Raw genomic sequence first — 70,459 nt, 5'->3', positions numbered from 1 at the left:
CCTGCACTCATCTGTGCTTGCCAGCCTCACAGGTGTGCATACAGCATGAGACGTTCCACATGAACCCATTGGGGCTTTTTCACAGTCACCTGATTTGCCTGAGCAAATTTCCAGTTGCACAAACAGATGCAAGGCGTGCGCTCACAACAGCTGCGGGTACATTTTCTGAAGACCCAGCTCGGGCGATTGCAGTGGAAAATTTGGCCCTTGACTTCTCAGATTATTCCTTCTATCAGAAAAGGACGAAACTTGAGAGTGAGAAAGGGCAAGAAATGGGCTATTCAAGCCACAGAAGCAGGGTCCTTCCAGGAGAAAAACCTCAGCACCGGCCTCAAAATCTGGCCCCAAACAAGCACACTCAGGAGAGAGCCATGGGATGAAGGCAGCAAGCTTGTTCGTCCTCTCGACCTCAGTCCTATTTCAGCGATCAAGGCATTTCCCCTCCACTTCACCCTCCCCCCCACACTCCCCTTGGTAATTGAGTTTTAAAGGTTACAACTATTACATTACCAGGGCTGTTTATTTTGTTTCGGCCTCCATGTCTTTTCGGGCAGTGTCATTTCTAATTAAGCAGCTGTAAGGACTCAGATCAACCCTATTCCCACCTCTGCTCCATCCCTCCCGAGCCCAGGGCAGGGCGGGGAGAGGATGGTACAGGAAAAGGCACTAGGATTTTTTTTCGTCTGCACTCCTTTGAGTCTGTGGATCAGGCGAGTTCCGGCTCGTTGGGAAGCCTGGGACCTGTGGAGCGTACGTGGAGGGCAAGTGCTTCCAAGCAATAATGTTCTGAAGCCAAAGGGCAACTTTGATGTGACAAAAAGACGGTAGGGGAGACGGGCCCACACTCCCTGGACCCTCCGTAGCCCCTTTGCCTGCATCATGAGATGAAGACACAGCCAGAGGGAGGAGGAGGGGGGCAGGTTTATCGGAGGTTAGTGGAAAGCTTAGAGCTCAACAAGGCCTTGTTGGCTTGACCACTTCCCTCGGTCTTTTGAAGGGTCTCTAGGGCGTCTCCATTATGGGCCACATTTTCTGCCCAGGCCCACTCCCAGCTGTTTGCATATAGAAGTCTTGTAAAACTGGGCACCCAAACTCAGCAGCAGGCATGGGGGCCACTGGCCATTCGGCCCTGGGTAGCCCCCTGCAGTCCTCACATTTTCTCTGGCTGTGGCCTAACAAACTAGGGATTCTCGATGGGAAGGGGCCATGGGACTTTACAGACACACAGCGTTCCCCATGGGCCTGCACGTGTGGCCCCATAGACTCAACAGAGTTACACCTGGCTCATGCCAGTGCAAGAGGAGAATCAGAATCCATCTGCTCATGGCGCCCATGTTACACTCTGCGGTGCCTGACTTGTCCCACTTCGCTCCCACCCTCCCCAACGGCATGAGCACCGCGGATCCCTTCTCCATTGCCCCCGTCGCTGCCCCCAGTCAGGCTGGAGTTCCCAGCTGCTCAGGCCCGGCAGTTTCAGAGAAGCAGAGATGGGCTGTGGATACAGATGCAACGTTTCTAGTCCATATACTTCGGCAGCTCCAGCCTAAACCCAAGTAACACTCCGGTGTTTGGGGAGACACTGCTCCATCCGTGCTGTTATGGGAGGCTAAGGCTCTGGGCTAAGGACCGTCGGCCTTTGCACTGAGCCAGCCCTGACTTCCAGCAGAGATGGAGGAGGTGAACAGCACTCTTTCCACCAGCTCAGCCCATTCCATCCACCACAGTGTCTGCAGCCCCGGCAGCTAAAACCACATCTTGATGTGCCCCCTGCTCCGCCTTCAGAGTCCCCTTTGCAGACCGGGACCAGCAAGTGTCGCACGGAGCTGCTCTCTCAGTTCTCTGCACTCTCTGATCCTTTAATGGAACTACTGCTGACATCTCCCCTTCCCCTTTTGGTGGAGTCAGCGCAGTTCTGGTTCTGCCCCTTCCCCGTGCAGAGCAGACTTCACCCCAACAGCAACGTCGCAGTGTTATACGCAGTGCTTTGCGAAGCCTCCCTTGCCCTAGAGGTGCCTTCGTCCAATAAAATACCTGGTGGCCCTCAGCTTGGATGGTTATTCCGTCACATTTGATGTCTCTTCGGTGGATGATTCACCTTCCACGCCTTTTTAATGCGCTCCCCCATCGCCACCCTCCCTCGTGTGTGCTCAGACCCTTCACATGGTAGATATTAACCACCAAAGGGAGGCAAGCTCTTCCCTGACAGAATTGTAGCCTACCTGGGAATACAGGATGTCAGAGATTTATTACATGGCCGTGTCACCCCGTGTTTCATGTTCCTGATTCTGTTTAAGGTTGGCCTGACCCAGGATCTGAGCCAAGACGGTGCAGGGCATGTCCCCGTAGGGGACTTCACCAGCGCAGCAGCATTTCAGGGACACCTGCACTTCCCTGAATGGCCCGACCGCCAGCGCAAAGGACCGAGAGGCACTTTCACCTTAATTAATGGCACAGATTTAACTTTGTGTCAGAACAAGCTCCTGGAAAAGCTGAGAGCGATGGAAATGCTGCCAGGAAATGTGTGTTTGGCAATTTCATGGAAACAGGTTTTTTAAACCGTTGTCTCCCCAGCAGCGCAGCTCAGACATTGCAGCCCCCTGCTAGGGCAGGAGAGCCCAGAGTGAAACTGACCAGAAACTGACTATAAACAAAAGTGAAACCCACTGGACTGCTCCCATTGCCCCAGAGAGAGACAAAAAGTAAACAGCAAACACAGCATGACAAATCTGACCTTTGGAATTCATATTTCATAAGCTAACATTGCTATTAAAACATGGGCAAGGAATTTCTGAAGACAATACAGGTCCAGATTTTATTTTTATGACATGAACCTCCCTTTAAGGAACATGTGTGGAGCAAAGGAACAGCTAAGGGGGGTTACCAAAAATTTTAACTAGAGGCTAAAAAGAGTTTACTGCAGACAACACAGCATTGGAGGAATGGTGTGTGCACCATTTGTTGGACTGAAGGAATGGTGTGTGCGCCATTTGTGACGCACACCCCCTGTGTTAGGGTTGGTATGTCTCATGTAAATACACAAGATAAACTAAGAAAATACCCAGACTCCACAGGACTGATCTCCTCTCCAGCAGGGAGCTGCCTTCCAAGGCCACAAAATCTACCACTGATCAGCAAGAGGGTGTCAACATCAACCTAGGCACTTCAATAGTCCTGTCACTGTAAAGTCTGAGCACCTTAAAAGTTAATGACTTGATCCTGAAAGCACTCCTGGTGATGCAGGGAAGTATTATTGGCCCCACTGTTCAGACGGGGAACTGAGGACACAGAGAGACTGAGTGATTTGCCCAAGGTCATACAAGAAATCTGTGGCACAGCCAGGAATTGAACCCAAATCTAAGTCCAATGGCTTCACTTGCAGACCATCCTTCCTCTAGGATTTGCATTGAGAACTGCAGCTACTCTGCGCCTCAAGGGCTCGTTATACAGGGGGTTGATGAACGGAGCTACAAAGCCAGAAACAGGAAGACTAGGGCTTCCTTCCCTCCAGGACCAATCGGCCACTCACAAGTGATTCCATTTGCCCAGAGCCCTGCTGCTGAGAGTTGGGGAGCAGGGGAAAATCACTGACTTGTGTTCGATAGAGCGTGCACCCTTCATTATGTACAACAGCCCAGATGAGACCCGGAGCTCTAACTAGGAGTTTGAAAAATAAACCATTCAAACTGTGGCTTCAGGCACTTTGCTGGAGGAGCCAGGGATGGAGGGCGGGCGGGGGAGGCGGAGGGAAGTTCTGCCAGAGATGGACAGTCATTGAAAATACGCCGAAGCCGGTTATTTTGTTAATTCCTACCAAGCGCCCCAGGGAAGAGAGCAGCAGAGCCTGGATGGAAAGGGCAGCTTGGTGCAGAGCCAAACACAATATCAGACAAATCAGAATCTGAATGTGGGAGGGGAGAATCCAGGGGACCGGAGCACAGGGGTTTGCAGCACTTCATCATGAATACATGAACCAGGGAGACTTCCCTCGGCGACTCTCTCCTTGGACAGGCCCCCCAGCCCAGGCCTGCCGCAGCCAAAAAAGAGAAATGAACAGAGTGCAGTCGAAGGCTTTGGAGAAAGGGATTCTTGCTCTTGTTCTGCCTCCAAATCTCTCTTCCCTCCTTGCATTTCTGCTCTCTGTCCCCTCACTGCAGACATTTCCTTACTTGGGCCTTCGCACAGCACCCTTTGATTCCTCCTCCCGCCCCCGGGCTGGGGGGCCCCCACCCAGGTAGAGTCTCACCCAGGACTCTGTGTCAGAGCACATAGACAGGAGACAGGCAGATGTTCCAGCCCCTCTGTCTTGCTATTCTGAGACCTATTTTAACCCCTCTTCTTCTAGTCCCCTTGTCAGACTCGCAGCAGCCTTGAAGTTGAACCCCACTCACCCACGGGAAGGAGTAGTGGGAGCAGGACACTCGGCCTCCTCATCCTTGTGCTAACTGATTGAGGTGGGACAGTTACCGGTGACATGGCCGACTGACGGGGCAGGGGGATCTTTATGGATGTCCGGTAAGAGAGGGCCCGATTGCCAGAAATGAAGCCACGCAAATGTAATGCAGAGTCTCTGAAGAATTCAGACATGCTAACCCAGTCCATCAGATTGAGGGGTGTGGTCAAATATCACCTCTCCCCCCAGCCTTCAGATCTGCAGATAAAAACAATCTCCTCTAGAGAACTTGCTTTGCCAAATATAGAGCCCAGTCAAAAGCCACGTGGGTTCTAGATTTAGAAGCCAACCCACTTCAAGTCCATTCAGCTCCAGCAAAACCCACCTGCCGAGTTTTTCCCATTTGGTATTTGAATTCCCCACATTCTAGAAGCGGGGCCAGAATCACTGTCCAGCTAGCATCTCGCTCGTTTGCACGACGCAGGTGGTAGAAACACACACTTGTTTGGGATTAGAGACGCAATAAACTCAAGCTGTGTACTTCAGACCCAGAACAGAACCAGAACTTCCCCAAAGTTCAGGGATGGGGGTTCAGATTGGATGCTCGAGTCCAAGCCCATCTCTAGCTGGTTAATTACGTCTTCCGGGAAAAGCAATGGATGACATTAAAGGAAAATGGGTTTGGTGAAACCTGAAAAAGTTTTGTGAAATTAAAAAAAAATTCTTTTTTAGTTGAGGTTCCGTGAAACTCAAAACACCCCCAGGATCACTCCTTCCCCAGCCTGGGGCCTCCCCTACCCCAGTCTCATTGTCTTGCTAAAATGTATTTATCACAGATTCACAGAATAAACAGCGCTTTCTATCTCTTCTGTATTAAAAACGTTAGTCCCATAACGTCTGCCCTCCAGCCCCAGCCGGGCTATTTCCTGAGACATGTCAGTGACATCCTCTCAACTCTTCACGCTCTCGCAGTTTATAAAGTCATAATGAGCCCATCCAAATAATGGCTTGAGTTAATAGGAGACTGATACAAACTTTTTTTTCTTTTTGTTCAAGTGAGTGTGCACAGCCCGAGTTCTGCCTTAGCAGGAATTGTAACTCTGCATTGAAGCACCGTTCATTGGAGGATGCCAATATGTGCCACACACATTTTAGTTTAAGATCACAGACCCCTTCGAGGTGGGTATTTTCTCTGTTTTAGAGATAGGGAAACTAAGGCACTGAGGGATCGAGTGACCTGCTCAAGGTCACACAGTGAGTCTGTTGCAGAGTCCAAACAGACCCCAGGTCTCCTGATTCCCAGCTGTGTGCCTTGTTTGCAAAACCCTTAGGACAAGAAAAACCTGGCTTCAGGATGAAGTCACCAGGTTTCCATTCAAAACCATAAATCCTTTCCCAGCACCTGAAAAACAGCCCAGGTTTGCTCAGCACCCCAGCTGAGTTCCTGCAAGGCTCCCAGAACACAACGTGCAAAGCCACACACCTGGCTGCAGGTTTAGCTCTAGAATAACCCCCAGAACTCGGACTTCCAGACAGCTGGGCAAGCGGGTCTGAGCTGCAGTCAGGCAGCCTAGTTACTTGCTCCCCAAGCGGTCAGCCCCTGGGGAGAGCACACGGCCAGTGCCGGTGAGAGTTGCAGAGCACCTTTCTTTCTTTAGGTTTCAGAGTAACAGCCGTGTTAGTCTGTATTCACAAAAAGAACAGGAGGACTTGTGGCACCTTAGAGACTAACCAATTTATTTGAGCATAAGCTTTTGTGAGCTACAGCTCACTTCATCGGATGCATACCGTGGAAAGTGTAGAAGATCTTTTTATACACACAAAGCATGAAAAGAGAGCGAGTGACCAAAGCCTGTGAGACTAAATAACCCAAGACAAGGGTTATTGGGTTCTTTCCTACTGTACCGTCCCAGGAAGCATTGACCCTCCTCATGGCTAACTCTCCATTAGCCTGTACCTCATGTAGCCATTTACCCCAGTGCAACCTGAGCACCAAGTGTGGCAGGCCCCACTGCTCGCACTGGGAGCATTTTACCTCCCCCTTTGCCCTAGTATAAGTGACAAGAAGATCACGGAAAATCCACTCTCTCCAGTAGAGGCTACGCTACACCCCAACACAACCCCACTACTGCAACAGAACCTCGGCTGTGGAACCAGGGGCCCGCCCCAGCTGGTCAGCCCTTTTAAGAGGAGGAAATTGCCCATAATGCCCCACCCCCAAGAATTAAAATTGCCTTCTCAATTAACAATAAAAAATTCATTTAACTGGTTCATGCTGCAGACAGACCCAGTCGCTTCCCCAGCTTTGATACAAAAACTCACTTAGGAAAACCTCACTTGTTAATTTAGCCAATCACAACAATGCCTGCAACAAAATGGCCAACTGCCTACCAAACTACAGCTCCCAGAAGGCCAAAAGCCTAAGGGCAAAGGTCATACTAGCCACCTAAGTATAAAAAGCTGCAGCGTCTCCCCCATGCCTCTCTTAGGGACCCACACCACTAACCCCCGTACACACACTAATGTAAGTGAGAAACAGTAATGAGGGAGATTGCTTTCGCTCTGTGCCTAGAAGGCTATGACCTTACAAACACCACACCGCGGTGCTCACCAGGGCATGGGAAGAGCTGTACGGACAAATAGCACGCCACATTCAGAGTCCGTGACTGTAAACCCAGTCCAGTGGTAGAGACACAGTCGGACAGGGGAAATGCTGAAACCGGGACGTAGCGCGGGGAGAAAGAGTTCCTCACGTTACCAGAAACAAAAATGGAGTCTTGCAAGGAGGCAAATCTGTGGCTGACCTTGGCAGAAAGGGAGGAGAGGGCAGACACAGCACCGGTCCGTGTACCAGTCGGTCCCCATGTGCTCGTTACAATTTGTATTACAGTAGGGCCTAGAGACCCCAGCTGGGCCTGGCCCCATTGTGTTAGGTGCTGTACAGACCTAGACTACAAGCCAGTTGGCTCCAAAGAGCTTAAATCTATAGACTACCAGGGAGTGTTTGTGACAGCCACATTTGAGGGGGAAGGAGTAAGAGTAAAAAATGCCTTAAGATGGGATAAACCCCCTGGACAGCCCTGGTTGCTTGGATACCTGCAGTAATCGTATTTCCCTCTGATAGGGAGCTGAGGGGCTGTCCTGCTTACATGTTGTGTCTAGCCTGGTGTTGCCAAGAGGATAATAATGAACTGCAAGGGGGTAACTTGTGTCTTTCGCTCTTCACACACCAACAATAATGATGGGAAGCAACCCCATGAGCACAATGGTTTTCAAACAGCCAACGACACACACACCCAGAGCCTAGCTGTGTGCACCCTGCTAGATTTTGGTGGCATTACAAAGACACAACTGGGCTCACAAATTATCTGAAAGGATACTGCCCATTTCTAGACACTGCAGGGATCTGCCTTCCTGGTGTCTGTCTAGCCTTGCTGTTGCATAAGCAACCACACACCATTACAAAAAGCGAAGGGGTCTTTAGCAGTCTGTAACTCATTTCAGCCTAGCTCAGTCCCACGGGCTACATGGATTATATAATCAGCCTTTTAGTTTTTAATTCTCCACGTCTGAACAAAGCTCTTCTCCTAAGAGCCAAAATACTTGTGCAAGTCCAGAGCTGTGGACACAGTCCCCACTCCGCGACACAGGAGAAGATGTGTGTGGTTTGGCATTACTCCAGGACAAAAAACAAAGGCAGATTCTGCCGAAAATAGCAGAAAGGACCAAATATCAGGGGTAGCCATGTTAGTTTGTATCCACAAAAACAACAAAAACAACGAGGAGTCTGGTGGCACCTTAAAGACTAACAGATTTATTTGGGCATAAGCTTTCGTGGGTAAAAAATCCACTTCTTCAGATGCAAAAAGGACTAAGTAATCATCTCTCGACCACAGACAGCCCAGTGCAGGCTCAAGCCTCCAGATGCGCAACACCCGGTGTAAGGCTAAGTCGTGATCTGTGCACAGGTGCTATCCTTTAATAAGAAAAGGGACTGAAAAGAGACCACATCACCCTTACTGGCAGTCATGTTTTCACTTGAACGGCAGTTTTTGTTCTCAAAGCACTTGGCGGTGGGAAGACATGGATTTTATCGTCCCTCCTGCACTGATGGGCAAGTGGACAGGTTCAGTGACTCACTTCAAGACCCCAGAGTGAATCCGTAGCAGAGCTGGGGACAGCCCGTAGGCCTGGCTCCCAACTGTCTGCCCTAATCACTAGCCCATGCTGCTGTTGCCTGCAAACCTTTTGATTTCCAGCTAGTGCTTTTTAATGTGTTACAGAAATGAGAGGTCCCCATTTACCCCCATTTCCAACCAGCCTATGGCTGAAACACTGTCCTGCAGGCTGGGAAGGAAAGAAGCGGGAGAGATTGCTATTTCTGTTCCTAACACCTGGGAGGTGCTCAGAAACCATAGGAGCGAACACATTGTGTTTACCAGGCACAATCTCAGTGGTGGAGCTTTTGCTGCGTACAATGAAGAGACCAAGATGCCCTCTGCTGGCATACATTGGTTGTACTCCCTTAAAAGATGAAAAAGTAATCTGAGTGGCTGAGGGCTTTAAGAATGTATTTGCGGGGTGTGCGTGCATGTGTGTGCGTGCATGTGTGTGCGTGCGTGCACACACCTGCCCATCTGTGGATTCACGGATCAGTGCCAGGTCCAAACAATGGGTAACCCTACAAAAGAACAACATCGTAATGCCAACACGTTGCACTTCTTCTCCCCACTAGCCTATAGCAATGCAGACACGTGTAGCGTACGGTGCTGCATGTGTCCGTGTCTGTCCCACTAGTGGTGGGAAGAGGGGACGGGGAGCTGGGAGAAGTGGGTTCTGTTGCTGCCTGGGCAATCTTGTGCAAATCTCTTCACGGGCCTAGTTTGCCCAGCTGTAACATGTGAGTGCCAGAGCCACCTTTGGAAGGCCCGGTGGGCGCTGCAGATGTGCAACGTGTTGGCATTACGATATTGTTCTTTTGTAGGGCTACCCATTGTTTGGACCTGGCATTGATCCGTGAACCTACAGATGGGCAGGTGTGCGTGTGCACACCCACCCCGCAAGTATATTCACGTGGACGTACATGCACATCAGCTCGACGGCTGCGGACACTGAGAGACTCCAGGTCATTTAATTTGCTCCCTGGATTCGACGCCCATCTGACACACTGTTGGCTCGCGACTTGGAATGGGTTAAACCAGGCTGGGCAAAACCCCTTCCAATCCACCCTAGCTCTTCTTGAGCAGTGACTGCCCTTTTCCAGGCCTGAGGGGCTGGCCAACAGCAGCAAGCCCAGCAGCACTAGTTTTAAAAATATACAAGCTTTTCACTCCCAAATCTGGCAAAATCTTCTCTGCTTTGCTCTCTCTGAGTCTGATCCTGTGTCTTAATTTCCTTTTCTAGGGCAGCCCTTATGAATCTAAGAGGGTAGTAAGTTCAAAGGAGCGCAATCCATCCTATTCCTGTTTGAAATGAACCTACATGTCACATCAACTGTGGAAAAACCCTCCTTTATATACTTGTGATCTGTGACTAACTAAAGCTGTGCTAAAAGAAAAGGAGGATTTGTGGCACCTTAGAGACTAACCAATTTATTTGAGCATGAGCTTTCGTGAGGTACAGCTCACTTCTTCAGTCGCACACACTGCTTTCCATGGGGCTCTGGACAAGGTGAACTACCTCTTCTCCCCCCCCACCCCGAATGTTATCCCTAAATTCCCCCTCAATTCCAAGGCGTGGGGCAGCCCTGCCAAATTATTTTGGATTCATTTTAAAATATTGCAAGTGTCTCCCTTTTGCAGTGGCCTTGAAACGTCAGTGCTAAAGAACAGACTTGTGATACCCCTTTGAGCAGATGCAATGAACCTGCCTGAGCACTGGATAGCAGTAGTTTCCCACTGGGTTATGGTCAGACCATGATTATAAACGCGAAGGTTGAACTCTTGCCACTAGAGGTCCCCAGAGGCCCAGCAGAAAGTTTCAGCATTGTGAGGCCCATGGAATTTACAGATAATTTAACTGGAATACTTCCTTGCTAGACTGTATTTTCAAACCGGACAACCTACCCTAAATTCTCAATTACTGAGGGACAATCGTCACTCTTTGATATATTTTGCTTTCCACCACCAAATCTCTGTACAACTTCTCATGGGTGATGTATCCGAATACTTGGATGCTAATAGCTAAACTGTATTCTTAAATGTATTCACCTACATTTGGGTTATTGCTGATTATGTACTCTATGTATCATATGACTTTTAAAAAATAACTTTGTATTTGTGGACAATCTAAGCACTCTACCCAGATGTACAGACACTCTCTGCTCAACCCGTGTATTATCTCATTTTAACATTCACTTTAATAAAATGTTTAAATCTGTATTATTGTTGTTTGCATTGTGGTAGCACCTAAAGGCTCCACGCCCGGATCAGGGCCCTGTTGTTCAAGGTACTGTGCACACAAGTTGAAAATGGCCCAACTTGATGATCACTTTAGATAAGCTATTACCACCAGGACAGTGGGGTGGGAGGAGGTATTGGTTCATGATCCCTGTGTGTATATAAAGTCTGCTGCAGTTTCCACGGCATGCATCCGATGAAGTGAGCTGTAGCTCACAAAAGCTTATGCTCAAATAAATTGGTTAGTCTCTAAGGTGCCACAAGTACTCCTTTTCTTTTTGTGCACACAAAAGACAGTCTCTGCCCTGAAGGGTTTACATCTACGTTAAGACAAGAGGCAACAAGTGTAGCTATCCAGACACACAGGGGAGCACAAGGTAACTTTGCTGCTGTTGCGAACAGCGTGATGAGCAGTCGTTGCCTCTCGGGGTGAAATCAGAAGGGGATTTTTCCCTCTTTGGGCTCTGAGTTCCATGAGACTCACGGGACAAGGCCGAATCTCAGCCCACAGGAGGTTGGGATCCACCTGCGGAGGATCTGGGAATCTGAGGCTCCTCATCACCTTGACATTCAGGAAATAGCAACAGCGGGGCGGGATTGGGGCTCTGAAAATCTCATTGCTTGTGTGTCAGTTTTGCAAAAAAATAACCCCACCCAAGCCCCCGAGATGGTCCTGACCCGTGTCCCGTTTGATCAGGAGTTTAGAGACATTTGGATGAATGGTTTCAGAGTAGCAGCCGTGTTAATCTGTATTCACAAAAAGAAAAGGAGGACTTGTGGCACCTTAGAGACTAACCCATTTATTTGAGCATGATTATTTGGATGAATGGATGCAGCTCTCAGGCCGTCTCTAGCTACAAAGTGCAGTGTGGGCTCCAACCCCAGCAGACGTGTCTGCATCACTGCTGCTGGGTGGCTTCATTCCTGATCAAGTCTCAATAAGGCCTGAAAAGCCAGGGGAGCTGATAAAAATGCATGAGGGCTACAGCCCTCCCCGCAGGCCCTACGTCAAACCCAGGCTGTCAGAGGGTAGGACCACGTGCCCTCGGGCACATGCTATCGCATGGTTGCCCATTTTCCCCTGAAGCAGCTGGTGCTGCCCACTGCTGGAAACAGGACAGCGGGCGAGGCGGCCACTGGTCTGACCCCTCGTGCAATGTCCAACACGTGGCGCGGCTGCAGTGGGAAGCCGTCTCTCCGGAGATCGAGTTTTGCCAGTTCATCTCCCTGCTGTCAGCCCTTGGGATGAAAACTAAACAACCCTGAGAACTTGCTGTGGGGTCAGTGGGCTTCTGGACAAGTGGAAAGACCCAGATGGGAGCAGGGGGTTCTGTGCTTCGCATTCTGCACTTAATAACGCTACTCCCGTCTCATGGGGATGATGCCAGGGGAGGATCAGGGACAGACATGGGCTCAGCAGAATTCATTTTCTTTTCTCAGTCTAGATCTCTGCCATTCCCCACCCCCTCCCGGCACTGGGCACTCACAGGCCTGCAGCTCTCACCACGGAGTTCTTGTGGGGCTGTCTTGTCTCGGCAGGGGTCCGGTGGGACGCAGTGGACGGGGACGCTGCCAGCCGGAAGCGACGTGCATTGAGCAGAGCGGTGTGTACAACGGAGGAGAAAGCACTAAGACAGGCCTAAGGAGCGTGGGCAGCACTGTGTGAAGTTGCCAACCATCCAGGAGTCTCCAGGGATTAAAGATTAAGCTTTAATTAAAGACTGGCATGTGACGAAACCGCCCGGGTTACATCCTCCCAGAGCTGGCAACCCTGGAGCAGGGGAACTGCGGGGTGGGTCTGGAATGGCAGGGACCTAGCAGGGATGGGGTGCGATAGCAGAGCTTGGGCGGGGCGGGGGGGGGGGGGACAACATAGGCCTGGGAGAGCACGGAAGTTGCAAGTCAGCAACATGAGCCACCCAGCCAGGAGCCTGGGGTCAGAGGGGATTTCCCCTCATCCCTTGTTTTGCCAATTGCTGATTAGCTGATAAACTGGGGCCCCTCCAGGCAGATCCTGTGACCTCAGCAATGTGGTCTGACGGGCTCTGCAGTTGGAGCTGAGATGCGGGGCTGGGACCAGGTTATCCATCCCGATGTAGCTCATGAAAGCTCATGCTCAAATAAATTGGTTAGTCTCTAAGGTGCCACAAGTACTCCTTTTCTTTTTGCATCCCTCAATGCTTATCAGCCTTATGCACTGCCTCTCCTCCCATGCCTGGTCCAGGATCCCCCTGGGTCCAACGTGATGTCTCCATGGGATCATGGCAGAACACCAAGCACAGGATAGCTGGATCCTTCCCTGCTGCTCCTCAGCATGTGAGTTTTCTAGAACCCTGGGGCCCGCTGGCCCTGGCCAAAGCCCCAAGCAAAGTGCGTAGCGCTGCTCGCGAGGCCATGCTGCTATTAGCAGGAGTCCAAATTCGGCTGTATCTGTTCACGGAAAAGTTCTAACTGTGAACGGTTCTACAGCTTGACAGAAAGCAGGGAACATCCCGGGCGAACGGCTTCCAGCAGGGTTTGCTTTGCCTTTCGTTGGTCTTTGAAATCTGTCAAAATTCGGAAAATTTCAACACTGTGAATCCTGAAAGTTTCCCCAATTTGATCCTGAGGATTATTCCCTGGAAGGTTCATCACAGAAGCCCTTTGCTGGATTTCCCATCGTCCTCCCACTTCAAATGGCGCAGTCATCCAGACAGGAAGCAGCAGCCCACACCACGTGGCTCAGGTGACCAAATCGCACAACACTAACGGCGAAGAGCCAAAGCGATTGCATTATAACCCTTAGCTGACTCCTCTTCATTCAGGCTCTGTGCTGAATACTTAGGAGTAATAAATCCGCTGACAGGGATTCTGGATTGAGTCGCTAGCCCGGTGTTTCCCAAAGTGGGACATGCCCCACAGGGGCGCAAAGTAGTTGAGGGCACAGACAGACATCAGAATTGTTCTGCAGAGACTCCGCTTCTTTTTTTAGGAAGGCTCTATCTGCTTGGGTTGCCAAGGACCCTTCAAACTACGAGACAGGTGTAACCAATGGCTGCCTGAGTTTGAAGAGAGCCTATAAAAGTAGCTCGGAGAAGCGAACTGCCCCCATCATTTCAGTGGGGGCTAACTCAGGTACCAGTGCTGATACTTGTAACGTCAACATTGTAGGAAAGGAGGTGGAGGCTCCAGAGTCTGAAGAGCTGCATCATTTGTCCCCAGAATGTGGGGTGCAGACTGGGGGCAGGGAAGCTGTTTACATTCAGAGGGGTTGGCCTTTAAAGATGGGCAGGGCTCCATTCTCCTGAAAAGGGCACTCCGCTTTCACAAGGCTGGGCGGTGAGGCGCTAACCGAAAAATGGGCTAAAATTGTAACAATTGCTAGTAGGGAGTCCAAGCATCTCCAGTCCTGAGCAAGCTCTCCCTGCCAGCACCCGGCCCGGAAGATAAAAGCATCTGCTCTGTACCTGGGCAGGCTGGGGGAGCCTTTGTATTCTTGGCTTGCAATCGTGGGCCTCCAGGATCAGGTCCATCTTGTGCAGTGAGGAAGAGTCCTGCCAGCGGGGGCCATGACGTGGAGGAGAAGGGGGGATTCCCTCTGGGAACCGGTTCTCAGCCCTGGACACTGGCTAGAGCTGGGGGCTAGTGCAGAACGGTCCACGGGAACTGTGCTTCCAATGCTCGAACCAACTGGCCGCGCCAGCCAGTCTCCGGGCCCCGGTTGTGGGCGTGTCTCAGCAGGGCTTTCGTGGGCGGCCGGCCGGCTCCTGGGGCCAGGCCGTGTGGAGCAGCTGTTGTCAACTATTCCCCTCTCACCAATTTCAGATTCACCATCACAGATACTGTGCCCAAAAGCTGACTGTCAGAAGGGCGCTCACCCAATCGCAGCACAGACACAGGGCACGTGGCTTGTGCCCGAGCAGAACAGCTGACGTTGGGAATGTGAGCCCTGGGGAGGAGCGGCAGAGGGCACTCGGCGAACACTCTGGGGGTGTAAGGAAATCGTCACTGTTGACTGGCGATGCTCACATGCCAAGAGGCGTGAGACTCCCAGATAAATGGCTGGGTACTGATGAGACACCCTGCTCTTCCGCTAGCCCCATGCCCGGGGTGCACATGGCCTCATCCGCCGGGCTACGTCATGGGGCAGGCGAGGCCATGGCATTCGCATTCCATGCCAGGCTCAGGCCCACAACGCGACATGCCTCAGCATGGCTGGTGTGATGTACAGCTTCTTCCTCTTCTTAACTCCTTCCTCACACGCTCACACCAGGGCATTGAGAAAGCTTCCTGCTCCACGGGAACCCAGCTACCACCAGAGGGTGGGCATCGTTCCTCCAAAGCCAACGCAGCAAAAGTCCCCCTCCCACCACCCTCTGCAAAAAGCACTCGCGTGTCAGATGTCCTTCCTCCAGCCCCCAGGCTAACCCCAGCAGCTCTCTGGCCATACCCTGATCCACCCCCAATCCTTGGGGCTAAACTCTGGGGCGTACGGGCCTGTGATTCAGTGATTCTGCCTTAATCCACCCCTGCACCCCCATACTCACGAAGGGAACCCAGGCCATGCCTGCAGCCTGTGGGACTGTGTCTTGGACAGCAGTGACCCAGGCCAGGACGTAGGGGTCAGAGCCGGCCTCAGCTAAACCGGGCTCCCTGTTTCGCCATGCTGTGGCAAAAAGGGTGAATGTGACCCTAGGACAGGTAAACAGGAGGAGTGAGTAGGAGCAGGGGGTGGTTTTCCCTGTGTGGACGGCCCTGGGGAGGCAGATACTGGAACAATGCGACCAGCTCTGGTGTGTGCGTTTTAAAAGGGTGTTAGCAAACTGCCGAGGGCAGAGGTGGCGGAAGTGCACCTTGAGGGGGGAGCAGGAGGACGGACAGCAGTCACCCCAGCCCCTATCTGCTCCCCGATCAGATCCGAGGCGCCATGGCAGCCTCTCCAGCCCCTCTGGGTCCCGCTCCAGCCTTCACGTCTCACATGTGAGCGCAGTTACTGCCTCCCCATTGGCTGGGGTGTGCCCTGCCCCCTCCCACTGTTAGGGGTGCCTGGCCAGAAACTGCCTGGCTCTCAGCTCCCAAACAACCAGCCAAGGGGCAGCAGCAACTTCGGCTGGCTTGGGGCAGAGTCCGAGGGGGAGGGAAGCCGAGCAGAGGCAGAGGCAAAGATGTGGGGGTGGAAACATTGATCAGCCCCTGTAACATTTCCATTGTGGGGGCGGCAGCTCCCACAGCCCCCCACCCCATCCCTGGTCCCAGGGAGACGGGACACGGAAAAGAACCACAAACATTATCCGAGAGCTGGAGAAAAAGCCCAACAGCGAGAGATTGCCCGAGCTCCCTCGGCGTAGCTGCTTGGAAAGACTGAGAGGTGAGAATCTCCACCGGAGAAAATCTTCCCTAGCTGAAAGAGGCAGAACAAGAGCCAGTGGCTGGAAGCTGCAGCCAGGAACGGTCCAGTTAGAACAAGGCCCAGGCCGGGCCCAGAGCGGGTGATTAATCATTGGAACAACCTCCCCAGGGCAGTGGTGGCTTCTCCATCTCTTGCTGGCTTCCGATCCGGGCTGGAGGCCTTTCCTGGAAGATGCTTCAGCCAAACTCCTTACAGGGTGGCGGCTGAAGCTGAATGGCATGTGCTGTGCCGGAAGTCAGCCAAGTTGGTCCTTTCTGGCCTCTGATTCTCTGAAAGCCACATAGCAGCTGCGTTTCCCCTGACACCTTCGTACAAGTCTGATTCAGAGCTCGGCTGCTTGTTAAGCCGTAAGCATCCTGGATGCTTTCTAGAGACCGGCAGGGATGGTGTCCAGGCCCTGGACCGATAACACTCCTGAGAGGGTTGCTGTGGTCCGTCCCTCCCCTCGGTCCCAACACATTTTGCATGCGCACATTAACGCGCCCCAGGCGAGCAGACAAGCGGAGCAAAGGGGTTGCTAACCTCCTGCATTACCCCAACAGCTGCTCTGTGGCTATGAGGAGTCTGTAAGACAAGCAGATCATATTTACATTCACATTAATGCAGCCCCAGTCCCTCGTCCTGCTGCTCCCGCCACTGAGTCAGAAGCAGGATGAGTAGATGTTCCAGACAGACATCCAGGAGTGGTGGGCTTGCAGGGATGGAAGGGACTGGGGCAGACACATGCTCAGACAAAGCTGGGAGCCCACAGCCCTGGCTGGCCAGGGAGGCAGGAAGTGAACATTGGATAATGGCAGGAGAACATGTGGCTTCAGCTTGAGATCCATAACTAGCAAACTCCTGCAAACAGTGCAGCTGCCAATTCGTGGTTCACCGCAGGTTGGTCTGGTATGGGGAGCGAGGCGGTAGATCTGGTGGATGGGCATTATGGGGGATGCATGGAGAGATGCAACAGTTGTCTGGCCGCTGAGGGAGAATGGAAGGATGGGCAGATGCCAGTGAATTGGCACACAGGGATAACATACACAGCCAGGCTCTGTATGGTCCTGTATGCTTGCGGCGCATGGTCTTTGTCACGACCAGTGTCCCCGCACAGATCTCTAGCTATTTGCTGACAGGATTTATTCGCCTGTGTGGTAGATATCTGTAAATATTCAACTGTGTTCCTCCCCACCCCCGCCGCGCACCCGCAGGGATCCATCCCTAGAACACAGCACGTCCCAGAGCTTCACAATTACTTATGCAAAAGCGATGTGCTTGTGCACATTTGCATGCCCGATTTGCAGTTGCAGAAAGTGGCTGGTTGCACATCTCACTGGGCACTTACTTACTCTCTCAATGTCTCTGATCGCACGTGCAGTTGGGGTAATTGTGTGTGCAAATTAGACAAATATGGGCAGTCTTGGACGGCTAAAGCAGGCTTTTTTTAATTAAGGTTGCGTTGGGAAAGAACCCCTCGAAAATATGACAAGTTTATAGCTATGTGAGGAAATATTCCAGTCCCCCTGGGGGCCATCACAGAGTATGCAAACCTGGCTACACCTACACAGTAATAATACTTTACATTTACACTTTAAACCTTCAAAGCACCCTAAAGACATTAGCTAATTAACAGTGAGTAAAGCACATGAAGTACTTGGCATGCCCGGAAAGATGCTCATCAGTGAATTCACACATAATTAGCAAATGGAAACGATATTAAAGGCAGGGCCCTTAGCACCACCCTTGTCAGGAAGAATATCTGGGAAAGGGTGTTCTCCTAAAGAGAGCACTGCAGGCAACGTCCCTTAGCCTCCTTCTCCACACCTCAGACAGGAGATGCTCTGGGTCTCTTCTTACCTTTCCCCTTCCCTTGCTGTTTAATGCCATTATTGTTTATTATTATTATTGTATTAATACTGCAGGACCTAGTGTCCCCATTTGCGATCTGGGCCCCACTGTGCCAGGTGCTGTACAAACACATGGCAAGAGACAGTCCCCGCCCTCAAAAGCTTGTAGTCTAAATATACAAGACAGGCAGAGGGTGAGAGGGGAAACTGAGGCATGGAGCAGTGACATGACTAGCTCAAGGCCACACAAAGCAGAGCCAGGAGTAGAATCCACTTCTCCTCTAGTTCTGCACCCTTTGCACCACTAGACCATTCTGGAGACATGAACTGCACAGTGGCCACAAGTTTCCCACAAATTCACAAGAGCTGTTTTCTTCTCCTAGCTCCTTGTAGCCAAATATTTGGAGGGTCGGTCCCTGGCCCTGCTGGATCCTGGACCCGGCCGAAAGTGACACAGCATCCACCAGGCAGTGAGAGGGCTCCAACCACAGAGCTCAGGTCCAGATCTGGAGCTGAACTTCCACAGAGTTTGGGCCATGTCTCCCCAGCTATCTGCAAAACAAGGCTGGGAAAAAATGACCTTTAAAAGATGGGGTTGTAGTCAAAGAAACAGGCTTCTGCCCATTTAAATGAAGGATTGCAAGGAAAGAGACATTCTGCCACTTCCCTGCACTATAAATAACAGGCATGCTCAGCTGTGACTCCAAACAGAAACCCAACCCTGAGGAAAAACAGGTGCCAAGGAAAGTGATAGCAAAAGCCCATTACTTCCACCGGCGCAGGGAGGGCCGGCTGGCTGGGAGGAGGAAGAATTCTGTTTATTACAGTCAAATGCTCAGACTTGCCGGATGGAAAGGTTTTCAGGCTCCCTGGCGCAGGCCATGGGGTGTGGAACGTGGCAGGGTGGCTCTTTGACTGGGCTGTGGGTCCAGGCCTCCCCAGGCCAAATGGTAACATGACAGCTACAAGCATGGATGCTCCCTTCCACTGCAAAGTTCTCCTCATTCCTAGTGCAGCTTTGGGGCACGTCTGATGCAGCTGCCCCTCCCATCTGCCCACTGGTGCACCAGTAACTCACCACCAGGCACTTGGCACATGTGCCCAGCCCCCACTTGCATCTGTCTCAGTTATAAACACACATCCAAGTGGATGAGCCCACCAGGGAGCTGAGTCACAGGGTGCCTGGTGGCTAAGCAGGGCTCGCTCCAAGCACCAGCCAAACCTGCAGCTCTGGGGGATGCTCTGTATCTGGGACAGGGCCCCAAATGACTTCAGCGTGCAAGTGACAATAAGCAGGAAAGATGCAGAGGTGTACAGAACTCCGGCCTGCTTCCCTCCATCAGATCTCCTGGGTCATGCCTGGGCCAGTGTGGGGAAAATCCCCCAGACCATTCCAGTCCCCCGTGTGCTTGTGACGGCAACCTTACTCGCAAGATGTCGCTGAGATTAATTTGCCCATTTATTCCCCCACCATAGTATCAGTGCAGAGGCCTCTCAATGAATGGAATGACAGGTAAATTTAGCCCACGCCTAAGCAGTATTTCCCACCCCCGAACCCCCATGCAGTCGGCCTGTGGAATTCACCAGGAACTTGGGTACATTTCATGAGCTATGTGGCAGTCCTGGGCTAAAATAAGGGCCATCCAATCCCATGCTCCAAACTGGAAGATGATCGCAGAGCTCAGGGCAGAATTCCCCTCTCCTCCCCTCCTCTCCCCTCCATAGAGCATGGTGCAGAGGGCTTGGTGCTTTAGGGTGTGAGCTGGGGGTCATCTTCCTATCAAACCTCAGGGGCTGGGCCCAGCTGGGCCCTGTTTACAGTAAGCAAAAAAGTGTGGAAAGATGCTATCGACTGGAAGGTCTGGAGCTTTTCAACAACCATGTGTCCACACACCCCCGCCTCCTGGGCACCTCTCAAGCATTGGGTGCTGTACCTGAGAGTCCAGGGCTGGCTGAACCAGTGCAGCCAACAATGGTTCCTCTCTCCCCAGTGCGGACAGGGAGCCAGAAATTTTGCGCCTGCCTCGACTCAGCAGAGCCTCCTATCCGTATCCCACTATGTACAACCTTTGCATGTGCCCATTACCAAAGAGTTCCTGCTCCACTAATGCACTGGGCCGGGCCTCTGGGCTAGGCCCCCTGCAGCCCCACAATGCGCTGGCCCAGCCTCGGCTGGAAGACATGCTGTGTGGACGCACTCCATGGTTCTACCAGGGAGGGTGCTGCTGTGTGGACATACTTAACCCCCTGCAGCAAGGACTCGAGAAGGAACCCACCCTCGAATGCAGCTGTCCCCCACAGCCTCTTGGACACCCTGCCCCACAGAAGCAGACGTGATGGCCTGATCCGAATGGCAAGTGCTCGGCTAAGGAGCCAATGCCAGATCCTCGGGATGCTATTGCTTCTAAGAGCACAGCGTCCGCCCGGCTCACTCCTACCCCGGCCCTTCGGTGCACAACCTTCATCCTAACTGCCCTGACAGGGCGTTAGCAGGTCAGCCCCGCGGCTCATTACAGTCGCATAGCACATCATGCCTCCCCCTTCAGGACAGACTTGCCTGTACAGCACCCTGCACTGTAGCAATAGTAAATAATAACAGGAGGTCCTCTGGCCATTATCTTTGAAAACTCATGGCGATCGGGGGAAGTCCTGGACGACTGGAAAAAGGCTAATGTAGTGCCCATCTTTAAAAAAGGGAAGAAGGAGGATCCTGGGAACTACAGGCCCGTCGGCCTCACCTCAGTCCCCAGAAAAATCATGGAGCAGGTCCTCAAGGAATCAATTCTGAAGCACTTAGAGGAGAGGAAAGTGATCAGAAACAGTCAGCATGGATTCACCAAGGGCGAGTCATGCCTGTGACTAATCTAATTGCCTTCTACGACAAGATAACTGGTTCTGTGGATGAAGGGAAAGCAGTGGACGTGTTGTTCCTTGACTTTAGCAAAGCTTTTGAAACTGTCTCCCACAGTATTCTTGCCAGCAAGTTAAAGAAGTATGGGCTGGATGAATGGACTATAAGGTGGATAGAAAGCTGGCTAGATTGTCGGGCTCAACGGATAGTGATCAATGGCTCCATGTCTAGTTGGCAGCTGGTATCAAGTGGAGTGCCCCAAGGGTCGGTCCTCAGGCCGGTTTTGTTCAATATCTTCATTAATGGTCTGGAGGATGGTGTGGATTGCACCCTCAGCAAGTTTGCAGATGACACTAAACTGGGAGGAGTGGTAGATATGCTGGAGGGTAGGGATAGGATACAGAGGGACCTAGACAAATTGGAGGATTGGGCCAAAAGAAATCTGATGAGGTTCAACAAGGACAAGTGCAGAGTCCTGCACTTAGGACGGAAGAATCCCATGCACCGCTACAGACTAGGGACCGAATGGCTAGGCAGCAGTTCTGCAGAAAAGGACCGAGGGGTTACAGTGGACGAGAAGCTGGATATGAGTCAACAGTGTGCCCTTGTTGCCAAGAAGGCCAATGGCATTTTGGGATGTATAAGTAGGGGCATTGCCAGCAAATTGAGGGATGTGATCGTTCCCCTCTATTCGACACTGGTGAGGCCTCATCTGGAGTACTGTGTCCAGTTTTGGGCCCCACACTACAAGAAGGATGTGGAAAAATTGGAAAGAGTCCAGCGGAGGGCAACAAAAGTGATTAGGGGACTGGAACATATGAGTTATGAGGAGAGGCTGAGGGAACTGGGGATGTTTAGTCTGCGGAAGAGAAGAATGAGGGGGGATTTGATAGCTGCTTTCAACTACCTGAAAGGGGGTTCCAAAGAGGATGGCTCTAGACTGTTCTCAGTGGTAGCTGATGACAGAACAAGGAGTAATGGTCTCAAGTTGCAGTGGGGGAGGTTTAGGCTGGATATTAGGAAAAACTTTTTCACTAGGAGGGTGGTGAAACACTGGAATGCGTTACCTAGGGAGGTGGTGGAATCTCCTTCCTTAGAAGTTTTTAAGGTCAGGCTTGACAAAGCCCTGGCTGGGATGATTTAATTGGGGATGGGTCCTGCTTTGAGCAGGGGGTTGGACTAGATGACCTCCTGACTTCCCTTCCAACCCTGATATTCTATGATTCTATGATTCCTCTTTGAGGGGCAGCGAGGTTGTGAGAGAGAGCACGTCCCATGTTAACCACAGACGATCAGGCCTGGACCAGTCATGTAACCCAACCCCCTTTGCAAGGAAAACTCGGAAAGACAAAACCTTCCCCAACAAAGCTCTGTGAGGGCTTGGTCCATTCTTCTACCGTTGACTTCATCCTGTGGGAACGGCTGCCAAGGGCTGGCACGTCTAGGCAGGCAGCGCCCAGGAGCCCAGGCTGCTGAGGACAAAAGCTGCCACCGATCAGCAAAGGGGGGCAGCAGCAGCCCCTCAGAGGGGAAGAGGCACCTGCCAAATCCATACCTATATAATCCGAGGGAACTGAGCGCCAGAGCTGAGAGATGCAGAAGCTGAGGGGGGGCAGGGAAAGCTGCCTCCATGGAGTAGAGGGGGACACCCCAGCTATACAAGAAACTGCCCCACTGTTGGAACCAGCTGGGCCCCCCCACCCTGCACTAGGAATTAAAGCATGGCCAGCAGTACTTTAGGAGCTCTCGTTAGTGGCATGTGTCAATTCCCACTGTAGATAGAGGCTCCGGCATCCAGGGCCACTGGCAAACTCCCATGGCTACGTTAACTGGAGCATTGACATTGCCACCTGCTCCTCCGCCCCATCCCTCCTTCTGCTTCCTCTTCCCCAGCCCTGTCCCCTCTTTGCTAAGGGCCTGATCGGGCCATAGTGGCCCAGGCCTGCATGAGGGAGGGCGGGGAGCAATCCTAACCCGCCCTTGTTTCATTTGCATGGAAAATAATCACAGGAGGCCCAGCCAATTCTCTCGGCGCCCTGACGCAATTAACAGCCCCAGCAACACTGAGCAGTCATTTCATCAGGGGCTCTGCTAGCTAGTCACCTCCCGGAATGGGGTCCCTCACGTGCCACTGGGCACCGGCGAAAACACCTTCCCACCCCTTCGACGTTCCTCTCCAAAAGTTCCTCCTGCCTGCAGCTGTGGCAGTCTGGCCAGGGAGAGAGGCGATCCCTTGGGTCCCCTCCATGGAACATGCATGGGGCACCGCCCCCTGTTCTCACACACACACACCATCTAGCACATGGCCAGGTAAGGAGGAGGCAAAATCTAGCCCTTGGCTGCTCTTTGGTGCTATAATTCTGTGCAGCTGGGGCTTGGTCTGCGAGGCCCCTCACACGCTGCCTGCCTTGCAGAGGGCAGGCTGGTAGTTTGCAAGTTCCTAAAGAGCAGCTCCCCATAGATGATCCCAATGCAGCAGACAGGGGGGAAAGGCCTGGGAGCAATAAAGGCCACACGTTCACTGGGCTTCCTCCTGAGCGGCACAGGCTCTGAGGTCTAGGGACATCCTGTGCATCCCAATAAAGATCTGACCATCCCTGCCCAGACGACAGCCTAGGGGGTCAAACGCTGCACTGCTTAGAGGTGTGGTGCATGCTGCTTCTGAGCATTCCCCCGGAGACATTCTGCCTGATTCTGCACCAGCCCCTACCACTCTGGTGCCACGGCTCGGCACCCTGTCCCTCCAGCCCCTGTGGCTGTATAAGCCAGAACTGGGATCTCCATTTCCCCCAGGCCTCAGCTCACCCATCTGCAGAAGGGGCTACAGTGAGAGGAATGCCGCCCTCCCAGGGATGCTGTGAAGCTCAGTGCTTGAACACATCTCACTTTAGATCGTCAGGTGAAAGCTGCTCCAGACTTGCATGGGGGCATTATTATCCCGGCCAGGCAGAGATGAGCAGCTTTGCATCTTTTTCTTCTGTGCTGTGCGGGGCTGATAACCTTACCCTGCCCTTAGACACGGCCATGATGGGTGATGCAGGAAACTCCGCAGTCACCGCATAGAACACAAGTCCCGTTCGGCTGCTGTGGGGCGAGGGCCCGGTTAACCAACCGTGGAACATTACCATTTTCCAACCTCAATTAAAAAAGCCATAAGAATAACATAAGACACCCTGTGACAGCAGATCACTCCATTACCATCGGGGCTAGAGGCAGCCTCTCTTTATCAATAAAATGGCTGTAACCGATCAGGGGGGGATTTGTGAATATTCAAAGTCCCCCCGGAAGAATCAGTCCTGTTGGGTAGGATTATGCCATCGTTTGCATGGTGCTTTGAAACTGCAAAGCACTGGGAAGTATTCGAGCTGCCCTGTGTAAGTCATCAGTCTTGTTATTGAAGCATAAAAGGGCATCGCCTCATTTCCCTTATTGCGCAAAGCACCCGGTTATTTTTCCAGTGGCTCCTGCATGCCATCCAATAACCAGGTTAATGGGACCGCAGCTGTATCATCGTCGAGGCGTTCTCACGGTCTGCGTGTCATCACCATGTTCTTTTTCCAGCATTATTTATTATTAGTCTTTCAGATGAAATGTAAATTTGAGGTCCTGGCCATTAAAGATCCCATGGGTAAATTCCACCTCAAAGGATTCACATCCTGCCAGCTTAAATCACCCCACTCCTCACACAGTTGGATAGTATTCTTCACTTCCTGTCCTAAATTTTGCTGTGCACTAGTAACCAGCCACAGTGTTCCACCCCAGACATGGCTGCACTTCAGTGGTGTGAGAAATGATCTGTATATGCTCCACATTCTTATATGGCTCACAGGGGTGTGAGGCCTAACTAGTATTTGTAAAGTGCTTTGAGATCCTTGAATGTGAGCCAGGATAGAAAGGCCCGGTAATATCATTACTGTGTTTCCCAGACTGGACAATGACTTTGGGTGTCCATGAGAAAGGGACAGGTGTGCACAGACTCTAGAAATGTCCAGTTTCAGAGTGTGTTGGTGTGGTCCCAGAGAAGATGGAGGAGAGCTGTTCTTTTGAACAGTGACACTTTGCAGACCATTATGAAAGTTGGTATTTCGAGCTAGCTTCATAGAGTTTAGAACTAGAAGGGACCATCAGATCATCCTGTTTGAGTTGCTGGATATCACAGACTATTATATTGCACCCCGTTACCTGTATTGAGCCCAATAACGCCTGTTGGACTAAAGCATCTGCCAGAGAGGCAGCCAGCCTTGATCTGAAGTTATCAGAGATGGAGAATCCACCACTTTTCTGGGGAGTTTGTTCCAATGGCTAATCACCTGCCTGGTGAAAAGTGTTTGCCTAGTTACTACTTTGAATTAGTCTGGCTTCAGCTTCCAGCCACTGGGTCTTGTTCTGCCTTGCGGTTAAACAGCCCTTTGGTACTTCGTATTTTCTCCTCGTGCCTTTGAGTATTTGGAGAGGGGAAAATCAAACTGAAATCTAGTTAAGGAATGCAGTTGTTTTTCTGGAGTAGATAGGGGTATGAGATCAAACCACAGCTAGGCTTGGGGGTCCCTGAGTGCTCACAAGAGCTTCAAGCGGCTTCAGAACATGCTCGGTGCATATTCGCTTAACTCGCAAATGGCACTGGAGCCAGCAGGGCATTCACCAGCCCTTTGCTGTTCGCTCCCCACTCCTAGCAAACAGGTTTGCTGGCAGCAATGCTTAGAAAAACAGCAACTTCTGGATCAGGGGCCTGATATTCAGAGGTGCCAGCCCCTGAGCTCCCACAAATCACCTAGTGCGGGTGTCGCGCTTCTCTATCTCAGCATCTCCGAAGAGAGGGTGAACGTCCAGACACCGCATGGGCATTAGGGGATAAGTTAGACAGTGCCTGCCTTACCACCACGTGTCCTAGGGTAGGACAGACCCTCAGCTCAACAGGGGCAGTGGCATGGCAGGTTCGGAGACACGCACACGCAGGTATGTGCATCCACGAACACTGCTCCGTGCACTCCGGGAAAGGAGTGCTGCGCTCGGAGAGGAAGCAGCCCCGCTGGGGGCTCTCAGCCATTCACGCCGGTATTTCTCCCGTCATCGCCTTCTCACTGTAGCCCAGTTTCCATTCTGCTGGTACGCAAATAGCACTTGGAAAGGCTGAGGGTGAGACCGAGCGTTAATTAGCACCTGTCAGAGCCGCCCCGTGCACGTCACCGCCCCCAGCACGCTGCTGCTCCACACAGGGCCAGAAATGCCACCTCTAACTTGAGAGACACAAGGTGGGGGAGGTAATATCTTTTACAGGCCCAGCCTCTGTGGGTGGAAGGTACAAGCTCTTCTTCAGGTCTCTGTGTGGCTCAAAAGCTTGTGCCTTCCACCCACAGAGGCTGGTCCAATAAGAGGTATTACCTCCCCCACCCTGTCTCTCTCATATCCTGCCACCAGCAGGGCTCCAGCAACCCTGCCCTCCCACCAGTTAACAAACACGTGAAGCGGGCCGGAGCCTGCGTAGCTATTCCAAGTTCACACCAGTGCAAATAAGAGCCAAGTCTGAGCAGGGTCAAAGTGTGCGGGTCTGTGAAACACTCTCCCCTAGCCCAGGGCTGAAAGCAGGTCCATTTCTCCAGCCTGTCTCCCCACCCCACATTTTATGGGGTCGGATGACGTGGGATCTCATCCGAACCCCAACCTTGCAAAGCCACCGAATCCTGGGGCTGCCCATCTCACCTGCCCAGGCATATGCTGAGCATGCTTTAAAAATGGAAAGAGAAATGATTAAAGAAATCGGTTCACAGACATGGGGGCAGAAAATCCCGATGGGCCCAGCTCTGCTATGCACATGCTGTCTCTAGTTACTGGGCTGTTCTAATGACAAGAAATCTGTCAGCTTTGCTGCCTCCCGGTGCTCCTTCCAGGGCTGGGACCCCGTGGCATGGAGTCCCCTCTACATGCCTGCCCGCCTCTTGCTGAGCGTGCATAACAAGCCTTCTCCCTCACAGCCCTGGGACAGCAAATCCGGTGTGGTCCCTCCTTAAAGGCTGGGCCGTACAAGCAGGATATGCATGTCCCTGCTGTGGCCCTGATGAGCCATCTGAATTCGCCCTCCTGCCAGTCCCGACCGCCCCCTTCAGAGGCCCTCGCTCAGCTTTGCTCTTTTGTCCAGGAGGTAGGTAGGCACCTGCTGGCGAAGGGCAGTCCCAGCCCACTGCGGGTTTCCCTGCTGCTCCCTTCCTTGGGCATGGCTAAGGGCCTGCCACTGCATTTACCCTGCCCTGTCCCTTTAACTGGGAATGGCCCTCCTGTCTTGGCAGCCTGCATGTGAGACAGGCACAGCCAGGCCTGCTCTTGCCTGGCCACTCCTCAGATTTCCAGCCAGCGAGTGACTAATGTACAGGGCACATTCCAGCCAAGGCTCCCAGCACCCTTGGGAGAGAGCAACAGCCCCCGAGAACATCGGCTCCCCTCGCCCCAGCCCTATGGAAGGAGGCAAAGCTTCCCTCCCTCCTTCCGCCAGAAGCGAGGCTCCCCTCGTCCCTCGGGAGAGACACACGGCTCCGCTCACCCGCCGCAGCGCTCCCAGGATAGGGAGAGGCTTCCGTCCCCTGCCAGCCGAATGGCAGAGCTCCCCTTGCCCTGCACAAGGAGGGGAAAGGCTCCTGCCCCAGTGGGCCAGAGACACCCAGCTGCCACCAGCCGTTTCCAGCCCCGCTCAGGGAGAGAGCCCAGGCTTCTCTCACTCTGGCCCCCTCCAGAAGGGGCGCACATGTGAGACTGCCTGCAGCCCCTGGGGAGAGCCAGGGCTCCCATCAGCCTGTTCCCCTGGAAACAGAGCCGAGGCTCCCATCCAGAGATACCGTGTCCGGAGAAGGGGAAATCCACTGAGCAGGACCCTGGTGTGTGAGAATTTCCCCACAGAATGAGCGGGACCCAATCCCACCATTCTTCCGCCCTCCCCGGATCTGGACAGGCAGCCCAGCCCTTGGTGTGAGCTCTGCGCCCAAATCCCATCCAGGTCCCACCTCACCACATGCCGAGCTCACGCCCCGGACCCAGACCTGCCCTGCCCAGACCCGGACTCCACCCGTGGACAATCAGTGGACTGATTTTATGTCTAATGCATAAAGTTGCAGCCATTCTGCTACCCCTTCAACGGCACCTCCATGTTCTCTTTCTTGGTGCCATCTGTCCCCCCATCCTGGCATCCCTTCCCCTGCCTGTTACGGACCTTTCCGGTGCTGGCGGATCAAAATGTCTGGGCCCCCAAGGAGGGAAAAACAGGGGCAACGTCTCCTAACATGAGCCCTGGAGACCAGGTGCTGTGCATCCAGCAGGGCAGCAAGGGGCTCCGGGAGATTATCTGCCTGACACCCAGATGAAAGCTGCCAGGGGACCGATAGGAAATCAGCTGCCGGACACTGATACAGGCAAGGAGGCTGCGCTGGTCGGACAACGTTGCTCTCTGAGCAACCCCGGAAGGACTGACATGGACCCAGGCTGCTGGCAGGGGCTGCTCCCGGTTCCAATCCAGACCACTGCGATCTTCTAGTTTGTGATGTTTGCCATTGTGCTTTGTCCCAATGACTCCGATAACGAGACTCCCCCACCACCTCTCCCCGTCCTCACGCTCACCAATCTCATGGTTAGGAGACTTCCCATCAGCCCCTCACTTCTAGGGCAACCCTAGACAATTCTTGTCCCTCCATGGAGCTTACACCATTCTCCCATCCACAGGGACCTGCCAGACCTCCTGGAATGGTCTCTTAGAATAGGTGCGAACCATTTATGCCAAACCCTCTGTTCCACCTGGCTGTGACGCTGGAAGCTCCTTTCCCAGCGCCGAAGCAGAGCTCTGTGCGGCTCCAAAGCTCGTCTCTCTCACCAACAGGAGTTGGTGCAATGTTCCCTCCCCACCATGTCGCTCTAATACCCACGTGCTGTCATTCAGCCAAGGTGCACACGTCTCTCTTGATCTGGCCTCGTAAATCAAGCCCTCAGTCCAGCCCCTTGTTCTTTGTCCGATTCTCCTCCTGTGCACTGAGACCAGGGTGCAGGGCGAGATGCCCAGTGCACAGTTGCAATAATTCACCGCTGGGGCTCCATTTGTCTTTTAAGTTCCTGACTTTTGCATCCTCCTTTGCTCCTCGACACTCCAGATTCTGGGGTGTTCTGGCACCTGGCCATTCAGCTGCTGCTTCAGACAAACCCTAGCCCAGATCGCTGCTGTACTCAGCTGTCCAAGAGGCATATGCGAAGTGGCATAGAGAAGAAAGAGCCCTTGTCATCCCAAGACCACTAACCCTGAGCGCTCAAGCCTGGGTGACCCCCCAGCGCTTGCGTTTCAGACCAGCCGTGCTGAGCTCTCTTCGCTAGACTTGCACGGTTTTGTTTTGCGCTGGCAATTCAGCAGGGTCAGGCCTGAGGCTGCTGTCGCTTAAGCACCCTGGTGTGGTCCTGTTATAGCGGCTGGGCAGGGAAGAAGAGAGCTCTGAACGTGAGCAGGTGCCTTCTCCACTTCTTAATCTTTGAAGTCTCCCTAGAGACTCCCCAAAGCTGCCCCAGATCAGCCGTAAGTCTCCGGTTACCTCTTTTCCCCTTGCACTGGAGACTGTGGCTAGGGAGAGAAGGGAAGGCCGGGCTGGCCACACACTCGCCCCTGCTTTCTGTCCCTTTGTGCAGGGGATTAGGAGCCGCCTTTAGACAAAGCGGGCACGTGCAGCTGGGATTTACAATCACTTTCTAAATAAGGAAAAACCAATCGGCAGGCGCACTGGCCCCACACATCTGCCCCCCTGTAAGCTGCATGACGAGGTCTTTTTACAGAAGCTCCTGAGGTCACAGCACCCGTTCCTGTACCACTAGGCCAGCCTCTCTGATCCACTCCTCTGAACAACGGTGATTCAGACCCGGCAGTGCTGGGCCAAGATGGGGGCAGTAGCCCTGCTGCTTGCAATTTGTCCCTCGACCTGCGTCTGCCTTCCTGCCCAGTCCGAATGGTGCCTGCTGTAATCAATACCGGGGAGTTTAACAGCTGTGTTCCGGAGGTCTCCCTATGTGACAATAAACCCAGAAACAAGGCAGATCTCCATTTGCATAGCCCTGAACCGTTCTGTCGAGAGGTATCAAAACCAATCAGGCGAACAAGATTTCATGCAAATCAGCTGCTGGCGGCCTTCCCTTGGATCGCCCCTTTGAGGGGGATGCAGGAAGACTTTTGGTTATTTAATGCAACCCAGATCAATGTTTCCAGCAAACCAGACATGCAAAAGCAACCTGTCATTACCTGGGGGAGGAACCCCTGATCTGTATCAAAATAATATGCCACAGTTAAGCAACAGGAAGAAACACGTGCAATGGACAGCAGGGTCCTTCCACAACAGAGAATTGCTTCATTTCCAGATCAAAGGGCAGTGGGGTATCTCTGCAAAGGGGACAGGCGAGCAGGGCATGCACACACCACACGTCAGTGCGGGGAGAAAATCACCCACCTCGCTCCGACACAACGCACAGTCTCCCAAGGACACTTGATGCTGACTGCTTGCGAGAAGCTCTGACGGCCTTTAGGCCTTGTCTACACAGGAAAGCATGACCAGCTATGCAATAGTTACCCCACTATAACCCCCGCATGGAAACACTCTTAGTCCAGTATTAGAGGGACTTTTTTCTGGTTTAGCTAAAAACCCCTTCCCAAGAGTCCACCCAGGGGGAGTTACAGCAGCAGAACTAGACTGGCTTAAATTCACACCTTAGCTTATACTGACAAAAAAACCCTTTCCCATGTCGACAAGGCCTGAGGCTGAGAAACAGCCTTTTGTTCATCGCCCGTAGGAACTACTTCCATGGACTGCAACCCTCTCTTGGTGCCAGTCCACTGCTATCGGCTGGACAGAGGAATTTATTTACAGTGACGGGGGGGGGTTTGTGCTTTGCTCTTTAGTCTGTGTGCCCAGCAGGCGGTTGGACGGAAGACACCTGGATCTGGACTACGTGATTCCCCAGTGAGCCTGCTGCAGCTTGTTAAAGTGGGCTGGGGAACAGCTGGAGGAGTTGGCGCATTGTTTGGCAAGGTCCTGGTACTAGAAATCGCCAGTCAAGTTATAGAAACACCATGGGCTTGTGCGTTACCAGCTAAGTCAGAATTATGCTTCTTACGTGATTTCCTACCAATTCATGCGACTGCAAAGTCTTTTTGAAAAAAGACCTCAACGGCCTTTGATTATGCACCGAGATTGTGCCTTTGAAAGTGGAAAATTTCCTATCCCAGTTCTTAAAGACAGTTCACTTAGGGGAGGGCGGGGAGTTGTTTCATAGAAGTATCTTCCATTGACAAAAAGGTATGATGATGTGACACAAGGACATCTGAAGAACTGTATGGGGACCCAGCCATAGTAAACTAGAGCTGGCATAGGTCAGGATTGAGGTGCATTGGCAGGGCTGTCTGGAGATAATACTTAGAACTTTTCCTCTGCAGGGACCTTCAGAAACCTTAATCAATCTTCCTTAGATGCCTGCCCATAATGATCACCTTCCCCATTTCCCAGATGGGGAAACTGAGACAGAGAGGTTAAGTGACTTGCCCAGGATCAAAGAAAGAGTTGTTGTCAGAGCCAGGATGAGCTGATGGAAAGCCCCTGGTTGTCTGAGCTGAGCCAGCACTTCCCCCTATCAGCACTGATCAACCTCCCCTGGGGTTAATTAGTGACTGTTCCCAGAGTGCTGTAAAAGCGCAAAGCAAGATTCTGCCTTGGGACATTCCCCAGCTGCAGAGGGGAGTCCCGTGTTCAGGGTCTGGCTGCTGGTTTGGAATCAGCAGCGCATGGATGCTTCCAGCAGCCTCTGCCACTGGTGGTTGCTTTGCTGCCCAAAGAGCATGGTGGCTAGGAGGCAGTGATGCCCTCACACTGCACTGGTGCCGTGCAGAGATTTCTTTCTTTCTAGGATGGTGCAACAAGTTTAACTTCACCAGAGCAGGATGGGGGCAGGTCTCCCTCTCTCCCACTGCACCTGAACCCTTCAAGACCTTTGTAAACTGGGCACGGATTGTTACAGATTTCAGTAATGAAGAGGGAAGCTGTCCAACCATGCAGCTTATACCATCAGCCCCCAGCTCTGAGACAAGTGCAGAAGCAGATGGCATGAGCCACAGGGGCTGCAAGCAGCCGCTGTGGGTAACACAGCTCACACGGCAGACAGCCAGCAACACCTCAGCACTCCCCAAAAACATGCCTCTGCAGCTCCACTGCTGACTAGAAGTGGGGCATGCCCTCAAGCTGGCACAGATGGGGGCTTACACAGCAGGGCAACACATGCTTTGCCATTAAACATGCACTTAGCAGATTACACATGAAACCTGCTAGGCATGCCCTGATCTTCCCTGGAGCCCAGCTTCTGGGTCACAAGCACCAGCTAACAGCCGGGCAAGGGTTAACTGGACATGAGACCTTGCCCGTTTCGCATCTCTGTCTCTCCTGAGCCACTGCATGCTCTGCCTGCTCCTTGATTGTCTCTTAAACAAGGGCGTTCCCTTCTCCGAAGGCTCTGTACCTCAGTGGCTGAGACACGCCACCTTGCAGGCCAGAATCAGCCTGGCAGAGCTGCTCAGGGACTATGGAATTGTGGAGAGTGGCACCTTCTGCCCATTCCCCATGGGCACCACCCCCCTCCTTAGCTGCGCTCCAGCCCCACGGAGGGCCCTCCAACTCCTGCAGGTGCCACTGAGTGCAGAGGACCCCTTGACATCCTGATGCTTCTTTTGGGGGACTGAGGGCAGACCACTGATGAGCCCGGTACTGCACAGTCTGGCAAGTAGGTGCTAGGGTTTTGGTCACACTCTCCGCTGTGAACAGCGCAGAGAACTGAGAAAGAGGGAGATTTATTTTACTTTGATTTTATTTTCTCCTTCTGAAGAGGGCAGGTCCCCAAATGCCAGCATGGCCCCTGCCTGGGCCACATATGTACCCCCAAACTCCATTATTTACTCACTTTGAACCCAGCTGTGGTGAGATCAGCCCAAAAAAGGGGATTACATTTATTCAGAAACCATCCCTCTGCAGGGTGGTCCTCCCGCCAGAGTTATGGGGTGTCAAGCTGGTTTGCGGCCAAGTTCAACAAAACAAATACAGACCATCCAAAGGACAGGACTTTAATAAAATCAGTCAGGCTTTTACAGAACAACCGTCAGCAAATACAGTAAAAATGAGACGAGACCAATACAAAACCATCTTCATAAATAACTGGGGTCAGCATTCCCAGAGCTCTTGGGCTTTTTTGACTGTGGCAGAGGAAAAGAGAGAGAGAGAGAGAGACAGAGAGACAGACAGACACACACAGAGCAAGAGCCTTGATAAGCCTACACTGAGGAGGTAGATTTTTGCCTTTATGGCTAAGCAGCCGAGTCTCTTGCTATTTTCAGCCTCGCTGCTGAGCTTTATTGAGCCAGCGCTGGCATGTGGCACTGTCCCTCCCACGCTACTGTACTGCCCTGCGTGCGCTTTCCAGCTTGGGGAAGGAGGTTATATTGATCTCCTCCAGGCAGATCATAAAGCTCCCGCCAATCTACACTCGCTTCCCAACAGCTCCACACGGCAGGCAGTTATCCATGAGGAACGTCTCTGCTGGGGCATGAAATCAAGATGCACAACATCAAGGGGATGCATCACGGCAGTTTGTGATAAGACTGTTTCCAGTGGAAGTAAGTAGTAACCCTGCAAATCATCGTTTTCCTATTATATGTCACTTACAAGGGTCACTTCCCCCCCTACACACACACAAGCATCTCCCCAAGGGATCAGCTATTAAAAGGCAAGCTGGCTTCCAGAGAAATGTACACAGAACTACAGCAAAGTAGAAGCTGTGAAAAGAATGAGTCAGGGAGCAAAGCCAACAGCCAGGGCAGCAAGATAAAAGTACAACTGAAAGGGGACTTTCAGGAGGGACAGATCTGCCATGGCCCCTCCGGAGTCACGGAGCAGAAGAGCATGCCGCTTGGGCTGACAGTTCAAAGAGCAGACCTGGCTGTTCTTTCCGTGCAGCGAAGACGAGTTTGTTTCCATCGCTCCAAACTCCAGGTCCTCGACAACCCAAGGATTTCTCCTGTAGACACCCATTTCCTCCTCCCCACAAAAGAGCTTAACTAATGTGGGTTGGGAGAATTCACTCCCCTGGAAACCTTGTGCAGAGGGGGGCCATGTTCTCTTGGTAACTGAAGCAGAGTGAAGAGTTTCAGGGTAGAACAAAACCAAACCAAAATTAAGTTTCATCTCGATCAAGCTGCCTCCTAAAACTGCTTTGTCTCTAACACTTTTGGGAGCTAGTAAGGCTGAGCATAAAACACAAAGACTTGCTGGTCTGGGGGGTTTCAGAGGACCCCTGAGGTGACCATCTGAGGGATGGAAAGCGTGGCACACGCGCACCCCATCCACCCAGCCGGCGGCACACTAGGCCTTGCGGAAGAACAAAAGTTGAATTACGTGCCCTATGGTCCAAGCTGGGCTGACACAAACCGGCTCCTAGGGTGCATGAGACACACTTCGGATTCTACCACTAACCGGAGCTCTGCTAACGTGGCCGACCCTGCTAAGAACATTCCTGCCCGCTCACAAGGCAGGACGGGGCAGGCTCCGCACAACTGGTCCACCCTGCCTGGAACGGAGGGTGCAGTCCAGGGTGGGGGAGGGGTCTTAACACCAGATCCCCCGAGTTCCTCCTTTGAGGGGGTTGTGTTTGTGTTGTGCACGCAGGGCTGGAGAAAAGCCCTCCACTGCAACAACCAGATCCTCAGCCGCCCTGCAGGAGGCGGGCGTGTGTTGGCTGGCCCATGAGCTGCACAGATATTCCCTTGGGCTCGCCCACGAGGTGTGTACACACGTGTGTTCTTCCAACCGTCTCAGGAGAGCGAGGGCGTTTACAGTCCTCTTGGCGCTGATTCCGAGAACGGTGCAGGCAGGTGCCAAATATGATCGAGGCAAGCAGGTGCAAGCCAGCCCTTTGCCCTCTCACTGGCTCACGGGGGACTATACTCCAGGCTCTTTATTAATAGCTTGCATATTTACAAGACCAGTGCCTAATAGGAAGGAAACCCCTTCCCAGGGCCAGCTCTGTTGACCGGGGCAATGCGCAGCCCTGCAGTAACTCCGGAGACTACTGAAAGTCCCATTTGTGCTGCCAGGCTGGCCCCGCTCCTCCCCTCGGCCCCCGTGCCAAGGAAACTCGCCCTCTCTCATTGCTAGGGCCTTGCAACTCTCGAAGTTCTCGGCTCGGCGACGTCTCGTCGCTGCAGGGACCAGATCTCTGAAGGCCGCGGGCCAGGGGTAGGGGAAGGGGAAGGGGAGGCCAACAGGGGACAGGGACTAGAGTTAAAGGATGCTCTGTCAGTGAGACTCCACCACAGGGTGTTTCCCAGCAGGACCAGACTGAGTCACGCAAGAAATTAAAACACCCCCTTGTACATCACACACACACACACGCTCAAAGGCTTTGCGATCAGAGTTCGTGGCATCCATGGAGTCACTATACGTTGGATACCTTTTGGGGCTCTCTGGCTTGCCGTAGTCCGTACAGCCACTTGATCACCCTGGCATTGCGCTCGATGACAGAGATGCCGTAGGGCATGCGCTCCGCCTGCTTGCCCTCCAGGGTGGCGGCACTGCGCTGGGAACGGGTGCACTCCAAGCTGGTGGTGCTGGCGCTGTGAAACTTGATGGAGACGATGTCCGAGCTGGCCCGGGCACAGTGCTCCGCCCCTATGTCCCTGGCCTCCTCGGGGTCCAGCCCGCAGTAATTGAAGAAGCGTTCCAGGTCGGCCGTGGCCCGGGAGTACCTGTCACTCAGGTCGGACTTGGACCTGTGCAGGAGGGTCTGCCGCTTGGCGCTGTCTGTCCGCCTGTCGTGGGGGCTTCTGTTTGGTGAGCTAAGGGAGCTGGTGGAGGGGATCCTGGCCTTGGCGGGTGAGACAGGCATGGGGGTGACCTGGATGGTTGGGGTCACCCTGGCCCGATGAACCCCGCAGGGCCGGACATCCACTCTGCGCACAGCCACCGTGCTGGAGGGCTTGGACGTGACAGAGCTCTCCGACAGCTTGCTCATGCCATCCGAAGGGCCCTTCCTCCTCCGCACAGCGGGGTGCCCACCCAGCTCTTTGCCCAGGGGCTCCCTCGTCTCTGCTCTCCACTTGTGCTCCCGGGGGCTCTCCGACTTGGGGAAGGGCAGGGGGCTGTCACAGATGTTGATGAGGTTGTTGAGGATCTCCAGGTTCAAGGAGGTCTTTGGCCCACAGGCTTCCACCCTGCGGCCCCCTTGCGGGGTCTTGCGGTTTGGCATCAGCATGGCTCTCCGGACCCCCGGGGTGAAGAGGGGCTGCTTCAAGAGCGGCTTCACCGGCTCCTGCTTGGTGCTGGCGACCTGCTGACTCTTCACGTACTTGGCTTTGTCCGCCTCCAGCCTCTCCACGGCGCTGGGCTTCTTGGCACCGGTGGCCGCCTGCTGGCGGAAGTACTCAGGCCCCTTGTTGAGGATCCGGAATGGCATGGCCGAGGTGAAGGGCGCCGTCACCGAAACCCCCTTCATCACGTCCCCAGCCTGGAGGGTTTCCACGGGCATGCTGCTCAGCTGCTGCACGCCCCCGCAGCTGCTCCTCCCCACGCCGCCCACTCTGCTTGCTGGCTCTGCCGTGCCCTGTGCAGCAGTGTCCATCAAGGGTCACATGCCACCCATGTCCGGTAGCGAAGATTAAGGCTGAGTGTCAGTCCCGGCAGCAAAATCCCTCTGATCTTCCAGAGGAGCCTGGAGCGACGAGTCCAAGGAGCCGGCAGCCTTGGTGGGGTCTGCCCCGGGGTCACGCTCCACTCGCTGCAAAGAAGGGAACAGAGATCAGTGCACAGCCGAGAGCTGGCAGGAGCGTGCCGCTTCCCTACGGAACGATGCTGCCTCCTGCTTCTGCCAGCTCAGCCAGACAAAGGCACGGGCAGGCCTGCCGTCTTCGCCAGGAGGCGGGGGAGACCCACGCCGGGCTTCCTATTTCAAGGCACAGGCCCCGCCCCCCTTCCAGCCAGGTCTCTCCCGCCAGCCAATGGACAGAGGCAGAGACACTTCAAATAGAAACCTCCCCCAATAGAGGGAGAGCGGCTCTAGACAACTCCTTGAATGAAAAGAGGGGAAGGAAGGAAGGAGGAGAGCAGGCAGTTACAGCCTGGCCTCCTGCCATGATCAGCCCCTTCTCCTCCATGGCCCTCAGCCAGGCTTCCCCGCCCACCCCACCATCACCTGCCCTCTTCCCAGATGGGATGCCCAGCCAACCCCCTGGGCCCCTGCCCCTTGGTCTGCTGGGATGCCCCATGCATCCCCCCTGCCCCCCGGGGAGCTGCCCACGAGCCACAGCCATCTGCACGAAGGAGATTTACATGATATCAGTGGGGGATGTGAAATAACATCCCATGGAAACATGGAGGGCTAAAAACCCAGCGTCCAGATCATCCAAACTGCGGGATCCCCCCCACGGCTGAATGGGTGAGACAGGGCCCCAGAGAACAGAAAGGGCCCTTGCCTAGACAGCTCTTTAAACTGTCCCAGGATCTGCAGAGGCATCTCTCACCTCCCTCGCAAAGACTAGGCTCACCCTGAGCTCGGACCCCTGCCCCAGGAGACCAGACGCCCTCCCTTGCTGATGGGTTAGGCAGCCCCTCGGGAGGCCGGGGAGCTCTGTGCTGCGGCTCCTGTGGCAAACAGCCTGTGTGCGCCTCTCTTCCCTGCATGTCCCAGCCTGGCTGAACGGGACGCGTGGTGGAAGCATCTCACACTCTCCAAAGGGGACAGCGACACTCAGCCTGATGGCCGGGCCGGCTCATCTGGAGCCACGAGTGTGAGGGAACGGTACTGCAGAGGGGGGTCCATGACCGGGCAGCGCTGCACGCACGTGGAAAAGTGATCGCGCCGGGCAGCTGGATGCTACACCAGGGAATCTCTACGGGAAGCCTCCCCTCCCCATATCCCTGCTCGGCTTGTCACAATGACAGGGCCTCAGTCTGGGGAAGGGGGCCACAGAGAGGAGCTGCTGTCTGCCAATGAGAAGCACAGGTGCCGGGCTAGGAAACACAGCCCTGAGACAGCCATGTGCCCCCCCTGCTGAGGGGCAGACAGAGGAGAGCTAATGTCGAGGGGGCCCACCCACACTTTTGGGGGATCTTGCTGTGAACACATGCTGAGCACTCGGAGGCCTCCGGGGTCCACTCGGTGAGTGTCACCCTCAGTGTGACCTTTGGGGAGAGTTGCTGTGTTGAATTCTTGCACGCCCAGACACGCAGGGAGCAGGGGCTGATGTCACGGAGGCAAGAGGTAGCTGGAATTTAGGGTGAGGGGACATATAGAAGGAGCCAGGCGAAGGACCCTCATTACTTTGCACCAACCCTACCATGCCTAGGAGGAGCGGCCCTGAGAAAGCTCTGATGTGCCCCACACGCGTGTACGCAGCTCCCAGCACTCACATGAAATGCAACTCCCTACAACGCAGTGCTCTGTAAACTGGAGGCTTCTTTCTTTCCACCGCCCTCCCCTCCTTAATCCTAGTCAAAGGGGCATTTTAAACAGCTTACAACTGCTCCTGTCTCTCATTAGCCCCGGGGATTAGCAACGGGCAAAGCACAGCGATTCGCATGGGAAATGCACCGGGAGGTCAAGCTGCTCATCGGCATATCTTAGGACTGGGAAAACCTTGGCAAGGCAGCCTCACTCCCGGCCCCTCAGCACATCCGGTCCCAGCCAAAGCGCAGGAGAAAATGACTGGTCAGGGAGCTCTTCCGGAGCTCAGAAAGGAGATGTGGAGTTAGCTCTGGAGGGGGTTCAGAAGGGCACTCATTTTTTACCCATTCTGGCAGGTGACAGTTGGGGACTGGGAGCCAGGAGCTCTGTGTTCTGCTGCAGACACCCCCGCCCCCCCCCCCCCCCCGTGTGACCTCAGTCTAGTCACTTCACCTCACTCTGCCTCCCTCTGCACCACGGGGCTAACAGACAAATGCGTCTTCACTTATCTGCCATTTCCTGGTCCATACATCAGTGACAATGAGTCTGTGGCCTGCTTGAAGGTTGGGCTCAGAACCAGAGCGGTCAGTCACCAGCAAAAGGGGAATGCCCCCGACCCTGAAGAGCCGGACAGCTGAGTCAAACATCCACCGCCAGGATAACTAGCCCCTGAAAACTCGTCTTTCCTGCTTCAGAATGAGGAGCCAATCTCCTCTAGCAAGCAAAAAAACCAGGCTTGGAGTGCAAAAAAAAAAAAGGGTGCCTTGTAAAGAACTTAGAAATGGGGTTAATTTTGCTTTGGAGGCAGAAGGAACCCAGCAGGCTCTGCAGGGGCATTCCCTGCCAGCTACCAAATGCCAGGTCTAGTTCTGCCCCCAAAGCTGCAAGCCAGCTAGCTGGCGTAGCAGATCGAAGACCCTAGCACAGTACAGCCTGATAGTTATCCAGCTGTGGGAAGAGCTTTGAGATCCAAGGGCAAAAGACGCTACAGAAAATGTGAAGAAATAAAGATCCAGGGTACCCATTGCCATGATCTCCAGCTATCTCAGCGTCTTGGCTATCAGCCTGCAAATACATGCGAGGCAGCCCTCCTGAATGGCAACGGGGAGCCGCAAGCATGGTCAATGGCTTGTCCCACTGAACAAAGTCTCACCCTTGGGCCTGCGAACAGACTTACCTGGGCACGGACAGAGAGAGCGGGCATGGACAGAGAGAGCGGGTGCTGACGCACTCCACAGGGCACGCCCAGTGGGAGGAGCAACCTCTGAGGGCAGCTGAGAGGTTTAACTCAGTAATGTCTGGGCAGTGCTTTGCACCCCTCAGGGGCAGCTGCTAGAGAAGGAGACACAAACCATTGGGATGTTCCAGCCCTACATCCACTGAACCCAGCTTTCAGCAGCATCCTCAAGGCCTCAGAGCCGGCACCTCTCTCTCCTCCAGAGCTAATAGGCACATTGGGAAAAGAGGCACCAAAAGCAGTCACAGGCCTGTGAAACGGGGCCCAGAGCACCCCGCTGCTGACGCAGCCGTGACTCGCCCCCGCAGCACCGAATGATGGTGGCCACGGCAGTGAGCAGCAATGAAAGTGTGGGGCCCTCCCGCACCGTGCTGGGCACTTCAAACCACCTGCAAAAGCCAGGTCCCCTTCCCGCCACCCCCCGTCCCCCGTCTGTGCACTTCACTGACTCGCACGGAGTTTGCACAACCTTCCCGTGGACCCACAGCGACCACGTGGTCGTCACCGGCGGGCTGGGGAACTTTCCCCTCTAAGCCTGGGGAGTTTTGCCACAAGCACAATAACCAGCCCCCCTTTGGCTGCCTAGATTGGCCCATTACTACCCCGCCCCACAGCAGCAGAGACGGCAGCCTGATCCCCCATCCCAACAGCAGCGTGGCCAATGCAGGGGGAGAGGGGAGGAGAAAATGTGAGAGAGGGGGTGTTTCAAATAGACCTTGCAGAAACCACATCCCAGGGATGCTCCCCTCTGCTCGAGCCCTGACGCTGCCCTCCATTGTGCTTTTTCCAAACTGAGACAATCAAAGGCCTGGTCAGCGCTGCTCTGTCCCAGTCCCCTTTCTTCCTTCAGCTCCCGCGTGCAGCCAGCTCCTGGTTACTCCACCTTCCTTTGAACTTTCAATAGGCCCTACAATTTTTCCCCATAAGCCACCGAGTTAAGTGCCGATGGCGTCGTGTTGGTTTCATGTTCAGTAAGCAGGTTGCTCACGTCAATGGACTGAGATTGTAGGGGTCAGGGGCAGTGTCCCACCCGCCCCTCCACCACCGAGCTTCTGGCCACCCTCCTTCAGCAATCCAATCCTTTCCGGAGCTTCATTTCTTTTACCTTCCAGCAGAGCCAGAGAGAAACCCCCAGGGCTTGATTCCCCTCTCGCTCTGCTGTGACCCCACTGAATTCCGCGCGTCACTCCCAAGTCACACCAGCGTTAGCAAGAGAAGGACCAAGCCCCGCCAGTGGGTTTAGACACTCTGGCCACATATAGCTCCGTGGCATAGACACGGCCTTCACCGATGGAAGGGGGTTTTCCACGGAGGTCATTAATCCGCCCCCGAGGGCTGGTAGCTAGGTCCGTGGAATAATCTTGCCGTCAGCCTAGCCCGTCTACACCAGGGTTAGGTCAACCCAATGACAGTGCTCAGGCGTGAAACTTCTCACAGCTCTGAGTGATATTACTAGGTCGACCTACGTTTTAAGAGGAGACCAGGCCTCTGCTAAAACCCTGCCCAGCCCATCGGGCGGGTCCCCTGCTCTTCACACAGATCTGGGAGCTTTGCAAAGAAGCTGAAGGAATTGTCCTGTAGCCTCTGACCCTAACTGGAAATGCTGAACTGCCTGCCTTGGCTCAGGCCTCCCAAAAGCCCTCTGCCACTACAGGAGCCTGGTTCCGCTTTGGGCCGCAGCCGGACCCTAGGCTCCAGGGAGACAGCACAGCAAACCCCAGTAACTTACCAGTTGTATTTCCTTTCCCCTCGTGGCTGCAGCTGGATTCCAGGACAGCGCCAGCCGGCTCCACCTGAGGTGTCTCACGGGGCTTCCGCTCTCCGCTGCAGCAGCGCCTACTAACCCAGCCGCTCACCTGGAGGGATCAAGTAACCTGCAACTTCCTGTTTGTGCTCAGAAGGTAAACCTCCCTCTCCGCCCTGTGCGCAGAGCAAACCACCCTCCGGCACAGTGACCTGACCGGCAGGAGGGGGCAGGTCCTGATGCACAACAGCTGATGTAGCTGCGAGGAGTAAATTGGTTAGTCTCTAAGGTGCCACAAGTACTCCTTTTCTTTTGGCCTTCCCGTGTCACCGCCGCCTTTCTGCCTTGCCCCCAGGGGTGCTCTCTGCCTCGGTGTCTAGCACCATATGCGGGGGGGTTGGACTCCCCAAGGAGGAGACAACCCGCCAACTGAGCCACTGCAGCAGGAGCTTCCAGCGTACTCCCCGTCTGGCGACTCCAGACACACAGAAGCCTGCCCTGCTCCCTTCCTCAGGGCCCGAGGGGAATCCTGCCACATGAGCTGGAAAGAGAGAGGAGTGTTTGAGGGGGGAGGGGGTGTCCTAGGAGGCACATTTACACATGGAGCACAGACAGTCCCTTCTCATGCCTCAGTCAGTCGCTGCTGGCCTGTGGCTTTTTACAGCCCCCGCCTTGGCCAAAGGAAAGAGCCACTCAGTGCAGAGAGCACAACCCCCAGCTGGTAAGTGACATGGCAGTGATTGCTGAGCTAGGGAGAGGAAACATGGGTAACCCCACAGAGCGTCTTGCCTCTCTTACAGCCCTGTAGGGAGACAGGACACGCTGTTTGGAGTGTGGCCTCTGCACCGCTGGGGTATGCTCTCCTCAGATGCAGCTGGTTATTTATATTACAGTCGTGCTCAGAGACTCCAGCTGAAATCAGGGTCCCATTGTGCTGAGGGCTGTACAGAAACACAATAAGAGATGATCTCTGCCCTCCCTCCACTCTAAACAGACCAGGAAGACAAAGAGTGGGCGGGGAAACAGGCACAGAGGGGTAAAGTGACTTGACTAAGGTCACATACCAAGTCAGTGGCAGAGGCAGGAATGGAACCAGGTCTCCTGGCTTTCAGACCAGTACCCTATCCACTAGGCCATGCTGCCTCTCGGCTACTAGTGAAGTTTGGTCTTGCATGGAATGGAAAGTACAGCAGGCACAAATCGTTCTGGCTGGAGAGACAGACAGTCTCAAGGGACAGATCAGAACCCCACCTCCTCGACTCTGTTATAATCACACCAGACTGAGGCTCCTTTCCACTGCCTTCAGGTGGAGTGAGGAACCAAACTCTGCAGATCAGGAAAGGGATGATCTGAAATGCCAGCTCTCCATGAGGGGATCATTAGTCAGACCATTCTCTGCAGCCCTGACATGGCATCTGCCAGCCAGGAATCTCGAACAGGAATGGCTGCGGTCTCACAACACAGAGCACGTTCTTGGATGGTCTAATAATAACAACAACAACGATCGCTGGCATCGCATCCTGTGAGTGAGCCTCATTATCCCCATTTCACAGATGGCAACACTGAAGCACACAGAGACTGACTCACCCATATCACATAGAGCCTGGGAACCCCAACTCCTAGTCCTCTGCCTTTAGCGCAAACATCCCCATCCCTTATTAGCCTTCTCCTCCTTGCTGAAGAGGTACCTGCAGGTAGGCAAAGGTTGCATCAGCACCCCTGTCCCCAATTCTCCATCTGCTGGAAACTGTCTTGAGAAAGAAATCAGAGGAACCAGCAGAGAAAGAGGGAGAGAGCAGACCCTTCCCCACGTCCTGCCCTGGCTGTCTTCTCTTTCCCACCACTCCCCAGGTGGAGGGACACTTCATCAGGTCAGGAGTCTGAGCAAAGGGGGTCAAAGCCCTTCCCATCTCCCCGAGGGAGCCAAGGTGCTACACGCAGAAGTGGAAGATACCATCGGGTTCAGGTGACCCGTTTACACCCGCGGGAGGGCACAGAAGCTCACGTCAGGAGGTTTTGTGCTGGCTGCACAGTCGGCCTCCAGCATTGCTGGTCGTTTCCGACCAAACAGGTTTTCCAGGAGGCGAGATCTTCCCAACCTCCTCACAGGGCCAGGGTGGAGGGGGAGGGGAGTGGCTTGATTTCCCCTTTCTCATAAGCCATAGAGACACCCCTGCTGCCTTCCACCCCCACCCCCTGCCTGGGATCCACAGCACCCAACTCTACATTCTTGTAGCTGGACAGAAGCCAGCCTGGGCACCAACTGCAGAACAAATCTCACATCTGAGCTGAAGACGGGAGGGGCGCGTACAGTAGAACTAGTTCTCCGTACCACCAGCAAAGCAAACGCAAGGCTAGCGCATCAAATGCCGACAGCCTAATACTGTGCCTGGGGAGCGGGAGCTAGGCAGGCATTACGGTAGACTGGCCTTCCATTGCCCTCAAGACATGGCTCACGTCCATGCAGTGCTGTGCTGAGCCCCAGGGTCCCTTGGACACTGGCAAATTCCAGGGGCTCCTGGGGGGGTGACGTTCTACATTTTTAGTGCGTCTACCTCCATTTGGGAGCTGCATTTTGCAGACTCCGCCTTTTCCTTTAGAAAGAGAACGCTGCCAGCTCTGCCCCCGCCCAGAGAACCTTCCCGGTAGCTGACTCAGACCATTGTCTCCAGCTACACAACAGGAGCAGGGAAAGGTGTGGAGCTCTGCAGCCCCACTTCACCTTACCAGATCTTTAACTTCAAAGCCTCACCTATGCAATGATGATCTTATTAAGCAACAGCAGCCAAAAAAAGCAACATGTGGAGCTGGGGGATTTATTTAAAAGCATTATCATTACGAGTCAACCCTCCTTTCCTTGTTCTAGGACTTTGGAGATTTTCAGTCACAATACAAGTTGAGTGGGTTTTTTCCCCCCCGCCCTTCATCCCGGGGATTTTCTTTGTTTCCCAATCCCTTGCTAGCAATTGTAACGCTTCCAGACTCACTGATGGCACTGGCTCCCTGTCTGCAGGAAGCCTAAAGCAGCTGGCTGAACCAACTCAAGAGTTAAAACCCATTCACACTCAGGCCTGGTCTACACGAAAAAGTAGGGTCAACCCAGCTACATCACTCAGGGACGGGAAGAATCCACATTCCTGTGCAGTGTAACTAAGCCAACCTAACCCCTAGTGTAGACAGCACTAGGTCAACAGAAGAATTCTTCCGTCGACCTAGTTACCACCACTCAGGGAGATGGACTGCCTCCACCAAGGGGAGAACCCCTCCAGTCGGCACAGGTGCTGTCTACACTGAAGAGCTACAGTATTGTTGTTTCAAGTGTAGACAAGCCCTCACATAGCTCAAGTATGTCTACACGTGCTGCAATCACACCTCCCGACTGCAGTGTAGACACACCATTAACTGTTCTCACTTGAATCAGTGGATCGGATGAACATGTATTTCCGGAGCACAACAGTGAAAAGTAACTAAAAAGGCACCTTCTTATTCAATGGAACTGCTGCCTCTGTGCAGCCAGAAACACACGTACTGAATTTAATGACCAAGATAAGCCTTTTTACTCCGGCTAGCACTGACAGCACAGCTCTGGGGAGGGAGCGGGGGTCTAGCCTGCCTCCTGCCTCATCAAGAAAATGATTTACAAACTCCCTGTTGCAGGGTCTCATTCTGTCCTCAGTGACAGTGCATGGAGCCTGCACAGCTGTAACAGAGCACCGAATCTTTTGTCTGTGGTGAGATGGGAGAAGTAAAGAACCCAGCTTGACTTTCAGAGCCCAGGCAGGGACAGTTTGTGGGGCTAGTGGTTAGAGAAAACAGGTTTTTATTTGTAAACTTGGGTAAGTTTGATCTTGAAAAAATCACTGCAAGACAATGAAGGTGGAGCCCTATTATGCCATTTTAAAGAGTCAAACTGCATTTTAAAAACAGAATTCTAGATGATGTAAATAGTCTTCCAAACCACATCAAGTAAACCTGGGTTTAACCCCATTTTAGACACAGCAGATACAAGCCAACTAACCACGGAGTCACAAAGCAGATGCACATTATCTCTGGAGCCTCTGCAATGCCTCACCCACTTTATGGTCTGAATGAGTGGAAAACACATCATAGCTTGGTTCTCCCATTTGGCTGTCTGATGTTGCATCATCTGAACTGTTCCATACTTGCTAAGGCTATAATATTGATTGCCTGCAGATAGGGGCATAGACTTAGTCATACTGGATCAGCCCATCAATTCCGGTCTCCTGCCTCAGGTAAAGTTGGTTACCTGATGCATCAGAGAGAGGTAAAAAATCTCCAGAAAGAGCCTACCAGTCGTGCAGCTCTGGACACGAAGAGGAATTCTTTCCTACCCCTGCAGGAGCCGGCCCTGCTTCTCTCGCTGTTACTTGCGGAGCTGACCTTTTTATCGGTCGCACAATTGGCCAGGCCTTTACAAAGGCTGCCGCAGGATATGACACTCTGACCTTCTGGCTGATGATACCTTTGCTTTCACTGAAACATGTAGCAGTGGGAGATAGTCAAACATGGCCCATCCCCCGGCGCTTTGGGGCAACCTGATAAACAGCATTTCCCAGCCCTTTCTGGAGACCCATTCCCCCCCCTAGAAAATCAGAACCAGATGTAACCAGAAACAAGACCAAGAACTGATCCCCTCCCAGCTGCCAACCAGTGTCCAGCACCCATGGGTCAGGCACCCTGTACCCCACTAATACCCAAAGCCCTGGGGCAAAAGGACACACCCCACCCCCTCAGAATTCCCTACCATGTTCTCCTTCCATTGCCACTTGCCAGTGCCCTTTGAGTGCAGCTCATGCTCATCCCATTGTCTCACCCTAAGTACAGAGTCCGCTGGTCCTGATATCTACACACCCAGCCTGGGGCCCCACACTAGGGCTGGTGATTGGGAAAAGGGCTCCCCCTAGATACCACCCTAGGATCAGAGTTAGGGGCTCATAGGGCTCGAAACATGAATATCACTCCCAAGCTACAGCCTCCAACTCTGGGATTTCTCTTCCGCCCCGCCTGGGGACAGGGGCTCTGGGATTCCTCCCGAGCCCCACCACCACCGACGGGAGCGGGATCCCCTACCCCCACAGACCAAGGGCTCTGGGGCTTCGCACACAGACACTCCGCCTCCAGGGGAGACGAAGGAAGTCCCGGCCCCTTGCTCCCGACGCCCCCTCCCCGGCCCCTCTTACCGCAGAGCCGAACACTGAAGGGGGGACAGAAGGGTTGCAGAGGCTGCTGCGGGTCCTAGACGCTCCAGTCCCCTTGACCCCACACGCCTCCTTCCCATTGGCTCCGCCGCCGCCATTCGAACGTTGCGCGGCTGGGGTCGCTAGGCGACCGCAACTGGGGACTTTATGAATGAACCAGGTGGGGACTGCTCGTTGGGATCTGCTCCTCCCCACCCCACCCCACCCCCATCCCCTGGGTAGGGGTCCTGCTTCTCCCCCCTCCATCCACAAGGTGGGCCCCCCTCCCCTTCATTGTTACTGTGGGAACGATTCCCCACCAGTCTACACACAGCCAGCCAGGGGTCCACCTTCCCCCTGCCACCCGGTGGGAGCTACCTGCGTCCCCTCCCCCCAGCCATTCTGTAAGGGGTGAGGGGGAGCTTGCCCCGCAGCACCCCATGGGGAGTCCGGAGATCCCTCTGCTTTAGACATAATCAAACACTTCAGAACCTCTCGAAAGTTCTGATTTGAGTTCTAAAAATGGGCAAAAGTTCCTGAGGAGGAATTCTTATTTTAGCCAAACCAGCTCTCCCAGCCCAGTCTTGCCCCCAGTGACCTGCATAAGACTTCACAGATTTCATAAGCGCAGGTTCAGAGTGAAATAACCTATAGCAACCCTGGATGCTAGCCAGGGCATGAACCAGTTACAGAGCCTGCCCCCATGTCCTTGCACAGCAGGCCGCACATACAGAGAGACCAAAGCCATTCTGTTGGACAGGGTAATGTAGGGGCTGCGGAGTGGCCGTGCAAGGAGACTCTGCCGGCTGCATGCCACACAGCAATTGTCCATGGCGATGTTTCTGTGACAGCACTAGTTGTTTGAGAGCAGGGCAGAGCTGGATATTGAAGGGTTGGAAGCTTGGCCTTTGGGTCTGGGATTATATGGATCCAAAACCAAGGGGGAGCATGTGGTTGCTTCACTAAAGCCTGGAAGAGTCCTCTTCCCTGCTTCCCACAGAGGTCCCCCACACAATGCCCTGTCCTTCTGGCTTCATGCAGGAATCCAGAAGTTGGTAACAGAGCACAGCAGTGGGAGAACAAAACTAAAGCAGCAGATTTTGGAAGTGCCAGGGAGAGCTGATAAGGCAAGGAGTTCAGAGTGAAATTCTGTGAAAACAAATGACTTCATCCCAGGAGGGTTACCCTGGATTTATGCAACTGAAACGAGCTAAAGATGGATCCGCAAACCTAGCTCAGCTAGAATAACAAATGACTGAAGTACGGGTGTAGCCACCATATGATTAGCATGAGAGGTCTGAAATAGTCTGCGTTATTTTGATTGCCTGTATATTTCCACCTGCTTGTTTGGCTGTGCGTGGGAGTGTGGTGCAGGAAACAGGCTGAAAGAGCAGCTGTCATATGGGGTATGCACCAGAGCCCAGCATTTCACATATAGGGCTCCAGGTTGTCTGGCAAAAACTTCCTTCAGGGAACTGCCTATACATGTTTTACAGTGTGTACCCCAGCGTTTTTAAGCAGGGCGTTCCAGTCATTTGTGAGAACTTCAAAGAGCCTCACCCTCTCTGGGAATATCCCCTGGGATGACTTAGAGGTAAGCGCAGCTAAACCTTGGAAGCAACTGACAGGCGCCTAGTGACACACCCATGCAATGAAGTTACACCAGAAAAGCATTTAGTCCAGTCTGATACAAGCTAATATCAAGATGCCCATGATGGACAGTTAAAATGGGCCTCTACAGAATAAACTTGACGGTTGAGATTTGAAAGCCAGCTGCGGGATTTTGCACACTGCTCATGTTAATTTTAATGACTCTATACCTACTCAGCTGTGAATATCTCTGCTGATGCTCCTGCCTTCTGGACCACATGGAGAGCAGGCAGTCGGGCAGGGTCTCTTCTGCTGCTCAGAGCTAGAGGGGCTGCTCCTTTCGTTCAGTAGCTGAGTTACTGTCTCCCTGTTGCTCTAGGAAGCCGGAGGGACCCCATTACTGCCTGGGCAGGGATCATTCTCCTTTTTAAATGAACTGGTTCAGTGTGTGTGTGTCACTGTCTAATGCAGAGGAGCCTGATTGCTTAAGGGTTAAAATCCAAACTGTCCATGTGAAGGCTCCTCCCATCTGCACCCAGTATTTGGGCTGTAAAACACAACACACTGCACTGCAGTGGGAAGACTCCAGTACTTCCCAAGAGCTAAGTGCAGACCATGGAGTCCGAAAGCGTGGCCCTGGCCAGCCCCTCCTCCCAGGGGAAGGACAAGCTGCAGTTTCTCCTTACTGGTGAACGCAACCAACAAGCAATTTCTGCTTGTGTATCAAAGGAGGCATGAGCACAAGCAAAGCTGCTGGCCTACCGGTTCCAGCAAGAATGCAGTGTGAGACTCTTGGTGTTGCCAAGTCTGGACCCCGCAAACTCAGTGGCTACCCAGGTCTGTCTCCAAAATGGGAAGGGGAGCTAGGGGAAGGAAGGGAGCCCATTGTTCTGACTTCCCAACTTCAGAGGCCCTGGCCCTGGCCGAGCTCTGCTGCTCAGGCTCCGAATCCAACCGTTTGGACCAAGTTTTTGTTGCAGAGTGGCTGAGGTAACCAAGGCTAGCATCTGCTATGGATGGGATTTGGAAGGAGAGCGGAGAGAACCAGGCCAAGCCCTTTCAATAGCGTAGAACAGGCCTAGGTGACATGATGTCTGCTGGAGTGAGGTCAGGGGTAGGCGGGAGGAGCTCCCTGTCAGAGGGAGCAAGCCTACACTAGCACAGAGGGGTGCATGCAAGCCAGCCCTCCAGCAGTGACTCACCAGGCCAACCCAGGAGCAGAATGCAGGGGAGATAGGCATCAAACAGGCAATTGCAAGTCTCAGAATATGATATGTGAGGGTCAGCCCTGGCTTGGCTTGAATCCCCAGTTAGGGGACAGTTGTGGAATCTTAGCTTGTCGTTAAATCTATCGCAGAGGGGCTGGGAGGGGGTGTTCAGACCCAGTGGCACCAAACCTGCAGGGGAGAGACTGGCCCAGAACGCTGAGACTCGTGAGAAAGAGAAGTTGGCTTCTGTGCTTCTGCCCACTTGGGCTGAAACCTCAAGGTCTGGGCTGCTGGGAACCTCAGAAAGGAAACGAGCCCCTCCTGGTTTGGGATCCAACTCAGGACCAAAATGCCAGGGCCAGGTTGGAGTCCAGGGGCTGGAATCAGAATGTCCCTTTCTGGCTGGTTCAGGAGGCCAAGGACCAGGTTAGCTGGTAGCCTGGGGTGAACGCTCAGTATCACATCGTGATTGTTTCCCTCCGAAAGAAGATGGCTCTAAGGCTGTTTTGAGCTTACAGACCTGAGTCCCCTGCCCTTGCAGCTGGCTGTTTTCCTGTATCTCCCCACACCTGCTCACCAACAGTCACCTCCAAGGGCAGTATAACAAACTGCCATCCGGATGTGGCTGAAAGATCCCAGCTTGGAATATAAACCTTGGCGCTCTCCCCCTTTGATCCCAGGGAAGTTCTGTTTACTCACCTTATCTGTTTCACTCTTTGAAGGTCTCCCTGTTTTTATTTGCAGAGGGGCCTTTCTGAGAACTGGCTCTAAAGGAAGGTCATTCGGTGTTATCAGCAAGGATTCTAGAAACCACCAGTGTGACTGACAAGTCCATGCTCCATCCATGTACTGGGGTGCTCAATACAATTCAGACTGATGCCCTGCTTTTCTGAGCTGCTTCCTGACAGCCCGGAGCAGTGACACCTACACAGCTATGAACTTTATTTCCAGGTTCAGCTCACTGGGGTGTTAATTCCTGTTAATTAAGCCATTTGCCAAGCCAAGACTGTTAACCACTTCACTGCTGAAAAACCCACCAGCTACGTTGCGAAAGGCAGCGATGGTCTAGTTTAGTGGACGGAACGTGCGCCTATGAACCAGGCACTCCTGAGTTCTGATCATGGTTCATGACAATCCCCTGGGTGACCTTTGGTAAGTCAGCTAGCCTCTTGCCATGCCTCAGTTTCCCTGACTGTAAAGCAAAGATATTTCTTACCACACAGAAGTGTTCTGGGGATGAACTGGCTACAGTTGGATCTGCCTCTCCTTGAATATATTAGGAGCAGGATGGAATTCTTAATATCTGTACAGCACTTTGAAACCCTGGTGTAAGTGCCATTTATTTAAGTATCCTCACAGCTTCTTTCAGAGTAGCAGCCGTGTTAGTCTGTATTCGCAAAAAGAACAGGAGGACTTCCAACTTATCTGTATATATATATATCTTACTATATGTTCCATTCTATGCATCCGATGAAGTGGGCTGTAGCCCACAAAAGCTTATGCTCTAATAAATTTGTTAGTCTCTAAGGTGCCACAAGTCCTCCTGTTCTTTTTATTGATATGTGTTTGTCCAACTAGGCCCCAATCCTTCAGTCAGACTCCCGATGGGATCCGTAGGTTTGCAGGGTCCATCTGCATGGATCCAATTGTGGGATCAGGGACACACGTCCCAGGCAGGCATGCCAACCCGGAGCCACTAACATTTCCTGCCTCAGTTCAGACTTTCAAGAGATACTCAGCTTTGTTTTTTAAATGACAAAATGTCAAACACAATAGAGACCAATGAGCCCAGCTTAACCATGGAAAGTCCCAGTGTTGTCTGGAAAGTGGCCATTTCCAAGCAATCTCAGATTCATTTGATTCTGTTGGGGTTCATGCATTCCTGGTGTTCGAAGCATTAGAACAATCATCATCTATTGCATATTGAGGAAGCTCGTATTATCTAGAGACTTGCACTTGGAGGAAGGAAAAATCCATTTCTCAATCAATTATCTTGTCATTTTTAGTGGCCTCTTTTTTTTTTTTTACACTGACATGTAAGTTCCTGCTCCTCCCTTCTTTTTTCCCAGACACTCAGTGAGTTTCCCAAGAGCTGACAAGCCAGCTATCCCGGCCAATCATTCCACAGGGAAATTCTGCCACAGCACGTGCCTAGCCCATACCAGCTGCTACCAGGCTGCCAGAGCTGGAATCAATTTTGGGTTTGACTCAAAGGATCATTAAAAAATACAAAGAAACAAATAAAAGAGGAAAACCCCACGCGCACACACCGGTGATCCACTCCCAACCATCTGAAACCTCTGAAGTTATTGCTACTGGAATTCTCTTGCTGAATGGCATAAGGGATTGACAGGTTTCAGAGTAACAGCCGTGTTAGTCTGTATTCGCAAAAAGAAAAGCAGTACTTGTGGCACCTTAGAGACTAACCAATTTATTTGAGCATGAGCTTTCGTGAGCTACAGCTCACTTCATCGGATGCATGCCGTGGAAACTGCAGCAGTTTGCAGCAGGGGTTGAGATTTTCTCCCTGTTGGAAAAAGAAGTGACATCTGTCCGTCTAGGTACTCATCTGGCCGGCATTATCGTCCCATTTGAGTGTCTCACAGCGCTTAATGGATTTATCCTCAAAACACCCCTGTGCAGTAGGGAAGTTCTATCATCCCCATGTTACAGAAGGGAAACTGAGGCACAGAGAGGCTAAATGACTTGCCTACAGTCATAGAGGGAGTCTGCAGCACAGCGGGGAATTGAACCCAGGTCTCCAAGGCTAGTGCCCAAACCCTGGGCCCTTTAGTTCATCCTGCTGATGATTGCCTCACCTTTCTGCCAGTCTGGATTGTTTCCATTTAAGCCCAAAACAGAATGAGAGCAATCAGAGATAGGAGGGAAACCCAAACATCCCATTTGTCTATCATATCTGCCTGGCTCCCTGCTAGTGCAGGACCCTCATTACTGTTGTTTTATATCTATAGCACCGTAGTGTCCCGAGGCCCCCAACAGGATCAGGGTCCCATTGTGCTAATCCCGGTACAACTCACGGCCCTCATGCTATAAGAAGACAAGTGATGTGTGATGGGGGGTGAGAGGTGGCAGAAGGACACATTTTTCCTTGCCGTATATTTCTGAGGGCTTTGTTCCATTTAGCAGTCAATGAAATATCTTTAGTCACTGAAATACAACAACTGATCATAATATGGTAGCACTTGTAGGCCCTGGTGCAGCAGAACAGCTGAGCCTCTGCTTAACGTCAACCACATGAGTTGCTGTTGTTGTCTTGTCCCAGGAGAATCCTATCAGGCCACGAAGCTCGAGACTGAATTCGGCGACTTGCAGGGTCTTGGTAAGGGTTTGATCCCAGGTGTCCGATCCAAAGAGCATGCCTTCCCTTACAGTCTGACATTCCAAAGCATGGGCAGGTGTTAACCCAAGGGGCCGAGTGGATAAATCTTAGTCCCACCTATTGCTTTTCACTCCCGCCGGGTGGCCTGTCTGCAATCTCAGAACTGTGGATGTTCTTTTCTGAGATGCTTTGATATCCATCGAGGATTTGTTAATCTTTTGCCCATTTATTTCAGCGAATATTTCCCTTGATAGGACATCAATATCCTCGACCACTGCCATTCCAACCTGAGTTCCCCATCCTCCAACTTTGCCCAGATCATCAGCTACCTCGAAAGCCAGTATATTGCCTCACTCTCCCATCCTCTTTCTGAATTGCATTGTTGACAGGAGTATGTTTTGTTTTGTTTTTTAAAAACCCAAGGATCGCCACCTGTGAGTCAACAGACATCACAACACCCGCCTTGATCTCTGCTCGATTTCTTGCAGTGCAGGGAGAATAGCATTCATGTCGGCCATATAATTCAAGCTAATATATCTTGAACTGTTTTCAGAGGAACAGCCGTGTTAGTCTGTATTCGCAAAAAGAAAAGGAGGACTTGTGGCACCTTAGAGACTAACCAATTTATTTGAGCATGAGCTTTCGTGAGCTACAGCTCACTTCATCAGATGTTTACCGTGGAAACTGCAGCAGACTTTATATACACACAGAAATCATGAAACAATACCTTGATAATAATAATGATAATAATAATAGTTCAATAATCTTGAACTAATGCTCTTTGTTGGACCCCCTCCATTAGGCGATTGGATAAAGACTCCACAACCACCATTCCTGGAGGATACGTCTGGTGAACCCCCATCAGTGTACATGTGACTCTATTTGCCTTGTGACTGTTCCTGTTGGGTGATCTTGTGGGCAATTTTCCTTAGAGTAGCCGAGTCCACATGTTCCTTCAAGCAGGGTTCCAAAAGGGAGGAACATTTACAAAAGCAAATGGGTTCATGAGGGTGAATTCCTGGACATCCCCACTTCTTCACACACCTTTTCAAACAAGATGATCATTTCAGCCTTGACTTGGTTTCTCAGTTTCTGAACAGCTCTGAACACTGATGCCATTCAGGGAGGAAACAAAGAGGATTTCCGTACTGAATTAGCTGTTCTTTTCTACAGTTCTCAAGAGGTTGAACATCAGGCTGTGGTCACAAATTGCCATAGGAGTAGATCTTACAGCTTCAGTTATCACGTGGACTCCGGAAGACTGCACAGCATGGAGCTTGCCAAGGTTACTAGGAGCCGTAGGTGACTAGACAGGTGAAGCATACTCAAGCATTGGGCAAACTATCGAGCAGTCTGTTGTTTTCAGTGTCCTAAGGCATGAACCCCAATTAGTGTCAGTGATATATTAAAGATTCAGCCTCTTCTTTGCTTTAGCTGCCATTTTTATGACTTGTGGTCTAAAGCTTAGCTTTAGGTCCAAGGTCACTCTGAGGTATATAGAAGTCCTCTCAACAGCAACATCTTCGCCATCCAATGTCAGTTTCAGGCTGTAGTTAAACCTCATATGGGAATGTAGGTGGACTTCGTTTTTGCTGGAGTCAGCTGGAATTTGTGAACCTTTGCCCATATAGTTCCCACTTCTAAGTCCTCCTTCAGTTCCTTCTCCAATACATCTGTTTCACAACCCGTAATGCAAAGTGCGATATCCTCTGCACACGTGTGTACAGATGATTCCAAGCAGCCTGACAAGCCCGAATACAGCGGGAAAAGAAGAGGACTAAAAACTGAGTCCGGAGGAACTCCCTCCCTGAATGGCCTTGTCTTCGAAAAAGCACCATGGAGCCTTATGGTTATTTTCCTGTACCCTCGGAAATTGTTTATCCAGAGATATGTGTTGCCACAGAGTCCCATCTCACTGCTTATCATGCCAGTGGCTATCAAACGCGGCACCGAGATCAAAAACGACTCCCATTGACTGTAAACTCAAAGGGCAACAGGTCCATTGACAGGGCCAGCATGATGTCTTGTGATAACCCAGACTAGGGTCTCATTTCTTGGCTGTCAGGCCTCTGGGGAGAGGCAGAGCCAGTCTCATGGCTGTACTGTGACCCCATGGGCCATTTCAGGAGTTGTCACAGGGCTCTTTGGGGATGGGGAGGGTGCTAAGTGATGCTGGGAGCTCGCCTTGGGATTCCAGGGTTTAAATACCCCAGCCACACATCGTACAGGGTATGGCGGGAGATCTAAGGTGGTCGCTGCTCTCAGCTTTTGTGTTAAACACTCTCTTCAGTCAGCTGCTCTGTGAGTGAAGCCAAAGAACACAGGAAAAGTTGGCCCTGCTCTTGATTTTCTTTCTAGTTCCCTTTCTGTCTGGCCTCATCTCTTTTTCTCCTATGTCTGTCTCTGTCTGGCACCACTTAGCCACACTGGGTCTGTTTACACTGCAATTTAAACACCCGCGGCTGGCCCATGCCAGCTGGCTTAGGCTACGGGGCTGTTTAATTGTGGTATAGCTATTTGGGCTCAGGCTGCAGTCTGGGCTCTGGGACCCTGCAAGGGAGGAGGGGCTCCAGCCCAAGACCCAATGTCTACACTGCAGTTTTACCGCCCCGCAGGCCAAGCTCGCTGACACGGGCCAGCCACAGGTGTTGAGCTGCAGTGTAGACAGACCAAGTGTCCAGGTGCTTCGATACTGTCCCCTCTCCAGTCTTTCCTCTCCTCCGTCTCTTTCTCTCTGTTCTCTGCACTCGGTGCTAGCTGTGTTCTCCTAGGCCCCCTCTCTGTCTCCTCCTTTGTCCCCTGCCAATGCGGGGATGTTACAGCCAATGCCGTGATAGAGCAGGCTCCTAGCGAGCTGGAAATGGAAAGGTGTCCCGAGGCGAAGTGTGTGCATAAAAGGCTGCTCTGTGCCCCCGCCCGCTGTCTTCTTGTCCGCTCCACAGACGTTTGCCCGTGGGGCCAAGGGTCTAGGTCTGGGCCTTAGCATCAGCTGACCACCGCATGCAGCCGGGCTGACAGATGGAGATTTACCGGGCAAGGCGGTGGGCTGCGGGTTCCCCTGTGCTTGCGGCAGAGAAGCCCTTTGTCTCCATTCGACGCCTGTTACGGTGAATACATCCATTAGGGAAATGGCTTTCTCTGCGGCGGGCCCTTCCCCCCTCCCCCCAGATGGCGGGCCTAGCTCCTGGCGGCTGGGGAGTGCGGGGAGAGGGCTGGGGGCCTTTAGAAAGGCAGGCGTAGGCGGTGCCCTGGAGACCGTCTCCTTTGTCCCTCCTTCCCCGCAGGGAAGTGCAGGCACAAGCCTTTCAACTTTCAACTTGACCTGCTCCATTCGCATGGAAATCAGATGCAAATGCTGCTGGCAAGGAGCAACCTGCGGCCTCTCTGCTACCTCCTTCAGCCCTAGCTCTCGCTGCGCCAGGCCGGTGCTGCCCTCCCTCCAGCTCACAGCCACCCCTGCCAGGCTTCGCACAGGGCGCCCGTTTCCAGCACTGTCCAGGCCCTCTCCGTGTTGGCTGGCTCAGGAAACAGGACTGGACGGAGCCATTTTTAAGCCGAGTTTAAGTATAGTTGCCTAACTGGGCTCATGGCCCATGGGGGCTTTGAGGGCCAAACCCAGGAGTGGAAGGTTTCTAGCTGCGTGGGAATGGGACAGAAGGGAGGGTCGTCCCCAGGAACGGAGCAGCTGCCCCAGTGATGGAAGGGACGACCCAGCCGCTCTCTCTGAATCGGTGGATCTGGAAGGGTTGGACACAGCCAGCACCTCTCCCTGGGCAGGACATGGCCAGGGAGGGTCCAGCTGCCACCAGAGTGGAAGAGAAATAACAATTCACTGCTTTTATATTGTGCCTTCCAGCTGAGGATGGTGAAGCTCATCACAGACATGGCAGAATTAGGCCTCACAGACACCTTGCGATGAGGGCCAGGCTCGTCATCCCTGTTTCACAAATGGGGAAACTGAGGCACGTTGAGGGGAGGTGACTTGTCCCAAGGCCACATGGCCAGGCAGTGGCAGAGCTGGGAACAGAACCCGCAATGGTATTGTTGTTCAGCCTCATCCTACACATGCCCACTGGTAAAGCAAGTCCCCTTCTGCGGTACCCACTCAGCTGGGCTCCTGGCCCCCTGCTCTCTCAGGGGCAGGGCCGTCTGCCGTGCTCCTGTGCCAGACGTGGAAGTGTCCAGCACCTCGTTACTCCAGCGTCAGTGAGTGAGGGTGGCCAGCTCTGTGTTTCCCCTGGCTGGAGCTGGGGGGCCAAGGAGCCCTGGCAGCTGTTCTGACCAAGCTGCAGGCAGGCAGAGTGTCCCCATGAGCTGCTAAGTGTCTCTGTGGGCAGTGGCTGGGTGCAGCAGAAGGGGCTTTGCTCTCACCATCCTGACCTGCACCTCTGGCAAGCCCTCTAGTCTTCTCCCCATTCGCAAGCCTATGGCTCGCACTGAGGGGATACGCCCGGCAAGGGGCCATGAATGCCCCCTAGAGAGCCACTTTGTAATGGGCACCACTGTTCCAGGCAAGACAGGGAGCAGAGGGTCCCCCGACTGCCCAGCCCCTCACAGCAGGTCTCGTCATGGAGGCACAGTGAGATGGCTCTGACTATGCAGGGTCCAATCCTCACGGGTGGGCACACGCGTGCGACTGGAGCAGTCGTGCGATCCCACCCGTTTCCCTCCCCACAGGAGCGGCGGTGGGAACGCAGTCCATCTCCCCTCCGAGTCTCACTCGCACAGGCCGGGTCACTGAGATTGGTTTGCACGTTTAGCTGTCCAAGCCCAGCCGATGCTCTGGGCACAGAACACACACTCAAACTGATGGCCAACGCACCCCAAACTCCTCTCAGGGCAGGGCCCAGCCCTCCCCCCCCCCGCCCCCGCCCCAACCCTGTGCATGTAATGTCATGGTGTCCGAGAGATCAGGCTCCAATGGATCACAGAAGGCAGATCCACACAGAGGAGAATGCCCTGCCTCTGCCAGCTGGCTGTTTAAACCCTGAGTGTCCTACATGATCACCTCTGTCTGCATCTCGAGTTTCTGCTACAGACCCCATCATGGTGGCATCTGGGTGACGGCTGCTGCGTGACCAGGAGACGGGGGAGAGGGTCTGATGTAGCCAGGACCCAAGCCAAGGTAGTGTTTTACTGCTTAAAGCCAGCAGCTCTTTTGGAGATGCCTCCTGGAGCAGGGATGTAACGTTCTCCCTGCGAGAGAGGAGGCCCACGAAGCAGGCAGCGGCATTCTGCGCCCGCTTGAGGCCTGAGCTCTCTTAAGGTGCAGCCCCAGGGAGGAACGGATGTCCCCATTTGAGAGGAAGACCAGACAGAGGTAAAGAATCGGCCAAACCAGCCACATCACAGGCAGGTGTCTTTAGCAGGAGACAGACATGCTTCTTAAAGGGACCCTGGCACCGTTTCCTGCTAGAGAGAGGGGTGCCAGGCTCCAGCAGTCACAGAGTGGCTGTGATGGGTCATCCATTTCCCCTCCCTGTGCATGACACTGATGGGCCCGCACAGGGATATGTGATCTGTTGCCCCTGCCCGTGCATTGCACGTACATGCAGAAGAGCGGGTTGTGGGAGAAAGCAGAGAAAGCTATAACACAAATCCAGTGGCTGGAAGTTCAAGCTAGACAAATTCAGACTGGAAATGAGGTGTACAAGGTGAGAGTATTTAACCATTGGAACAATTTACCAGGGGTCGTGGTGGATTCTCCATCACTGGCAATTTTAAAATCAAGACCGGGTGTTTTTCTAAAAGATCTGCCCTAGGAATCAGGTCTCTGGCCTATGTTATCCAGGAGATCGGACTGAATGATCACAGTGGTCTCTTCGGGCCTTGGAATCTACAAACTGATGAATGTTGCCTATTTCCCGTCTTTGTGTCACATGCGTGTTCACTGTGCCTAGGGTATGTTACCCAGGCCCTTCCCTGTGCATCGCACATGCCGTGCTACCAGTGGGAATGGATGAGATCTCTCTCCAGCCCTAAAATCTCGCTGCTCTCCCCGCTGTGAACTGGGGAGTAGCATACATGCTGGCCCTTGGCAAGAGGGCTCTTTTCACAGGCAGGTTTAAGCAGCTCGGTCTGTGTGACACCCTGTCTGAAGCCACAGGGGCTCATCCTGCAGGTACCGCTCGGTTACCAAATGTTGCCGTCTGCGTCTGGGGACTTCGCTCACATCTGTTCTGGGTTCAGCGGGGACAGCAGGGATTTGGAGGTTGACTTCTCCGATCTGTCGGCTGACAGGTCAGCTGCTGCGGATAATTTGGGAGGGCACAGTGGGGTGGGGAGGGGAGGGCGCAGTGGGGTGGGGAGGGGAGGGCCAGCCATTTAACGCTGCTTCATGCAGACACGCCAGGCGGCACGTGTCAGACAGATTCATGCAAAGAGCATGACACCAAGGCGCTGCCCTTCCATGCTGATTACAGCCCTTTGTGCGGCCCCCTGCCCCCTGCTCAGCAGCCAATTAGACTTGGAAATAGCCTTCCTGCCGACTGCACAGCGCCGGGACGGCTCCTTTGTGCAGCAAAGGCCACAACATTAAATGCAAGACAATCACCATCCCCTCCCCCCATCCCATCCCCTTTCCCTCCCGCTCCCCGGCACAAACCTCCTGAGCTCACTAGGCCTTCAGCTGCTGCAAGGCTGGTACCAGGGCGCCGGCTGGGCCCTGGGCTCTCCCGAGCAGGCTGCTCCCCTCTGGAGCACAGGGATCGGTCGGGTGTCACTAGGGTGGCACTGGCTGATTGCTGGAGCGTCCTGTGCAAAGGAATCCGAAAAGAAAGCCAAAGTCCAACAGAGTCCGGTTCGGCCCCATCCTCCAGGCCATTCCCAGCTGCTGTTCCAGCGTATCTGATCCTGTCCAGGCCCATCACCCTGGCATCTGAGCACCTTCCAGCAATGCTGCTGCAAGCGGCCTGGTGCTTTCCCCTTCCAGGTGAATGGGAGGGGGGCACCTAACCCATGTTCCACTAGGGGCTCCGTGCCCGCAGCGAAAGAGAGGGGTAAAGCTTTACCTGGAGGCATGTCTGGTAGCCCGAGAGCAGGCCATTCCTCAGGGAATGTGATGGGGGTGGGGGAGGGGGGAGTTAGAAGGTTATTAGACCAGAGGGCTGCTGTAAGCCACCCTGGAGAGAGAGCCACATCCAGCTGCTCGAGCAATGACCGTCTCCCCCAGTGCGCAATGCTCCCACTCGTCTGTTCCATTGAAAGACAGCGATGGAGGCCTCGGGGAATCCACCCCTAGTGACAGTGGGATCCAGGCAGGGAGCGGAGCGAGACGTGGGGTGGAATTCCATGTGTGTTCCTTCCCAGCTGCTGCGGCTGCAGCCTGAACCAAGGCAGGGCTCCGGGCTATGGGGACCATCTAAATCACAGATCCGGCCCCTCCCAAGCCCAGCCCTCCAGGCCTGGATTAACCAAGCACGCTCTGGGATCACTAGCACAGGGTCCCATCTCAGGGAGGCCCTGAACCACTGGATTGGGGCAGGTGGCATTGTGACCTGGGGCACGGGGTTACAGTGCCACTCGGGTTTGGCCCAGCCACCCCTCCGTCTTGGTGGAGAGGGGGACCAAATTTGACCAAAGGTGGGGAGGGCTGATTTCCATAGTGCACAGGGGCCCAGAATTCTTTGAGCGAGCCCTGGCCCCCCGTAGGTCAGCCTCACAGGTGCCACGCCAGCTCTCCTAAGTGGCAGCCCCATGTGGTGAATGGCCCCATCCTCTCACACAGCAGCTTCTGAGCCCTAAGGAGGGTGAAAGCCAGGCAGGGCGGTGAGCAACAGGGCCGCCAGGGGGGCTATAGGTTTCTGAGCTCCTGGGGGCAGGGACCTGCCATGGTCCAATCCATAAAGCCACCGCGCCGAGCTGCAGCAGAGGGGCCTGGGGCTGATCAGGGGAGGGAGAGAGGAGGCAGGCGGGCTGGGGATGCAGGGGACGCGTTTCTGCATTCCCTTTGGGAGAGCCGCTCAGGGGGCAAGGGCACTTTGGGTCACACAGCAGCACATGGTCTTGGGGACCATCGGAAACTGTTCGGCGAGCGACACCTTGTGGGCATTCCAGGGAACAGCTTCTTCAGCAGTATTCCCCCACCGTCCCTGCAATGCCTGGAGCCGGGCTCCTGGAGGCTCAGCTGTTTCATTTCTCCAGCACACAGCCGGAAAACTCACCCACAAAACCAAATGACAGTCCTTGCCCATTGCCCCAGGCCATCTCCCATCCTGCATTCCCAATGGCTGGGCTCCTAGATTCCCTCTCCTTGGCGTTTGCCCCCTACCATTATTCTTGTTTGCTTCCCTCTCCTTGGCGTTTGCCCCCTACCATTATTCTTGTTTGCTTCCCTCTCCTTGGCGTTTGCCCCCTACCATTATTCTTGTTTGCATACAATCCCTCACACGGCTCTGTATCCTGAAAGAAATGAGTGCAGGCCTGAACCGGACACACAACTAGAGCCTGGATCCACCGTCCAACGCTCCACCTCCGGGACTGTCTGTCACTCTGATGGACTTCCCATGCCATGGCACCGCTCCGTGCCTTTAATAAAGTTCGGACTTTCCCCCTGAGAATCCCCTGGGGGATGGGGCCCAGGTTTGTGCCAGTTCAGCCCAAGGTCTGAATTTCAAACATCTGAGGTCACTAGCTTACACTACAATCTGCTTTTTAAAGCCTCCCAACGGGTTGGAGCCTCTGAATGGTACTTGCAACGGTGACCACACAATCCTGAGAGGGAGCAGATGTCACCACTGCTTCTACCCAGTGTGATAGTGTGTGTATGCACCACTGCCCTCTCCTGGCTGGACTCGAACCTGCTCCACTGTGTGTCCTGGCCCCCAAGAATGCTGGTCCAGATTCTCCTTTTGGATTGGAGCTGAGTTTTATTTCCCACTGTCGCCCAGATGTTTTGAGAAGCCACAACACATGCAGCGTGGCATGTTCCCAGCTGGCAATGGATTTGGTACCAGTATGGAATCCTTCCCCCAGGATTCTGCCCCAGGGCATGAGAAGTTCGTTGAAACAGGATTAGAAGAGGCTGTTGCTGCAGATCTGAGACCCCTCCTGGTCCCCATTTCACCCAGACCAGAGTCTGTATCGGAGCCCTTCAGCTCATCCTCCGCCTCTCCCACTGGATGCTCACAGATCCTGCTGGGGACACTGGACCATGATGGGGCAGTATTGTGAGAATTTAACTCCTAATCCCTGCCCCATCCTCCTCCCAAACCCCACACATTTGACCCTAAGCAGAGGCCTACAATAGCCAGGCTGCTGCTTGGTCCAAGGAGACCTGCCCAGTGTGTTACCAGAGTGCCCGGCTCTGTGCTGTCCAATATGTCCATGCCACATGTCAAAGGGTCCATCCGTTTTTTCTCTGGTCTGTTTTATTACTTAGCCCTACTGTTCTGGCCCATTAGCACAATCCAAGGGCCTTGCTCCAGGCACCAGCATGCACAGGAGAGAAAGCAGGGGAATTCACCAAAGGGCTCTTTAGAAGTTGCAACACAATCAAAGTAACAAACGTGCTGACACAAAACTGACCTGAACCAAGGAATTCATCCTTATCTGGTGTGTGAGACAGCAAGAGCAAGCGAGTCTAAACCGGGGTTGCGTGAAGCATGGGTGACCCAATGCAAAGAAACAAAAAAAGGGAGAGGGAGTGTTGTCTAGTGATTAAGGCACAGGGCTAGGAATCCACTCTCTGCTCTGCCACTGCCTTCCTGTATGATCTTGGGCACGTCTCAGGACAGCTATGTGCCTCAATTTCCTCATCGGTGGCATGGGGAAAATGCCCCCACCCCCTACAGAGGGCGTTGGGAGTGTTCATTAATCGCTGGGTGTGAAGAATGGTGAGGTTCTCAGGTGGAAGGTACAAAGGAACTGCCCAGAACGTCTGCGCAGGTCTCCAGTTCTGCCTTCGATTAGCCATTTCCCGCCCATGCCTCTGCAGGTCTTCTCCCTGCTGGCCCAACACGCACCACGTGTCCTTGTCTCCCTGCAACCACCGCGATCCCCCCCGGGGGAGAGAACTAGGAGAATCAGCCACTCCAGACTCCTGTAAAATATGAGAACGTCAGACATGTCCCAACTGCGTGGGGGTCGGGGAGAAGGAGGGAAAAGGTGAGCAGTCCTGACCCCCGGCTCGAGTCACTAACCCCAGCCAGCTCCCAGCCAGCATGAGGCCTCTTGTTCTCAGTGGCACTGGGGCAGGAGCCGTAAGCACCATCTGGCCACGCCGGGTGCCCCTGACGTCGGTGGGGTGGTGGGGAGTCTGGGGCTGCAGTTCTGGCAGCATTGCCTGAACCAGCAACCCAGGATCCCCGCATCTCCAGGGGGCCTGCTCAGTGGCTCTGCTCCCTGCAGGGTTCTGGGCCCGGCTTGGCAGGGCAGGCTGAGCTTGGGGTTCTGCTGGGGAGGAGCAGATCAAGGCCAGGGAAAGGGCGACTGACTCAGCTCTTCTGGAATACGCAGGCTCTGGTTTCAGGGTGGAGCTGCGGGCAGCACGTCAGACATTTGAATTCACCTGCCTTACTCCCAACTTAGCTCCTCCTGGCATCGCATGCAGCCTCTGTTTGTTCCGTGATAAACTCCAACTCAGGCTGGAGCTGGGGAAGGGGCCTGAATTGTCCTCGTCCAGCTGCCGGGAGGTAGATCGGGGGTGGCAGCCTGCAGGGCCCCCTCCAATGGAAAAGGAAGTTGCTAGGACCCAAGCTTTGGTACAACCCCCAGGATCATTGATCAGCTGCCTTTGGGGGCCCTCTGCCATTCTCCAGGGTGCAAGGTAAGGGAGCCCATCTCTCCCCTTTGTCTCAGGGCTGGCGAGGGGCCAGGGGAGTAGGAAGGCCATGCATTGCCAGTCCAAAGCTGCATCTCACCCAGTTTCTTGGCTCCAACAGTGGCCAGTGGCCTGAGTGAAGCCAGAGGGAGGCAGTGAGGAGATAACTGCCTGCAGGGGTAGCCTCTTCCTGGCCTCCTCATAGCTCTGAGGCCAGAGAGTTCACAGCCTTTGCAGAATGCCATGTCCTCTCTCCTGCAGCTGGGGCGGCCCTCATTCTCACTAGAAATGCCCAGCCCTGTTGGGAGGGCCTAGCTCCAGCCCCAGTGGGATCCTGTGGCCTGGAGTTCCACAGGGTAAGCACTGTGTGCTTGGCTTGTTGAGGGTCTCAAGCCAGCTGAATAAAATTTGCCCCATAAAACGCTTGGTCAGTTTGCCTTTCTTCCACCTTCCTGAGGGACTTTCAGAGCAGTCCTGTGGCCGCCGGGGAGCGGGGTGGAGGGGAGCAGGGCTATACGGAGTGGGAGGGGCCCGGGGCTGGAGTCAACTGACCCTGAGGAAGTAGCAAAGCCCCCCTTCCTCCTCTTTCCTCCCCAGAGGCAGCCTGGCTCCATTCTCTGGGTCCCTGCCAGGCCAGAGTGGCCGGCGCTGGCCAAGCGATGGCACTGCTCACCCACCTGCTGGCGTGCGTCTTCGGGATGGGCTCCTGGGCAGCCCTCAATGGCCTGTGGGTGGAGCTGCCCCTGCTGGTGACCAAGCTGCCTGAGCAGTGGTACCTGCCCTCCTACATCACCATCATCATCCAGCTGGCCAACGTGGGGCCGCTGCTGGTCACCCTGCTGCACAGGTTCAAGCCCGGCCTGCTGAGCGAAGTGGCCATCATCTATGGCATGGTGATCGTGGGAGCCCTGGCCTGCCTGCTCCTGGCCTTCCTGTGGGGTTTTACCTCCCCCGTCGCTGGGGAGCCGCACAGCACGGCCTTCTTTGGCCTCGCCTTCTGCCTGGCGCTGGTGGACTGCACCTCCTCAGTCACCTTCCTGCCCTTCATGGCACGGCTGCAGCCCCGCTACGTCACCACCTTCTTCATGGGGGAAGGGCTCAGCGGGTTCCTCCCAGCCCTCGTTGCCCTGGCCCAGGGCGCCGGCATCACCAAGTGCATCAACGTCACCCGGGTCGCCAACGTAACCATGGGCAACAACACCTCCGAGGGAAGCCAGTTCCAAATGGAGACCCAGTATCTCCCAGCCAACTTCTCCACCCTGGTCTTCTTCCTCCTCCTGACCGCCATGATGGTCGCCTGCTTGGTAGCCTTCTTCTTCCTCACCAGGCTGCCCAAGGCGTGGGAGCTGTCAAGACAAAACTTGTGTCCTAGTAACATCACCCTCTACTCACTTCAGGAAGCCCCTGGGGATGGGCCCAGGCTATCTGCAGGAGGAGACTCCCCAAGGGGAGGAAAGGCAGCTGGCTCCGACAAGGGATCCCATCGTACAGACCCAGAGGTTACCTACTCTCTGGCCAAGTTTGCCTTCATCTACCTCCTTGTTGCCTGGGTGAACTCCCTAACCAACGGGATCCTGCCATCCGTGCAAGCCTATTCCTGCTTGCCCTATGGCAACATGGCCTACCACCTCTCTGCAACCCTGAGCTCCATGGCTAACCCGCTCGCCTGCACCATTGCCATGTTTCTGCCCAGCAGGTAGGTGCATCCACAATGCCCTCGGCAGCACAAACAGCCCCTGATTTACAACTCCCACAGTGAGCCGGGTTATGCGACACCCGAACCCACAGGGGCTCCTCACCCATCCAGACTGTTCAGCACCCCCTCATGGACACTGAATGCCGCCGACAGGAATCAGGGCCGCTGAGACAACCCCTCGCCAGCCACACACCGGCTGCATACGTAGGGACCATTGGCCAGGAGGGGCAGTTATGGGAGTCTAGAGTTAGGCTCCTGAGTCTGTACCTAGGCGTCCGTAAGTGCCTTGATTTCCCCCCGGGTTTGCTCAGCACTTCAGCAAGTCAGAGTGTGGATTTAGGACAGAGCTGAATGCTAGGCCACCAGGTTTGGAAATCGGGGTCATTCCTGGGGACAAATGGCCCTCCCAGCTCCACTCACTGTCCCAGACGCATCTCTGGGGCTTTCCAGGTCTCCAGGGGAGTGAAACGCAAACCGATACAAACTCAGTTCCTGTGGTTCACTCCCTTGGCAACCGAGGAATATTACAGACACACTTCCCCTGCCCTGGGCCATGCCCTGCCATCTCTAGTTCTGAGCTCTCCTCTTGCTAAGCCCAGGGGAGAGGTGGGGATCGCAGACCCAAAGGGCAGCTGGCTCTGGCTGGGAAGCCCTTGCTGACCCTGGTACCTGTGTGAACCGCAGGTCACAGCCCAGTCAGCAAAGCAGCAGAGGTATTTACTGCTTCAGGAAAGACACCCCCCACCCCATAGAAATACCAGGGGAGTTTGTTTGTCCCCTTAACCCTTTGCTCTCCTGCCTGCAGGCCCTCGGAGCTGCCCAGATGTCGGACAGGCAGACCGAGGCAGTTCTCAGTCTCCATGCAGTGGGCAGGACTCGTCCATGTCTGGGCCCAGCAAGTTCTGGGAGCTGTAACTCCAGCAGACTTTGCAGGGCAGGGTGGGCTGAGCCGGGGCAGCTGTGCGGATGCCCAGCTGGGAGTCACTCTTTGTGTGTCTCACACAGGTCACTGACCCTGCTGGGGGCACTCTCCGTGGCCGGGACAGGATTTGGGGCCTATAACATGGCCATGGCTGTCATGAGCCCATGCCCCCTCCTGCAGCACGCGGCTTGGGGGCAAGCTATCATTGTAAGTAGCTGGCGCTGAAGTCTCCCCCCACCCCCGGTCTCTGGAAGGTCTTTGCTACCGTCCCTTCTGTTTCGGCTCCAGGATCCCGCACCGGTGCCTTCCCCTTCTCCCCTGCTCTCAGCCTGTCCCCACTCCCAGCCCCCATCCCTGTCCAAACGGCTGCTGCCAGGAATCTGCGACCCAACCCGGGGATTCTCTTTCTGTTCTGACAGGTCCTCTCCTGGGTGTTCTTCATGGGGAGCCTCAGTTACGTGAAGGTGATGACCGGGGTGATCCTGCGGAGCCAGAGCCACAGCGCCCTCGTGTGGTATGGGGCAGTAGAGCAGCTGGGGTCTCTGACGGGGGCCCTCATCATGTTCCCCCTGGTGAACGTCTATAGCTTCTTCAAATCTGCTGACTATTGCAGCCTGCAGTGTCCAGCGTGAGCCTGGGCCAGGGGAGGTGCTCTGGGGAGGAGCTGTGGCAAGGGACTTGCTGGCCAAGGACATCACTGACTCCAGTGACTTCCATACTGGGCATAAAACACCTCCGCCCCGATCTCGTGAGCTTGATGGATGTCCATGCTGCAGCCCATATTCTCCAAACACTGCATGCCAAAGCACACCCCAACCAGTCATGCAAACAGTGCTGGCTCCAGGGCCGACGCCCACTGTGCTTTGGCTGCACAAGGACAATGGACCCACACAGCTGAACGGATGCCACAGCTGCCCCTCAAGCCCTCCCTGACAGGCTAGGGGAGTGGTGGTTTCTCTTGGGAAGTTTAAAGCAAAACGGGTCAGTGCACGTGATCTGGGAGGAAGCAACTAGCTCTCAGCTCTGCCCAGTGCATGGACAGACTGTACTCAAGGGGTCTCTTGTGCACAGCGGAGTCCCCCTACAAAACACAGTGTATCCATCTCCATCCAGCGCGACTGGCAGGCTCTGGATGGAGCATTCCCCACATCTCGATGACCCAGGGCATCAGTTCAGGTGCTGTACCCAGTCTGTGCGCTTTCTGGGAGGCAAGTGACTCTCTCCTTGTTCCAGCTCTGCTCAAGCCTGACATCTGGTTGCGCACATTGACTCTGCTCCCCGTGGCATGCCCTGGGTCTGTGTCACCTGCCTTGATAAAGCAGCTGAAGTCAACTTTTATTTTTCCCGATTGAGTTAGATGGATCACTTCTTCCTTCTTTCTCTTCCCATCTCCTCCTGTCCCAGTTCCCTTTCATCTGAAATTTTACTGAGTGGTTTCCATTCTATCGTTCTGAGACACTCATAACATTCCTGCTGGAGTTTAGGGAACTATAGAAATCATAGAAACGTAGGGCTGGAGAGGAGCTCGAGAGGTCATCTAGACCAGGCCCCTGGGCTGAGACAGGACCAAGTAAACCTCGACCATCCCTGACAGGTGTTTGTCCCGCCTCCTCTTAAAAACCTCCACTGACGGAGATTCCACAACCTCCCTTGGAAGCCTGTTCCATAATTAAACTACCCTTAGAGTTAGAAAGCTTTCCCAATATCTAACCTAAATCTCCCTGCCTGCAGACTAAGCCCATTTCTTCTTGTACTACCTTCAGTGGCCATGAGAACACCTGGTCACCGTCCTCTTTACACTGGCCCTTAAAACTGTTCTCAGGTTCCCCTCAGTCATCTTTTCTCAAGACGAAACCTCCCCAGTTTTATTAACTTTTCCTCACAGGTCAGGTTTTCTCAACCTTTGGTCATTTTTTTTGCTCTCCTCTGGACACTCTCCGGTTTGTCCACATCTCTCCCAAAGTGCAGTCCCCAAAACTGGGCACAGGACTCCAGCTGAGGCCTCCCCAATGGCAAGTAGAGCAGGACAATGACCTCCTGTGTCTTACATGTGACATGCCTGCTAATACACCCCAGAACGGCATTAGCTTTGCCCTTTTTCACAACTGCAGCACAGTGCTGACTCATTCAACCAGTGAGCGACTGGGACCCCCGGCTCCTTTTCAGCAGGATGATCACCTTGCTGGCTATTCCCTGGCTGTTACTTTGTAGTTGTACATTTGATTTTTCCTTCCTATGTGTAGTACTTTGCACTTGTCTTTATTGAATTTCATCTTGTTGATTTCAGACCAATTTTCCAATTTGCCATGGTCATTGTGATTTCTAATCCTGTCCTCCAAGGAGCTAGCAACCCCTCCCAGCTTGGTGTCATCTGCACATTTTATAAGCACGCTCTCCACTGTATTAGCCAAGTTGTTCATGAAAATATTGAATAGCACCAGAACCCCGCGGGACCCCACTAAATATGTCCCCCCCCCACCCAGTTTGACAGTAGACCACTGATAACTACTCTTTGAGTATGATCTTGCAACCAGTTGTGTACCCATTTTATAGTAATTTCATCTAGACCACATGTCCCTAGTTTGCTTAAGAGACTGTCATGTGGGACTGTGTCAAATGCCTTACTAAAATCAAGATATCTCATGTCTACAAGCTTCCCCCATCCACTAGGCCAGTAACCCAGTCAAAGAAGGAAATTAGGTTGGTTTGGCATGATTTGTTCTTGAAAAATCCATGTGGGCTATTCCTTACCACCCTGTTATCCTCTAGGTACTCACAAATGGATTGTTTAATAATTTGGTCCAGTATCTTTCCAGGTATCGAATGGAATGTCTCTCTTTTTCAAGAGAGGTGTCAAAGTGGGAACCATTTCCTCAAACGGGTCAGATAAATTGAGATCGGGAACCAGATCAGACCAGGAACTGTGCAATCTCTGCAATTCCCACCTTATGGGGCAACAACAGTGAAATTCGGAGCTTGGAATCTTTAATTTGCAGGATTATTGGCACAGACAGACACTGTGTGCTGCCCCCTTGGGGTCAGGCCTGTCTCTGCTTGGACTTAAAGCACATACGGCTGTCCCAAAAGCAGCCCAAACAATTCCATCTCCTCTTTGAACACATCCGTCCGAGAGCCAGAACAGAGCGGAAGACTCCAGACTGCCACAGGCTGGGAGCTGTTCAGAGCTGTGTTGCTAGCTAAGCTGAGCCAGGATGGACAAGTAGCAGGATAGAGACCTCTCAACCGAAAAGCCTAAGTGATGCTAGTGGTATTCCTCTGTAAATCCCATTCAGAGTAAGGAATGCTTAGGGTTAATGGATGGCATGATGTGGATGGTACCAGCTGCAGATGAGATGGAAAAGTCAGGCCTTGACCCCCTGTAGCCACTGAAAAGCCCAATGTATTTGCCAACCCTGGCATCCTGGCCAGATTCCTACCTGGGTGTCATTCCTACCTAAACTCCCCTCTCGTTTCAATGGGATATATTCTTCTTCTTCACTTCCTGTCCTGAACTCTAGCGTAGTGTTGTTGGTATTGTTATTTCCCACCCCAGACGTGGCTGCATTTCTCTGGCATCATTTGTAATTCTGTGGAGTGCCTTAAATTTGTGAAAGGTGCTGTCTAGACCGGTACTCCCCGCCCCCAGGTACTCCACTCCCCTGAGTTGCACTGCATCTGCCAGGTGAAAACCAGCTTCAGCCGGTTCTGGCATGGCCACGTTGTATGGGGTGAATCCAGCCCTGCCAGGAGCTGCATCCCACAAACATCCCTGTGCAAAGGACAAGGTGACTGATACACAGGGCAGCCCTGTGCCAGTCATGCCAGGCACTTGCAAGAATCCTGTAGGTTTGTGAGCATAAGGGAGAGGCCTTCCTGACTCTGAATAGGACATGGCCTTTGCATACAGCGCTCCGCTGCGGATCTTCACCCTGACTGGGACAACCTCGGTACCCACAGCGCAGCTTGTTCCACCAGGCGTCACTGAAGCCCGAGAGAACAGAGAGAGAAGGCAGAGGTGGGCTGGTCAGGCCTAATGCTGGTTGTCCTGGCTACAACGCTGGGTACGGAGGTCAAGCAGGGTGCAGGCCTGCAGGAGAATAAATGGCCATTGCCACCTTGGGCTAGGGCCTGGCTGGATTTGCAGCTAAGCTGGGCCAGGGCCAGTCAATTCTTGCATGGGACACTGCTAAGGAAAGTGATATTGAGTCCCAGATGATCCAATGCCCTGGTCTGTGTGTTCAGAGGGCCCACAAATGAGCCTGGGATCCTGGTCATTCAAGAGCTCACCCAAGCCCCATGCCCTGGTTCCAGTACCGGCAGGTCTTTGCCTTTTGAATGGCATATATTTGGACCTCTTCCTGTCCTGTCCCAAACACTGTTGCTGGGAGATCCTACCCAGAACTGGCTGCATTTTAGCCCCAAAGGAA

At 53.6% G+C, this 70,459-nt stretch overlaps 2 protein-coding genes across 2 annotated transcripts; one reads left to right on the top strand and one right to left on the bottom strand.

Annotated features, from left to right (window-relative positions):
- Positions 1-32,953: 32,953 nt before the first annotated feature.
- On the bottom strand, positions 32,954-41,394 carry FAM110A (family with sequence similarity 110 member A). Its single transcript, XM_073308742.2, has 2 exons — positions 41,305-41,394; positions 32,954-36,673 (listed from the first exon to the last, which is right to left on the bottom strand). Exon 2 carries the CDS (start codon positions 36,515-36,517, stop codon positions 35,336-35,338), a length of 1,182 nt encoding a protein of 393 aa, XP_073164843.1. The 5' UTR covers positions 36,518-36,673; positions 41,305-41,394; the 3' UTR covers positions 32,954-35,335.
- Positions 41,395-64,073: 22,679 nt separating this feature from the next.
- On the top strand, positions 64,074-66,664 carry SLC52A3 (solute carrier family 52 member 3). Its single transcript, XM_073309434.1, has 3 exons — positions 64,074-65,110; positions 66,116-66,239; positions 66,452-66,664. The coding sequence occupies exons 1-3, from the start codon at positions 64,074-64,076 to the stop codon at positions 66,662-66,664; spliced, it is 1,374 nt and encodes a 457-aa protein (XP_073165535.1).
- The last annotated feature ends 3,795 nt before the right edge of the window (positions 66,665-70,459 follow it).

Source organism: Lepidochelys kempii, chromosome 13, assembly GCF_965140285.1.
Source record: "Lepidochelys kempii isolate rLepKem1 chromosome 13, rLepKem1.hap1, whole genome shotgun sequence".
Lineage (NCBI taxonomy): Eukaryota > Metazoa > Chordata > Testudines > Cheloniidae > Lepidochelys > Lepidochelys kempii.
This window is presented reverse-complemented; position numbering and strand designations above follow the sequence as displayed.

Bases quoted from the DNA above. Each gene is read 5' to 3' on its own strand.
- SLC52A3 (XM_073309434.1), top strand. From the start codon at position 64,074: ATGGCACTGCTCACCCACCTGCTGGCGTGCGTCTTCGGGATGGGCTCC. The intron at 65,111-66,115 runs GTAGGTGCATCC...TGTCTCACACAG, and splicing joins GCCATGTTTCTGCCCAGCAG to GTCACTGACCCTGCTGGGGG. The intron at 66,240-66,451 runs GTAAGTAGCTGG...CTGTTCTGACAG, and splicing joins CTTGGGGGCAAGCTATCATT to GTCCTCTCCTGGGTGTTCTT.
- FAM110A (XM_073308742.2), bottom strand. From the start codon at position 36,517: ATGGACACTGCTGCACAGGGCACGGCAGAGCCAGCAAGCAGAGTGGGC.